Genomic DNA, 70,063 nt, shown 5'->3' with positions numbered 1-70,063 from the left:
CCTCCATGCCTCGCCCCTAATATACTTATCTTTCCACATCCAATCATTCCATCTTTGAACTTCTCTGCATTAAGATAAAAAATCTAAGATCTCTAACCTGCGGACGGAGTCTCCTCTCATACTATGGTAAATACATCCATACGGTCACATATTGCGATGAAGTAAATCTACCAACATTATTATGGATCGGCCAGTCACCAGAAACAGCTGTTGGACTTATAATACCATCCTCCACCCTTTAATTTTCTCTCTTGTTTGTACTCTATGTAAGTGTGATATATTAATGGATATATATATATATATATATATATATATATATATATATATATATATATATATAGATAGATAGATAGATAGATAGATAGATAGATAGATGCACACATAGACACCTATATATATATACACATATATGTATATATACATATATGCATATTTTGTATCTGATGTATCTAATTTGTTTATTTGTATAATTGCTTCTATGCCTGCTCAACATGATCCCGCTTATTGCTTTTCTTTACCTTGTGGAATTATTTCCTGAAAAGATATCGAAGTCTAAGTTCGAATCTTTAGAGCGCTACTAAGTGTCTTCTATACGGAATATATATATATACAAACACACATATAGAGATAAATATGAATATACGCTCGATCTATGTTTATTGATAAACATGTACTTACCGATAACTCCTGTTTTAGTGTCGCCATAACTACACAATGTCGAAGTATCATCAGGTTTAGCACAAACATGAAGTGTTGTTTGACATCGTTGACTTCCGAAATTGGAGCATGTGCGCCCATTAGCCAGTAAACGGTTGTAATTTTCAAACTTGATCAACTTCACATCAATTACATAGTCGGCTACAATTGGCTGTAAAAGATCAGTAAGAAGACTTTATGAAATATGTTTCTATAGCATTTGCGATTTTTATTTTTGACTTTTTGTCGTCATATGTAATATGTCTATGTGCAGATAAAAAAGACTCAATCATTTTCAATGTTTTACTGATATTTCGTATGAAACTGAATATCTTATTTATTTGTTCACGGAGACATTGCTAATAAGCTCGATATCATTCGGGCCTTAAATACACTGGATAGACCGATTAATAGATGTAATGTATACTTGACAGCTAATTCGGTTACTAAATTGCCAATGCATTTTTAGTGATTGTTTTTCGTTGCATAATAAATAAATAAATAAGTAAAAATCTATAGAATTTTAGCCAACAATACACATACTCTTTTCTTTTACTTGTTTGGATTGCAGCTATGCTTTGAGGTTAGTCATAGTTTATTCAATCAAATCGTCCCGAGTATTTTTTAAGTCTGGCACCTATTCTTTCTCACTCACTTTACCAAACCGTTAAGTTACGAAAAATAAGCAATCACCACTAATTCTAAGTCATGAGAGTCGAAGACAAACACAAAGTCATGCGTTTACCGGCAGCCTTATATAGGTTTCTGTCCACCAAATTTACTCACAAGCTTTTGGTCGATCCGGAACTATAGCAAAATATATTTTCCCAAAGTGCTGCACAGTTAAACAGAAACCGAAACCAAATGCTTGTTAAGTGATCTTCGTAAACGCAATGCTATACTTGTGCCTCTCTATATATAATTACCTAGTGGTCAGAAACCACGGAATCAGTCAGGTCAGTTTCAGCCTATTGCTGAGGTTATTTAAGCTCTTAGTAACAATGGGTTTATTAGCGGTGGGCATCGAATGAGTAGTCAGTTGTTGACAAAATCTCACGAAAAGGTTAAAACTAGTCCGGCTGATTACTCTTTTACCTCTTCATAAAGTTATTGTATATAAAGACAGGATGCTTACATCTATCTATAACATGCAGTGTAGATAAAAGCTATAGTTACTTTCTACAGTACTAAAACAGAAAAGTCTATTACTATACATATAACTGACACACACACACACACACACACACACACACACACACACACACATACACACACACAGAGACTCGCGCACACACGCACCCTCGCCCCACATACATAATGGAAGAATGAAACAAAATGTATAAATAGATGATGAATAAGGTACCGGTTCAGTTTAGGTTACCCGCTGTTTTCCGTAGATATACTGCAGGAACTTCACAGTGGCGGTTGGGCTAATAGTATTCATAAATAGGTGATGGAGTGTGTATTAGACTTTATCATGTACAACACATGTTTCGACCCATCGTTCTGGGTCTCTTCGGGAAGATCAATAAAAAGTTGCACTAGAGATTTCTTGGGTCGGTTTACTTACTGCTTTATATCCTTCAAATTCGTGAATGAGTAAAAAGGAAGAAAAATTCTCGAATTTGATGGACATATAGTAGTAAGCAAGCCGACCCAAGAAATCTCTAGTGCGACTTTTTATTGATATACTTGAAGAGACACAGAACGACGAGTCGAAACATGTTGTACTTAATAAAGTCTAATACAGCACACCATCTTCTATTTATTAATACTGTATATATATATATAATATATATATATATATACATTTTGGCGTTTACTGTTTTTTTTTCTTGAGAATACACCCATTGTGGTAAGGCGATTTGACGTCTATTTCTAGCGTATAGGAATCCACTTTAGTGGTCATTCCTCTTATTAATTGTATATATAAGTCAGGTCGCTCTCGAGTGCTATTAGTCGCACTTGTTCATTACTGGTAACATGTTACCCAGTACAGCCTGTTACATAGTCGCATCGTCGGTGAGTAAACTGGTAACCTCACCAAGCTTGCTTGCTGAAGTGAGTGATAGATGGACACCCTGCTGGACTAAAAATAAAACTTGTCATAGAGGGCAGGAGAACTAATGAGTTGTCAACGGCCATCCAACTATATATGCGTATAATTTTTTCCTGGTGTATTTAATTCCATATATTTGGGGGCAGATGGGGCTCCTTAACCGTTGTGAAGGTATCCCATCTAGGAAAGGGAAACTCTGATATTAACCCAGGCTTTTGGTTGCTGATGACCTCCTTAACAAGGCTGTACTGTCAGCAAACTCTGACTCATAGGGTAGACTAGGTTCTCCAGCTTGTTTATAACGACTCGTCTAGGAGATGGAAACCTCTGGAGAAAAAGCCTGAGGTATGTTGTTGTTGGTATTTGTGGCGCATATGTGCACCATATTCTTGCTATCATCACTTCCAAAAAGTGTGGCTGGTTCTACACAAGCCTTCAGTACTCAAATCAAATCATATGTGTGGGTTTTCTGACAACTTACATTTATTCATGCAATATGGCATAGCTTCAACTTGAAAAAAATCAAAATGTCCTCTGGCGAGAGAGTGAAAGTGGCAGGAATAGGTAAAGGATATTGATGGAAATCTCTTGCTCGATCTCTACACAGTTGGCGACCATTGGGTGATGGCCGTTCAAGCACAGAACGTGCGAGTAACTGTGCTGTCCGTGTCCTCCAGTAGTGACAAAGCAGCTTTTTTAGACACAGCACTGCTTTCCTCAACAGGAAGAGCGGCGAGAAATGGAGCCCTAAACACTGCTTATTCACATTAAAGTTATGAACCCGCTTCAGCTGTCTGGTTATTCAGTAACGCAGTTGAAACACGAAGAAATCTAAGGATATTAACCTTGGCTTTTGGAATGTGCGCACTCTCCAAGACAGTCACTCAGCACTAGAACGAAAAATAGCACTGGTCGCCCTTGAACTAAAGAAATACAATATTGACATAGCTGCACTCAGTGAAACTCGTCGAGCAGAGTCATTACAGTTAGAAGAAAGTAAAGGTGGATACATATTTTTATGTGTTGGTTTTGCCATCAAAACAAATAGCTAGATTAATTCTTTCATCGCATCAGGACACTAGCGTTGGAACTTGATCACAACACTCGTACTATGTTTGTCAGCTGCTATGCCCCAACCATGGCCAGCACTGAAGAGGAAAAGGATGAATTTTACGACCAACTCCGTGATGTCATCTCCAGTTGCGACAATAGGGATAAACTTATCCTTATGGGTGATTTTAACGCTCGTGTTGTTACTAATTATCAGGCATGGGAGGGTGACTTATTCACCATGGTGTAGATCGAATGAACTCCAGCGGGCTGCATGTGATTTCCATCTGCAGGGAATTCATTCTAAGCATCACAAATACCATTTTTTACTACAGTGAAATTGTTACAAGAGGACCTGGATGCATCCTAGATTTAAGGATTGGTATCTCATAGATTATGTTATCACTAAGAAACGAGATGTTAGGGACTTTAACGTTATACGTTCCTTTCATAACACCTGCTATCTTTCTGCCCATTCTCTTCTCCGTAGTAAGGCTACGTTCCAGTTGAAACACACAAGACTACAAAAGTCATCAGTGCCTAGGCGCATTAATGTTCTGCTTTTGAAAACCGCTGAAATGCAGGCTGAGCTCTCTATCAATTTGGGCTCTGCACTCAAGACTGTAAAATAGTGGCTTTAAGAAGGGCATCCAGCCACAAAACCCATGCCAAAGCAGACGGGTGCCAGACGTAGCCCCTGGCTTGTTGGCCCCTGTTATATATATATGTGAGTGTGTGTGTGTGTGTGTGTATGTGTGTGTGCGTGTGTGTGGTAACATTCCGAAATATGGATAATTTGTTATGAAACTTTTCTACATATACGTCTCAGATGGTGTAGATTACGGTTATATAGGAATTTGTCGTGTAAAGCATTTTCAAAGGTCACCGGTCCTTAACGTTGTTGTTTAGTATACTAGAAATAGCAGTTATATATATATATATATATATATATATATATATATATATATATATATATATATATATATATATATATATATATATACGTATATATATATTCTTGACTGAGGTTAGCTTATTCTCTGAATAATCGGTCCAATCGGCTTAAGGCCAGTTTGGGAACAAATATACCATATATATCACTACATTCATCCTATCTGAATTCTAGGAAGGATTAAACACTAACATTATTAATTAAATTACCAAAAAAGAAAATGTCTTATGTACAAAAACAGTATCGGGAAATTAATTCTATAAGCAAACCTATAACTATCTCTTAAATTATCTCTTAACTAAATAGCAAATTATACCTTGAAGTCCATACAGATAATATCCCCACCAGTCTTCCATAGTTATTTATCCAAACACGAAAGCTTTTATATTCTATATATTCTAATCTTTCCATTATATATATATTCCAATATATATATATATATATATATATATATATATATATATATTATATATATATATATATATATATATATATATATATATATATATATATATATATATATATGTATATATATATATATATATACATACATATGTATGTATATGTATGATGTATATATATATCAAGGACGGGTCATTCGAAGCTTTCTAGCCTCAGTCAAGAACTGGATCATCGTCGCAATTTCGGCTGAGTGGATATGTATGTGTATATATATAATATATATAAACATATATATATATATATATATATATATATATATATATATATATATATATATATATATATATATATATATATATATATATATATATATATATATATATATATATATATGCATACACATGCTTGCAAGCACATACAAACATACATAGATACACCCCCGCACATATGTATATGTATATATAAAGACACATATATGTCTAAAAAAATTATACAGAATCTCTGTGGAGTGGTGTGGTGTGACGTTTGTGTGTGTGTGCGTGTGTGCGTGCGTGCGTGCGTGTGGGTGTTCGGTTTGTAAAGAATCCAAGACAGAATACTTACAGAAGTTATTGTAGCAAGAAAAGCGCAGAGCAGGAATCTACCGGCTGATTGAATCATGCTGATTGCCTTATTAAGAATTGTCTTATGAGCTTTTAGATGTATACAGTGTATGTATAATTATCACTAGTCCACTCGTCCTTGCAAAGGCGACGCTAGTCGACGTATTGAACAGCGACTTAAACTCACAGGGAGCTCCGGTGCAGAAATGAACTCACTGAATTCTTTGAATAAGTCCGGTGAACAAACAAGGCAATTCTGGTAGGCAACGCGAGAAAGCCCAGTATTTATAGGATATGGTCAGTGGGAACAATAGCGTATGCCAAAGTTTACACACAATTGCACGGGTTTGAATGTTGCGCAAGATAACCAATGAAAAGGGATCTCTAGATATTTGTTTTTCTAATCGTACCAATCAGGTACCATATTGGTAAGAATAAGGATAAGGAGATGATGGAGAGAAAAAGGAGGGGATAGAGAGAAAAAGCATATCACCTCTAACAGACACGTTGACAACGACAACAACAATTACAAAAACACGGATGAAGGTGAAGAATGTAAATGACTGAAAAGAAATTTTTCTGTTGTAAAGTCTAGTAACAAAGTAATTTGAAAATGTAAAGGAGTTTTATTGTTTTAATGTAAACAAAATGAACGTACACTTATAGAGTAAATACAAAGACTAAAAGATAAATAGAAATCAGACAAACAATAACACAATATTTATTTTGTTGTTGTTGTTGAATAGTTTATTACGGAGAATTTTGATTACAAAACAATGGCCAACATTTTTAGATCTCCGGCTAAGTTGTACCGGGTCAGAATAAAGTACAGAAGTGTTTCTAACAAAGCCTGACTAGTATGTGCCCAGAGCGACGAAACCATTCTGCAAACCAGTTCTGTGTCCGAGCATTCCTAACTTCACTGTAAGTCAATAATGCTTGATTATTTTATTTGGGAAGGGTAGGAAGTTCTCCTCTGCTAAGTAGTTGTGGTAAAAGAGATTCTATCCTGACAAGATTGAAAATGGCGCAGACACTTTCTTTTTTGGCAAAACCCTCATCAACTTTTTCAATTACTACTTGGAGAAGATACGGAGAACGATACACTACACACCGGAAAGTTTGCTAAAAAGTAGGTTAGAGAGCCAAGAATGGCCCAATTAAATGGGCAAATTCTCAACTTGTTCTTATGGTTAAAGGAAACCCACTGGTAGAGAAAGAACTTGCTTGTTACTGTCAGGATATTCTTAGGGCCTTGCGATTCCTTCATTGGTCCCAGATGTTTGACTAATCACTTGATTACATGTTTTTTCTTCTTTAAACTATTGTTTTCCATGCTTACTTTTTTTTTCCAAAATCGATTCTGCAAACCCTGATCACCATTTTTATAATTTATACTTGTAATGCATATTTTTATAATTTATACTTTTATAATTTATACATTTTTATAATCTATACTTGTAATGTATACTTGTAGGCGCAGTTCCCTCCCTTGATAGCAGGTTTAAACAAGCTCGCTAGATGTCGCTAGAGTGTGAGATTCTGATACGATGCCTTACAACTCTCTCCTTTTCTCGGCAAGGCGTCAGATCGTAAAGACGTGATGTAGTCGGCTCTCTGACACCATATACCATCTAGCAGACAGGAGGTAACGCACAGAAGAAGATCATGGTCTCCACGCGTCAGCCATTTCCATTTGTCATTCAGTTGTATATATACGCGTGGCCGGCATTAAAGACAGTTAAAGTTACAACCTTGTTTCATATGTATTCTTTAACCGTGTTTCTGTCAAATGATATTACAGCCTTCTGAAGGGAATCATGTTTAGATGGTGTTGGTATCATGGTTGTGGATTCATCTAAACCCTTATCCGTCGAACTTTTGGCGAATAAAATAAATACTATTATTATTTCTAGTAGTAGTAGTGCTCTTGTTTCAACAGTGGCTGCTTCTGCGTAGTTATTTGTACTGTTGTTTACTTTGTAAAATAGTAAGGGGAGAGAATTACAAGCACATCACACTCTGTCCACATTTTTCCCATCCACATCTTTACCATATCTAACTGAATCCGATAAAATTTTTTCTTGCCAAGACCATGTGCCACACCGGAGCACCGGTCAAAGCAGCGAGGCTACGAAGTTAGTTCCACAAGTTGCATGGAGAAATTCTTTTCACTGGTCCCCCAAGGAATTCTTTGTCTTGGTAAAGCAAATAAAGCTTTGTTTAGCCCATTGATTATTGGGTCACTTCCATCCTCAGCACTTGATTTTGACAACAAGGTGAAGGCGAGCTCTGATTGACTATGCAAATGAGTTCATTACTGGGGTCCGGGACTCTCGTGCGGAAAAAAAAATTCTCGAGCCGGTCCTGTGCGTAAATGAGATATAGTGAAATGAACTGGACAATCGTAAACGACTGTCATTTTAAACAACCATGCTGTGGATGAAATGGGATTCGCTGGACCAGTTTTGAGATTTCATCAGCAGCTTTTGTTCTCCAATCTTCAACGGTGATACACATAGGTAGTATTATCAAGAGTTTTATTAATTCGGATACGCCAATGTACATACATGACACATTCTTGGAAACTAGTTGTACTAATGAATTAATGAGGTGTTAGCACTGTTCAATTTTTATGTTATGAATTGACAAAGAAGCAACCTTATAGATTTTAACCAACGTACGTAAATTAGACTTAAATAGGCGCAGGCATGGCTGTGTGGGAGAAGCTTGCTTCCCAGTCACATGGTTGTGGGTTCAGTTCCACTGAATGAGACCTTGAGAAAGTGTTTTTTGACTATAGGTTCGAACCGATCAAAAAACTTCTTGAGTGGATTTGGTTGACGGAAACTTAAAGAAGCCTGTCGTATATATATATATATATATATATATATATAATATATATATATATATATATATGTACATCTATGTTGTGTGTGTGTCTTTGTGTTTGTTTGTCCCCCGCCACCGGTGTCGGTGTGTTTATGTAAGCGGAAGAGGGAACTGAAAGAAGCCCGTCGTATGTCTATATATATATATATATGTATGTGGGTGTATGCATGTATACAGATACATGCAGATATATTTCTTAACACAGTTGTTATAGACATTAAGTTAAAACTTATAAAAATATAAAAAAATTCAAGTGTCTTATATTTATTTCATCAAATAAGTTTATTGAGGAATGGAAAAAAGTTATCAATCGCCGTTCTTTAAATTCCTTTTAGGAAAACATTTGAATAAGTATTTGATTTCTCTTGTTAAATTTTAGCAAATTACTTTCAGCACAATCTATCTATCTATCTATCTATCTATCTATCTATCTATCTATCTATCTATCTATATCTATCTATCTATCTATCTATCTATCTATCTATCTATCTATATCTATCTATCTATCTATTATCTATCTATCTATCAGAACAACAAAGCCACCATTCGGTCTCTGGTAGATGAATAAGAGCGCGAATTGCTCGAGCCCAGCAAAATGTGCGAGGCATTTCAGCGGCACTTTGCCCGACTGTACGGGACGAGTGGCGAGCGTGAACGCAGGGTGGACTTCAGTGCCTACCTGCACAGCCTACCACGACTCTCGGCAAGAGAGGCAGAGTGCTGCGAGGGTGCCATCACGGCGGCGGATGTGCGGGACGCAATAGCAGAATGCTCGAGAGACAAATCGCCGAGTTTGAATGGTCTGCCCTACGAGTTTTACAATTGTATGCCAGACTTGTTTGGAGACGTCTTGACAGCGGTATACTGCAACTGGCAGCAAAACGGGAGCATACCCGGTTTTGTGAGTCGAGGAGCTGTAACGCTGCTGAAGAAAGATCCAAACAAGGGAAACATTATAGATAACTTTAGACCAATCACCCTACTCAATGCAGACCTGAAAATTTTGACAAAGGTGTTAGCCAAGAGGTTGGCGCTTGTCATCGAGAAACTGGTCGACAAGGCACAAACGTGCGCCGTGCCGGGCCGGAGCATCCATGACAACCTCCATCTGATGCGCTACATCATAGACAGAGTAGTTAAGGAACCTGGCATGGGTGGGGCCCTGATCAATTTGGATCAATCGAAAGTCTTCGATAGGGGTAGACCATCGATACTTGGAGGCAGTCCTGAGAGCGGCTGGTTTCGGTCCCGTCTTCCGCGGCTGGATAGCTGCCTTGTACAGAGGCATCCGTTCGGTAATTCGCGTAAATGGACATCTATCGAGACCTTTCGACATTGCACGTTCGGTCCGTCAGGGATGCCCCCTCTCGTCGCGGAAGCTGGCGACTCTAATGGGCATCCCGCGAGAATTGGGATGCGGGACAAGCGTGTCTGCATACGCGGACGACGTCACCGTCATAGAGTCTAGCCACGAGCACATCGAGCTGGTCGGCGAGACACTGAAAGACTACGAAGCAGTGACAGTAGCAAAAATCAACCGGGAAAAGTCAGTGGGCTTGCGGCTCGGCACCTGGAGAAGCAAGCCCATGCCATCCACCAGTACCTCCATCGTGGGAGGCTGGACGGACGGTCCGGTTGAGTTGCTCGGGGTCTGGTTCGGTCCGGACCTCCAAATGGAGAAGAACTGGAACGAGATAACGAGTAGGGTGGTCACTCTCCCAGCAATGGGCCGAGAGGAAACTGCCCCTAAAAGGTCGGGCGGAGGTGGCGAACGCGTACATCGCGTCCATCATCTACTACCGCCTGACCGTCGTACCTCGTCCCGACCCTGCCATCATCAAACTAGAACGCATTCTCTTCCGCTTCTTGTGGAAAGGATGCGTCCCGATGGTCAGGCGATCCATTTGCTGTCAACACCCGTTAAAAGGAGGACTGGGCATGCCGTGGTTGATGATGCGCAGACACGCACTGTGACTGCGACATCTCCGGCTCTATGTAGACAACGGTGAACAGGTGTGGTCGCCGTTTGTGAGGCACGCGTTCCCGCAGCTCGTCTCCATGACCGAACTGCAGTCGTGGATCAAAAAGAGGCCGAGGAAGGGCGAATGGCACCGCGAGTGTCGCGTTGCTCTCAAGCAACTCTGCCGTCCCGGGTCGACCTTGAGTGACTTCAACACAAGCAAAGCATTCTATAGGGGATAAGTGGAGGGGAGGTACGACGACGATCTTGGGGCAAACCTGGGCGTCGACGAGGAATACCTGACCCGCCTGTTTCAAACGACTTTCGGGCCGGGAACTATGGACAACTTCCAGAGATCCCTGGCCTGGCAGTGCTACCGAGAAGCGCTATCCGTTCGGGATAAGCTCTATAGGCATGGCTCGAGAAACACGGGGCCGACCTGCCCGACATGCGGACAGAGCGACGAAACCGTTCTGCACGCAATCGTGCAGTGTCCAACAATCTCCGACCTGTGGGCTTATGTCGAACGCCTGCTGTCACGTGTGGGACGTGTCGGTGTATCAGCCGAGTCTACCGTTAATATCGTCACGCCTCCTTCCTTCAAACGGGAAGGAAGAGCTATTTCTACCATACTTGTGGCTATGACGAAAGAATGTATTTGGTGGACGCGCCTGAAAGGATTAGAGACAAACACTTTCCTCTCTGGTCAATGTCTCATCAACTTTTTCAAGTATCACTTGAAGAGGAAAGTGAGAGTAGAGAGGCAAGTTTTGTCTAGTGAATGTTTTAAAAAAAGATGGGTGAATGTAGCAAGGATGGAAAGTATGAATGACGAAGCCACCTTGACTATGATCCTATGAACCGTAAAAATTAATACAGAGAGTTGCTTATTAGTAAAAAAAAGAAAAATATAACATGTGACTTTATTGACCGAGGTTACCGTGGTCTTTTCCGTAGGCTTTTCTTTCCACGGGTAAACCTCACCTGTCCTCCCCTGTGCACTCTATATTGATATTTCTGTGATAACGATCCCTATTGATCAATTTCCCCCCTTTTTTGTCCTCTTTCTTTCCTTTTACGATCCCTTTTGATCGAAAACCAAACCCCCTTTTTTACCCCCAAAAGAAAAGCTCTACCTTGTAATTTGTCCTGTCTGTGTGCAGCCCTGTGTGGCTAATAAAGAGACATATCTATCTATCTATCTATCTATCTATCTATCTATCTATCTATCTATCTATCTATCTATCTATCTATCTATCTATCTATCTATCTATCTATCTATCTGCCTAGCTTTCTACCTATCTATCAATCTATCTATCTATCTATCTATCTATCTATCTATCTATCTATCTATCTATCTATCTATCTATTTATCTATCTATCTATCTATCTACCTATGTGTATGTATGTATGTATGTATGTATGTATGTATGTACGTATGTATGTATGTATGTATGTATGTATGTATGTATGTTTGTATGTATGTATGTATGTATGTATGTATGTATGTATGTCTCTGTGAGTGTACATATGTGTGTGTGTGTGTGTGTGTATCATTATTCAGTTTTATTTCTATATTTTTCGTCAATATATGTTTATCTGTCTTTGTTCATATACTCCAACCCTAGCACTGTCTGACAACCCCTGATGGTTTCTTTACATCCCTGTAACTTAGCAGTTAGGCAAAAGACCAGTAAAACATACTAGAAACGATTTGTTTGACTAAACCCATCAAAGCAGTGCACCAAAATGGGCTTAGTCGAATGACTGAAACAAGTAAAAGATATGTTGGTTTATTTCTCTGTCGTGTATTGTTTGGCTGCACAGCTTTATTCATTTTGTATTACCTTGGTCATAGAGATGAACCCAACTTAATCATTTTTCATGATTTCAAGTTTAATATATGATTTAAAGAAGATTTATTTATTGCAGATAAAGCTACAACAGAGGGGTCTCATTGTACACTTGTCTCTCATTTAATGGATGCTTTGTTTAGTACATCTGCAATTCTGTATCCCAGTTTTCACTTTTGTGTAAACATAGATGAAAGGGAAGAAATAAGGAGCCATGGAGACCAAGGTTATTATTAGAATCATCAACATGCAAAATAAGTTAGACCTGAAAATTTTATGTACCAATGACCACAGGTTAACCATTTCATCTTTGATTAAATCTGACTAGTTATATTCTGATGTCTTCATTTTTATTTAGTACGAGACTACCCATGACCTGTTGGGTCACTGATAGTTCAGGTTATAAAACATTGAAGCTGATTTCAACATTGCATTGAAATGAAAGTTAATTTTATGATGATTCAGTTAAATGTTCCAATTCATCCGTGTCATCATAGGTCTGGTTTATAAGTTCATGTTTTAGGTTTTATTGATTATTTACAACACCTAGTAGAAATAGAATTTCTGGGATAAACTTGAACTCCAGTAACAACATTTGTTTATGGTATATGTGCTCACTTCTACAAGAGTGCAAAAGGAATTGTTATATAAACATAAAATTAATGGAAAAAGTTTATACAGTATTATATGTCCCCATTTCAGGGTTATGTTGCTTTTGAAGTATTTTTCCATTATATGCCTTTCAGGTTATTTATGGAGGTACCCTCCCCTCCCCCACCCCCAAAACACCCGCATATCTCGGAAATTCGGGGTTCAATTTACATGAAACCTGTTTTATACCGTTTGTATTCACTTTTCGGGGTATCGTTACCTTCAGAATACTTTCCAATTATGTGCTGGTTTAGCTGTATTAAATTACAGACAAGAACGCAAGCAAGCGATCACTGAGCTTTAGTAGTATATATATAGATTTAGCATGACTTAGAAAATATTAACTTTGCCCATGAAGTTTACTTTTAGATAAATTGTGCAATTTGCTGAGACAAATTGTTCATGCTATTTACGTACTGGAATATGTTCACTGTTTTTGCTTCTGATGGTAAGAAAATCAACCCTTTAGCATTTAAAGCATCCATAATATTCTACGTCTTTTATATTCAAAGTGACCAAATTTGGCCTGCTACACTTATCCTACACTGTCCCTTTAAAAATAAATAATCATATCAGTGATGCCTTTAAGCTACAATATAATACATGATTAATTCAAAACAATATGAATAAACATTACATTTGACAGAGTAACCTGTATGCAAAGGGCGAACGAATTTACATTTATATTATAAGAACTTTGAAAACTTAATTTCTTTTGTAGATGATGATCTTGAAAGTACAACCAAATCTTTAACTGATGCAGATAAAAGCTCCAGTTCTAAAGTATCTATTCGAGATCTGAGAAAAGAAAATCGTAAATCTGTAAACAATTCAAGTTTACGTGAAATTATTTAAAGTAAAATAGAACAGAAAATTTTGAAAGTTTTTGATATATGAACTGAACTATTTTGACAATATCCAGCTGAAAGTATTTTTCTCAGATGCATCAGATATACCAATTTATCTATGTTCTCTTGAAGTGAAATAAATTTAAGTTTGAAAACTATTGGTTGATATGTGTTGTTTATCAAACTTTTCTATATGAATGCATGCATACACATATTTATATATGCATGTATGTATTTATCCATCCAGTCATTTATATGTATGTGTCCATCCTTTCTCTTTCCAACCACCTACCCCTCTCTCTCTCCATCCATTACGCCAATCCAGTGATCAATCGATCGAGTGATGAATGGAAACTTGAAAAACATTAATATGAATTTTGTTGAAATTGATTATTTTTTAATGACTAAAATTTTAAAAAAAAACTAGTGATATTCTGACTGTCTATATCCTGGTGCCAATAATAGTAGATTCTCCAGTGTATTCACTTTTGGAAAGCTTTTCTGATACATATCACTATCCATCTAAAGTTTGTTTTCCAGCTAGTAATGTCTCTTACAGAAATTGTGTTACTAGTAGGGATCCTGTCTTATAATGTCCACTACAGGATATTCATAATATAGATTTTACAATTTATAGACAATTATCAACAAGGTAACTACTGTCCTTTACAAAAACTGTGAAGCACAACGAACAGCAACAGCTTCTTCATAAGCAAACTGTCCTGTGTTGGTTATGAAACCTCAAGGCAGTCCTCATCCAGCAGACCTATAACTAAAAACATTCCAGCTACACTTGACAAGTTCTTTGTTAAGGGAATGCATACCTAGGATTGCACTGCATTATTCAATGTGTTTCTACATATTGAATAAAGTAATTTGAGAGAGATTTAGTGTATAATAGTGGAAGCTTCTATGTTGTAAACTAGTTCTATGATGTAGGATGCAAAATCACAACTGCTTATATATTTAAAACTATCTGTATAGTATATTAAAGTGCATTGAGAAAAAAATATAGAGTGACTACGTTCAAAATAATTTGCATATCATCTTGTGATCTCAGCACTGGTTCCGATATTTATATGACAGTGATATGTCTAAAGAACCCACAAAAAAAACCTTGAGGGGGAACGAGGGGAGAAATATGAAAAAGAAATTAAGTCCAAAAATAAAACAAAGACGTACTGTTAAAATTAGCTTAGTAATTTGTTTATTTCATTTTCAGAGCAATATTAATTAATCTAATCTAAAATAGGTTCTGTTGTTTTATTTGTTGAATATGTCGTACATAGATTTGGTTGCAAATGCTTCAAGAAGAATTATGACAAAGAATTATGCATACATTATTTTATTCTATAATCACAGGATAATGCATTTGAATTAGACAGAAATATTAACACGCACACACACACACACACGTGTGTGTGTGTGTGTGTGTGTGTGCATGTGTGTGTACATGCTCGCGCACGTGTGTGTATAGAGAAAATAATTGCTGTAGAAAATGAATATTCATTAATATATGCGCAAAATGAAACTAACATTTCCATATGGTGGAATGGATTCTTCATGTTCTCATATTGCAGGGAAAATAGTTAGAATAATGGAAATTCTGTTTGCTTGTTTATTGTCCGATATTGCATTTGGCAATGTATGGCCAATCACACACTTTCTTGACATTGTTGAAGTGCAAGTTTCCAGGGCAATCCTTTTTCTGGGCAATATTCCAGTCACACTGATAAAAATGTCTACAGCTTTGTGGGTCAGGGAAAAGACCTGTAGGTTCAGAACAGTTGAAGCCTAAGGAGAAAAAGTAAACAAAATAAATTTTCATTACAAGTGTCAATTAAATGAATTTAGCATTTTAATTATCTCTATATTTTATGAAGTCAACATTTATCGATGATCACATTTATGTAATTGATTAGACTGGCAACATGAGGTGCGTGTGTGTGTATATATGTATCTATTTGTGTGTGCAATTGTGATTGTGTGTATGTTTGTGTCTCCTTGTCTTGCTACTGCATAACTGTTGTAAATGAGTGTCACTTTCATAGAAGACTGTTTATTCATTTCCAGTATCCTGCAAAAACATGTCTGGCTATAAGGAAATATTTTTTTTACTTGGAGACAGGTGTGGGTTGGCAGTAAAAAAGGTATTCAGCTCTAGAAAATCTGACAGATGCAAGGTCTTATGTGCCTGCCTGACCTATGCAAGCATGGAAAAGGGGATGTTAAAACAATAATGATGAATTGCTTTAACTGCTTTTGGAAACCCAAATCATTTCGTAAGAGAGACTGGTCTCTTTTTATCCCTTTAAAAACACAAGCAATTGTACATAACAACTCAGCTTCATTACATATGGATGAATCTTAAAAATCAACACAAACGCACACACACACACACACACACACACACACACACACTCGCGTACAAGTGGGTATTAATCAGAAGATAATGCATAGTGGCTGTATAGGTTCTATACACTAAAATGAATATAAACACCACCACCACCACCATCATCTTCGTCGACTCTCATCTCAATTCATTCAAATTAGTGTTTTTTAACTATTTGTTTTCATCTATGGACCCCTTTGATTCCTGTTTTATTCAGGTGGACTCTGATGTTTAAAAAAGCCTATTATATTATTGATATTAAATAATACTAGGAATTGTATTAAAACAATTGTTAAAATATTTTGTGCATTGTAGAAATATAACCGATTTACAGCACATAATTTTTAACAACAGAATCTTAGATGTACTCCTATATGGCAATGACAGATGAAGATAAAGCATGAGGAAGAGTTAAATCCTCTTAATCAGTTACTAAAATATATTTGCTTTGCATATTCAATGAACTGACTTGAGAAATTTCAAAACGAATGTATATTTTTCTTTTCTATTTTTGTGTTTTAAAGAGAAAATTTTAACTTGATAATTTTTGTAAACAATATATTGTGAATGAAACCTTTTAACCAAAACATACTAGCTGTCAGTATCAGAAAAGCTGGTCAGAATCTTATATTTCTTTCATATTTAACCCTGCATTGTAAAATAATTACCCTCAGCAAGAAGCTGTTTATCTAATCACTGCATAAATATCTGATGTATTTCTTACATTCGTTTTGTCACAATATGTATCAACTCGAACGTACTTACATCTCTGTTCCGTATACGTAAGTATCTCGTGTATTTGAAATTTCTGTTTTCCTCTTGATATATTTATGCCAACAGAACCATCTGTTTGTTGAATGCCCACCCTAAAGCTACTAACTTGAAATCATTTAAATACATAGAACTAACGACACTCTTTTTTCTCATTTCTCAGGCAGTGAAGACGGATGCTTTAAATGGATATTCGCAGTTTTTTTCCTAGCCTTATCAAGGCATAAAAAAATATACTCATGTGAACACATAATCGTTAAGGTGGGGGTAGTCAGTTTGAAAAACGCCAAATGAAATGATCAGAATAAATGTTAATAATTTGAGCAAATCAAATAGGGAAAATGAATTTATTAACTCCTGAAATTTAGTAATAAATTAAAGGTATTGTACTTACTTGCTTGGCGGTCTGGTACTACAAAAGAACAATATAAATCAAAAGCCATATTAGTTTCATTCATATACACATATGTTCGTGCACACAAACACATAACACACATCATGTAAGTCTCAGAATTGGGAAACGTTTACCAACTAAGATTAATCTTGGATTAAGAAACAAAAATTCCTTTATTAATATTTAAAATTTAAAAAAAGAACAAAAATAGTAAGATAGGGAACTCCAATAGCTGCAAGTTTACCGGTGTTTTTGCACGCGGAATGCTTCCATGAAATATTTCCGTTAGTTCCTTTAATACAATTATCTTGGTATATCTGTTTATTGCTTTTATAAGTTCTATTCTTATTCAAAGCAGCAAAACAATTTTACAGTTCAATGGGGGCAAATTTTTCCAGCAATATTCAAATGAAATGTTTATATGTGCAATAAACAAAAGCGATTTGAACTGGCACTTTCCAGAGGCTGGAAGAAGGTAATAAACGATTAAGCAATCTGATTTCGAGAACATCAGGGATTTTTCAAAATTTTAGAACTGTATAAGAAATTCATGAAAAAAATGTAAATTTGGAATATTAAAATTGTCAAAAGTTTTAAAATTATTAACTGTATTATAATTATGTGTAATAGTAATTTGGTTTTATATTAATTTCTGGAAAAGATAGAAATAGGAAACAGTATATTCTAATTAATGTCCATACAATTTTTGAACGCATACCTAAGTAAAGTGAAAAGATTGTCGCTAGAAATCAAAATCGAATTATGGATCCGGTTCACAAGTACAAATTATGTAACATTAAACAGCTATGCTTACCTTCACAGTAGATTCCTTTAAAGCCAAATGGACATCGGCAACGTAATTGGTTGGCAGTGTGGATGCAGGTTCCTCCGTTAGAACAATGGCGAGACGGACAATAGATTGAACCACTTTCGTTACAAAACTTGCCAGACCATCCACTAGCACAAGTGCAAGTGAATCCATTTGGTCCAAACATGCTACACTGGCCGTTGTTTTGGCAAGGATTTGGAGTGCATGGATTGGTTTGACTGCCGCATCTCTGTCCAGTCCAGCCTTGTGGACAATAACAAGTAAAGCTGTTGCCCATAGGATAGCACTGTCCACCGTTCAAACAGGGGTTATTCGAACAAGGCGTAGTGGTACTCCCACAGTTTTTACCACTCCATCCTTGGCGACACGCACAAATGTAGTCAAAATCATTTTGTACAATACATTGGCCATTATTCAAACATGGCTTTGAAGCACAAGGATCTCTTCTCGAACAATCTCGACCACCAAATCCGGGAGGACAGTCGCATATTCTTGTGTTTACATTACAAGTTCCTCCATTTTGACATTTTGGAGAGCACAGACTTGGGAACTGGCACCTATCTCCATAAAAGCCATTTATACATGCGCAAGTGATTTGATCGTTTACCAGCTGACATCTTCCACCATTTTGACAGATATTTGGATTTAACGCGCAATCATCTCTTCTTGAACAATCTGGACCAACGAATCCATGACGGCAGTTGCACATTCTTGTGTTAGTGTTACAAATTCCTCCATTTTGACATGGTGGATAACACTGAATCGGCACCTGGCATCTATCACCTTGAAATCCATTGAGACATATGCAAGAAACTTGATTGTTTACAAGCTGACATGTTCCACCATTTTGACAGATATTTGGATTTAACGCGCAATCATCTCTTCTTGAACAATCTGGACCAACGAATCCATGACGGCAGTTGCACATTCTTGTGTTAGTATTACAAATTCCTCCATTTTGACATGGTGGATAACACTGAATCGGCACCTGGCATCTATTACCTTGAAATCCATTGAGACATATGCAAGAAACTTGATTGTTTACAAGCTGACATGTTCCACCATTTTGACAGATATTTGGATTTAACGCGCAATCATCTCTTCTTGAACAATCTGGACCAACGAATCCATGAGGGCAGTTGCACATTCTTGTGTTAGTGTTACAAATTCCTCCATTTTGACATGGTGGATAACACTGAATCGGCACCTGGCATCTATTACCTTGAAATCCATTGAGACATATGCAAGAAACTTGATTGTTTACAAGCTGACATGTTCCACCATTTTGACAGATATTTGGATTTAACGCGCAATCATCTCTCCTTGAACAATCTGGACCAACGAATCCATGAGGGCAGTTGCACATTCTTGTGTTAGTGTTACAAATTCCTCCATTTTGACATGGTGGATAACACTGAATCGGCACCTGGCATCTATTACCTTGAAATCCATTGAGACATATGCAAGAAACTTGATTGTTTACAAGCTGACATGTTCCACCATTTTGACAGATATTTGGATTTAACGCGCAATCATCTCTTCTTGAACAATCTGGGCCAACGAATCCATGAGGGCAGTTGCACATTCTTGTGTTAGTGTTACAAATTCCTCCATTTTGACATGGTGGATAACACTGAATCGGCACCTGGCATCTATTACCTTGAAATCCATTGAGACATATGCAAGAAACTTGATTGTTTACAAGCTGACATGTTCCACCATTTTGACAGATATTTGCTGAGCAAAATGGTTGTTCACATCGTAGTCCTCTGAGTCCAACAGGGCAACGACAAGTGAATTGAACTCCATTTGGATAGCATGTTCCACCATTTTGACACGGTGAAGATTGACAGGAATTAATGGGATTTTCACATCGTGGACCAGTAAATCCAGATGGGCAATTACATTTCGCAACAAAGTTAGTTGTAGTACATCGGCCACCATTTAGGCAAGTCACTGAGCGACATTTATCTTCAATTTGACAACGAGGACCGTAAAAGTTAGGAAGACATTGGCACACAAATGATGTACCTGCATTCGAACATTGACCACCGTTCATACAAGGTGCTGACAAACATGCTGAAAGAACTAGATTCAAAACAAAAACAAATTAACAGAATAAATCTACTTGATTTACTATTTAATAAAACAACATTCACTAAATCCATAAATGCCTTACTTAAATACAAACACAAAAAAGATTCAGTTTTGTAAATAAGATAATGTTGTGCGTTTTTTTCCAACTGTTCTAAATTACAACTCGGTGGCAATGCTAGCACACTTAAGACGTCTTATAGCTAACTATAATTATAGCAGACCTGTTTAATACAGTATTATCGTTATTGAGTCAAAATCACTATCCGATTAGTATGATTGATTTACAATTACTAATTTAGCCCACAGGTCATCTACAAAACGTCAAAAATTATTCTCAAATAGAAATTTAATTAAGATAAGATCATTTGATAATAGAAATAAAGATGTATTAAGTAAACGACTGCCGGACAATGATAATATATTTCACTTCGTTTGAATGATTTTTGTTTTACTTTTCTAAATATCTTTTTGTACCATGTAATCCCAATGCCGAAATTAATGTGGTATTCAATGCAATTGCGAACATAAGCTTTATTTGTTGGTAGAAATTAGGTTATGTGAGATCCAGATATCACTCAGTAAGGAATGTGTCTCTCATATCTATGTTGGACACCATTAATCCCCGACTTCTTTGCATGCTTATAGATATATTCCAGATTATTAGAAATCTTCAAATCTAACCACTGGCTAGTTCGTTTTTAGCTTTAATAGTGAAATTCTTAACTTGCTGGATGAACCTTCTTCGTCACATCTCCGAGTTGCACACGTGTCATGCTCACGTGTTCCACTCCAAATCCCGCTTCTACCTCTTAAACCCGATCATCATATTACAAACAGTAATTATAAAGACCTTTTACCTCACGAATGTTAATGTGATATACAGTAATACCTCGACTATCGCGTATTTGACATTCCAAAACCTCCATCGATAGGTGAAAATCTACGAAGAAGGAGCAGCACTGTATATTATTATTATTATTTTTATAATTTTTATATATTTATTTTATAAATGCATTTATGTTGTAAATGCAAAACAACACTACGGAGGAATCGACGTAAGCTCGAAAAATAAACTGTAATGGGTGAACCGTGATATGCCGAGAGATTACTGTATTAGCAACCTCCTGTATCTTCTAGTCTGAGAATATCCTATCGCTTACCGACTTAGTCTTCCAACAAAATAAAGAGATAGGTCACACATTTTTTATGTGGCTTTATATATGAAGAAGGAAAATGATTTTAGTAGAAAGATATTTCTAATTTGAAATTGAAAAAAAATTTCATTTAGTAAATTAATAAGTCGCTATAAAGCTGCTGAAATAATTTATATTGACGATAGAATTCAAATCAATTGAAAGCAGTATTTGTTTTCTCCTTTTTCATATTTTTGATTAGATATATCTTTAGAGTGCGTTGGTCTTTCTCAGTTTACCATGGAACTTGATGTCTAAATTGTTTGCAATACTTACATTTGCTGAAATTTTGGCATTAGTTTATTATAGTGTTGTAAATTCAAATAGAAATTCATGATTCTTACCAGTCTCGCATTTGGGTCCCGTATAACCATATGCACATCTGCAGGAATAGCCATTAATTCCGTCAACGCAAATACCACCATTTAAACAAGGAGTCGTCGTCAGACCGCATTCGTCGATCCCTAAGATAAATCAATATTAACCCATTTTTCACTTTGTTAAACTTTGTTCTGAAAACTCATTCCAGTTTAAAATAACACCAGAGGTATTGCAATATAATGCATGTTTTCATTGCTAGATTTTTTAGGGACTATTATTAACACCTTCTCAACTATATTTGCAGTTAAATTCCACCTGCTTAAAAACATGTAGCTAACAAAAAATTGTTCGACAGTTAGATGCCTATCTACTTTTAAATGTTTACTTCCATTTATTTTAACGTGTTAATTATCCACTCATATCTGCATGGTATTAATGAAACTAGTACTAGATATTAACTTTTAACCACCATTAGCACCCATAGTACTTCTTTTAGGACCAGAAAGATAATCTATTATATTTCTGCAACACCTGTATTTTAGCCATGAAGACTGGAGTGTTTTTTAAATATTGTAATAATTTTAAAAAATATATTTTGTATAGATAATGTTGTATAAATGAGATGTTTGGTATAAATCAAATAAAGAAGTTTGGGCACTAATGGGTTAACACCTCAACTACCAAGAGCTTTATTTTTCACTCACAACGAATTATTATTGTCCAGTTAAACAAATGACCAAATAACCACTACTTGGAATATTTTTGAGGAGGTACATAACACACAAGCAGGTGGAATACATGTAGAACCAGACGGAATGCTGTATAAATATCTAATGTATTTAGAAGTGCAAATCTGAGAGTACATATGTTAAAGATGTCCACGTTGAAAAGAGCTTATTCTATGAAATAGATTCAATTAACAGCATTGTTATAGCTAAAATAAAATACATGTTGATAATTTTCCGATTATTAGGATTAAAAAGTGTCACAAATTCCTACAAATAAAGTTTACAAGTTATAAGAAAAAAAGTAAATACCTTTATTACAATATTGTCCTGTGTATCCCTGTTTACAGATGCATCTAAACGTAGAGCCCATTGGGACACAGGTCGCATCATTTTTACAAGGAGAGCTGCGACATAGATCAGCTGAAAAAGTGTTGGCGATACATATCTTTTACGCACATATTTTCTTTCTATTTATATAAATAATGCAATTCCATAAAATGAAAGTGAATCAACTACATTTATTTCAGGAATGTATTTACAATCTCACAAACAGAGAATTTGTTGATATTTTAACAGAGATTTATCTACTTTGTATTGAATTGAGCAGTTGCCAGTGGAATGGACACCGTGTCAGTCAACAGGTGAAGGTGTCAAAGCATCATTTATTATATATTGAGAATAATGACAAAGATATTCAACTCTCGTTCATTAGAATGCTTCACCGTAAATAAGTATTATATAGCAGCGTAGCTTTCTGCTATACGGAGCAGGAGCCCTGTATAATAACGAATGTTTGTTTGCTTGCAATCATGTGCTTCTGTCTTGACTACAGATCAGAGAGACGCTATTTAAATAAAAATAACAGGAGTTAATCCATCATGGATTAATACTGTTTTTTATTAGAAAACTGTCATGAATAATAATGGTATTTATGGGGTTTAAAAAGAAAACTTCGATGACTCAGCTTTAGATCATCAAGAATTTGAAGTGCTAGGGATCAGATTCGCGATAATCGAAGTGCTAGCTAATCTTAAAGAAAATCGTATGAATAGAATGGGTTCTCGTCATTTCAATCTATACAGAAATTAAAACTTTAGCTTTAAATCTTTAGAAACAGTATAACATGAAGTATAATGCTTCAATTTAACAGGTAATATAGAAACATTTGTGTTGATTGAAATAAATGTAAACTTCCATCTACGCAATACCGTAGGAGAACAGTGTAAATAGTCCTATTTCTCTGTGTTATATAGACAAAAACCATACAAATGTCACGATACTTAGTAGTTTCTACCTCAACAGTCTGTTCAGTCGTATTGGGTGAAATTAATAACCAGTAAAATATATTTCATTGCAGTTCTGCTATATGTGCATCAAAAACTATATGATGCTTGTACAGTAAGGACCTAGAATACACTGATGAACAGAAGATTAGTATGTTGAGTTTACAGATGTATCCGAACGGAGCCCAATAACAACATTAGCAACACAAGCAGCAACAACAAAACAATAAATGATGCAAATGAGCTGCGTAGATGAACATTTGATATTACAAAATAATAGAATCGTAATAGCAAAATAACTGAAGACTATATATATTTTTTTTTACTAAAATTCGTCATAAGGCCAAAATTGTTTTAAGAAGAAATTGGTCCACATTTTATGAGTCCCTGGAAGCTGAAAGGTAAAACTGATCCAGGCGGGATTTGAATTCATGATGTAAAGAGACAGAAATAATATACACGTACCATTAATATTACACAATGGACCAGAGAAACCAGGCTTGCAGACTTTTTGACCGTTAGCATCACACTGAAACCTCGTTTGCTCGCTGGTGGGAATATCACACCTGATGGCACAGTTCGGACCATAATAGCCTTGGCTGCAATAACTCTGAAATATAACAACAACAAAGACATTCTAAGACTTTGGAAAATAGAAAGGTTAAAGAAGAATTCTGATATTTTGATCATAAACGAACCGCTTTAAAAATATAAACGTTGGTGGTTTTGGTGTACGAGTTTTTATATATAGGTATGGTATTAAGACTGCGTGCTTTTCCATAATAAAATCAACTAACGTTGTTTAACATTTATTTATACAGCAATATACCCCAATATTTATAGTATAACATAATGACGTGCCAGTAGAGTATCGTGGTGTACTTATAAGCAAATGCAGTTAATAGTTACGTTAATAACAGAAATTACTAGCTTCACGTGAGAGGCGAAAGAAATACTCTGTTCGTTATAGTCGACGATTTCTTTAACACAGGATTCAGTCTGTGCATCCTATGTATGGCTTTGATTTGTTTTGACTAAGTGTTGGCTGGTTACTTATTTGTGTGGCGAGAGATGAAGATATTGTGTTTATGCTATGTGCTTGGAAAAATGCATTGCTGACAAAGAAATTCTTTTAAACACAGGCCGAGCAGGAGAAAGAATCAAGTGTTCATTCAGCTTCTTGGACCTTCTCGAACCTCTGCGCTAATGCTTGCCGGCCTTGTTGCTTATATAAACTAATGTTTAAGAGTGAACCCGCGGAACATAACAGAACATTCTATAATATGGAGTGGTATTTCTGCAAGCTGATTAGTTGGTATGCAAGGCACGTCACTGATCTAAGTGTGGTTTGCTACTAGTTACTAAAGCAGTAAGGTTTCGATTTTAGGCTTCGCCACGGGTTTATAGCATCATTTCTGAGTTTCTAAAGATGTGGAAAATACATTTTTAAGGGTAGATTGGACATAAAAATAATGCCAGGTATTTTCACTACCATCTGCACATCAACTACCGTATGATACTCTACGTCCATGGCCTAGAATACATATGTACACAGAGAAGAAATGCAAGAGCTGTCAAGGATCTTTGACGATCGATGCTTTTGCTGTTCGCTTAGAGCTCTGTGTTGCTGCAGTAGCACATATCAGAATGAGGGATGCTCAAATCAATTAAGATAGGTGGCGTAGCATAATACCTAGATATTCCAAGGCAACTGAGATAGTTAAAGTACTTACTCGAATTTGGTATGTCAGTTGACTAGTAGGGTTCTGACTACCACGGGTTGTTATCAGTTCATACCTGGCTTCATCGACGCTTCTCTGAGGCAAATGACTACCACTTTGGTAAACGTAATCGGCTATCAATTCGTTGTTGCTTTTTGCAGTAAACGAAACAACGAATTTCTGAAAACAGAGGTTTGAAGGTATATATTATTGGAAATATGTACAACCAGATAGAACAATGAAATTATAAACGAGAATGCAAACACACTCTCTCTTTCTTTCCCTCTCTCTGTCTCTGTGGCTCTCTCTCTCATATACGTACCCACACACACACGCACACCCGTGTGGGTTTGCATAGCATAGCAGATTTATAGGTTATTCAATACATTAATTAATAAACATCTAGATTATTGAAAATATAATATATAATCGTGAATACCTTCATATATGTTTTATTATGTTATTATAGCGTTGATTTATATATTTGTGAAGAAGAACGATCGTTGTTTCGCCTATATAACACATGTAAATAACAACAGTAAACTCAGTAATATTAGTTCTTATGTTGTCAGAAGGTCTCAGTTTTGGAAAATGCGAACGCTCTTATATTCATGCTTGTTTCGTAAGCATTAGTGATATAAGGGAAATGAATTGATTTACCCACGAGCAAGTAAATCGCCTCCGACTCTGATCTTGCTGCAAAACAATGAACCAACAGTCTATAATAATCGCTTCTAATTTAGACACGAAGGCCAGCAGTTTTCATTTAAGTCGGTAACATCTGAAGAGTTTTTCGGTTGGCCAATGTAACACCTCATGGAGGAAGCAATATGATAAATAGTGAGCTGAAAAGGTAAATGCTATTATTATCAGACTTTCCATTCTGTCGCGATCTGCCTGTCACAATCTAAGAAATACCACAATATTATCCTTTCCCAAGAAGTATTAAAACATCTAATCTAACTGCCGCCCACATTTCTTCTCTTTCAACAACGCAAGGAAAATAGAAAAATTTGTAAACAGCAACCTTTCAGTTCTGATTTCTTCGTTTTCTATATGATCACTACTGTAGTTTTCGTAGAAACAGATATACAGCATGTTGCTGTCTTAACTCATCAATGGTCTTTTTACATTCCTACTTTTGTCATAAGCTCAAGTTCTGTAGTATTGTTAGCGCGAGAACATCATAACATCGTTCTACAGACATGCTATCTATCTATAATATCTTTTGGATCAGAGGTCGATAAATCTCAAGATCCAGTTATGTCTTCCAGTGAGTAAATGCAACACGTAATCAGTGAGTAGATTGTAGTTTCATAAATATGTGTGTGTGTTTATTTTTTAATACACACACACACATACACACACACACACACACACACACGCACGCACACGCACACACACACACACACACCACACACATATATATATATATATATATGTGATAAACTTAATATAGTAAGTTTGCATTTTGTAATGCCTATGTTGTGGAAAGTAAACACCTGTAGATAAAACACAGTATAATCTTCGTATACAAAATATATAAATAAGTAAATAATAATAACAACAACAACAACAATAATAATAATCATAATAATAATAATAATCATAATAATAATAATAATAATAATAATAATAATAATATAATAATCATAATAATAATAATAATAATAATAATAATAATAATAATAAAATTTCAAGACTGGTCATCCGTCCTTCAGAGTTTTATCCTTCCAAAGAACGCTTGATAGCAATAAGTATTTAAATCAGTAACAAACGAAAAAAAACCTAGTTAAAATGGCTAGACTGATTAGTACATATTGTAGACTGATTAGTATATATTAGCTGGCAACGTTATTCAATACGTAATGAATACTTTATTCACAAGCATATACTGGAAAATCTAGGATAAATTTAACGTAGTCATCCAATAATTCATAACGCCTCCCTTGGAAATTTAATAAATGTAAATGCATCATGCCATTTTTTGGAACTCGGGAAAATATTATTCTGGCATATTTCGTAGCATGATTTAAATTGGGATTGCTATCCAGTTATCTTCACAAGAAGACAGAGTGGAAAACATCCTCTTGTCTTGAAAGTATACATCGAAAAGGCCAGGGAACAGAATAAAGAAGACATGCACCCAACACCAGAGCTGAAGACACCGTCGGTAGAGGAGTAGGGGCCGAAACCGGACGTGGTTCCTCCTGATGATGTCTTGAGCTAACTGGATTCTATAAAGTAGCTGTTGTGGTAGCAGACCACGAAACACGGTTGTAATTCCTCGCAATGAAACTAACAATCTTAAGAAATTATATTTTAAGAAACATCTCATTCCAAAACCAAACACTTACCTGAAACGGCTGTCTAATCAGGTACGTGATCGGATTACGTGCTGTACCGATAAATACCTTATTTAGATCAATGACATTATCACCTAAAATTAATTTGAAAAAATGAAACAGAAATTATATTGGGATACGAGAGTGAAAATTTACAGACACACACACACACAAGTACACAGATGATATAACCTTCCCATTCTCTCTAACCTCCAGTATAAAGATGTTATATACACATAACGTAGATATATTATCAGGCCAGACTGTCTGCACTCTCTCCATGTATACTGTCTGCATTAACTCCAAACTACACTGTCTCCATGTACAGAGACTTACTGTTATCTCTAGTGATGTTTTGTGAATCAAGTCTCTTTCTAATACTAAGCCACTCTAATAAGAAAAATATTACCCTTGTCTTTACATTCGTACAAATTACGCTAGATTATAATCATTCCACCGTATGTGGAAATTTCTCTGGATATGTGTAATGTTTACTCATCTAGGCAGAGTATTGATATTTCGTGTTATGCTTAAAACCAGTGCATATGACCAAGATTTTCCGACTGGGGTCGAATAGAAGAAACCATCTTAAATTCATGTTAGAGTCCCCGTATAAATGGAATAAGGTCTGGCTAGCTTGTTCTGGCATGGAGTTGTATAATATAAAAAAATGAAATTAAAGCAAGTAATGATACTTTCAAGGCATTTAATACCTACGTTTCAGGTCGTAGCGCAATAAATAAACCAAAAATTCGTCTCTTACGCAAGATCTTCCTCAGTTAAGATATTTCAAAATATGAACACGTTGATGGTTTTCGCCATGCATATAGGGTTAACGAAATATATACATACATTCATATATACATACATACATGGAGAGAGAGATAGAGAGAGAAAGAAAGAGAGAGAGAGAGAGAGGTAGAAAGAGAGAGAGAGAGAGAGAGAAAGTGATAAGGAGTAATATCTAAATCTGAGTACCTAGGTACGTTAGTGTGTTATGTGAAGATATGACTTCTTTTGTCTCCAGTTTCAGATAAATTGGTTATGTTTGCTGACATCTACCGAGGGCATTGTGAAACTCCACTTTTTCAATATTATGTTACTACTCTTCTTATTTCCTTCTTTCTAGCATCAAGTCTAAGTATTCGTTTGCCTCATCATTGTTACTGCCATCACTGATGATATATTGAGCACTTTCTTTCATAATTAGCATCATCTTACATGATTTTAGTCCCTCCTAAGGGAACCAATTGCCCCCTCATTTGAATTTCACGATCTATATCGCTATTAAATATTGCGTTGCATATAAAAGTCTCATGTAGAACCGATCGCTACGAAATAAACTCACTTGCACATTGATAAATGCATACACACACACACACACACACACACACACATATATATATATATATAATATATATATATATATATATATATATATATATTAATAAAAAGAATTCCAACCTTGTCTGATTTTCACGTTTTATTTACAATCTTATAATGATATATTATAAGATAATATATTATAATTGAATAAAATAAAATGAAATAGTAGAATGTTAAATATTCATTCTGATTGAACTAGTACTTTCATGCATTGAATTCTGCAATCTTCGGGTTCATGTAGTAGTGTTGACAGTCATGCTTCACAATTTTTGACTATATATATATATATATATATATATATTATATATATATATATATATATATACATACATATAGTTAATCAAAACATTAACAAAGAGAAAACACAACAACGTGAGAACGTGGAACAAGTATAGTGTTATTGGACGCTCAGGAAATGAAAGAAGAGAGGAGGATTTAACGTTTGAAGCGGAGAACTTCGTCAGAAACATAGAAAAAGGAAAGGTCCAAGGAAGGGAAGACGGAGGAAGAAAATCGCCAACGATACACACGCGGTCATATATTGAATGACCGGAAGGGAATGGGTGAAGAAAAAGTTCTTTCAAAGACTGTAGAGTGCAAGAGAAGGAGGTATATGTGTGTATGTGTGGGTATGTGCGTGCGCGCAAGTCTACGTGTGCGTGTGTGTGTAATGATAGCACTTGTGTCTGTGTATCTGTGTGTGTGTGGTTGTGGCTGTTTATCTATGTGTGTGGTTGGGCTTAGTATTGTTTAAGGTCATAGGAAGAATTTATAGTAGGTGTGGCTCCTGTTGTTGGTCTACCTACACATGTGCGTAGGAAAATGGTCAGTGGAAGGTTCTGGTAGCTTGAAATATGTGTGTGTGCGTGTATGTATATGAGGTGTGTGTGTGTTTTGTTTGAAGTGTGTGTATGTGTATGTATGTAGATGTGTGTTCGCGTGTGTATGTGTGTATGCGTAGGGGTTGTGTGTGTGGGGAGTAATTACATTTTCCTTTGTGTATGTGTGCATGTGTGCTTGTATGTGCATATGCGTGTGTACATGTATGTATAATTGTGTGCGTGTATGTACGAGGGTGAGCTGTGTGTGTATGGGAGGTATGTGCGGGTTTATTGCGTGTGCATGTGTGTGTTTGTATGTGCGTGTGTATATACACGGGTGTGCGTATGTACATGTATGAGTATGTGCGTGTGTATGTATGTGCGTGTGTATTTTGTTTGTGTGCATGTGTGTGTGAACGAGGGGTTGTGTAGGGGGTATATAGGGGCGTTTCTTGCGCGTGTATGCATGTGGGTACATACACGTGTATCTGCGTGTAAATGTGTATGTGCGTGTGTGCGTGCGTATGTGTACGCATGTTTGAGTGTGCATATATGTGTGTCTGTGTCTATATGTGCATGTGTATGTGTGTGTGCGGCGTGTATGCATATATTGTGTGTGTATGTATATGCATGGGTGTGTATGTGAATTTGTGTATGCGTGTGTGCGCGGATTGTGTGTGTGGTTTTTCGTGGGGTTTGTGTAGGCGTACATGTGTGTATGTGATTGCGTGTACATGTGCGTGCGTGTGCTAGTGTGGGTGTGCTTACGTGCGTGTATGCGTGTATGTGCGTGTGTATTTCTGCCCATGTATGTATAAATGTGTGCCTGTCTGTATGTGTATTGTGTGTTGGAGGCATATGTACGAACCTGTGCTAGTGTGTGTGTGTATGTGTGTGCGTGTGTATGTATGTGCGTGTGTATGTATGTGCGTGTGTGCGTGTGTATGTATGTGCGTGTGTATTTTGTTTGTGTGCATGTGTGTGTTTTTATGTGCGTGTGTATGTATGTGCGTGTGTATGTGTGTGCGTGTGTGCGTGTGTATGTGTGTGGTGTGTGGGAGGCGCATGTGCGTTCGTGGATATGTACGTATGTGTGTGTATGTGTGTGCGTGTGTATGTATGTGCGTGTGTATTTTGTTTGTGTGCATGTGTGTGTTTTTATGTGCGTGTGTATGTGTGTGTGTGTGCGCGTGGGTGTATGTGGGTGCATGTGTGTATGTATGCGTGTGTGCATGTGTGTGTGAACGTGGAGATGTGTGTCGGGTTATGTGTGGGATTGATATCTGTGCATTCCTGTGCGTGTGTATGTGTGTGTACGCTTGTGCACGTGTGTGTGTGTGCGCGCGTGGGTGTATGTGGGTGCATGTGTGTATGTATGCGTGTGTGCATGTGTGTGGAAGTATGTGTGTATATGTGTATGTATGTGTGTTGTATGTGTGTGGTGTGTGGGAGGCGCATGTGCGTTCGTGGATATGTACGTATGTGTGTGTATGTGTGCGTGTATATAGAAATAAAAACAATAATTCATAAAAACAATACATTATAAACAATAAAATAACAAAAAATTTATAAAAACAATAAAATATAAAAATTAAAGCAATCGTGCTTTAGATACAATAGATATATCAAATATATCAAATATATTAAATACATCAAATGCAACATATGTATATATGTATATACAGTATATATCTGTACATGCAACAGGAGAGGAACCAAAGCTGGAAACTTTCAGATGATGAATTTATATATATATATATGAATATATATGTATGAATATAAATATATGTATATATATATGCATATATATATATATATGCATATATATATATATAATATATATATATATATGCATATATATATATATATAATATATATATATATATATGCATATATATATATATATGCATATATATATATATATATATATGCATATATATATATATAGTAAATTGATCTGCGTAAAAAGGCCAACAAGAAGAATATTCCATCTAATGAGAGTCCAATATTAATGTATGTGTTTCAGTCCGCATGTACTATACGCGTTACTACTAGTTTCATGTGCAAGGCAAATACGTTCATCAGGCGCTGCTTATTCAATGAAACCAAGAAGTTTAAATAGAGGACCGGACGAGATGTGACGCTAAAGCAAACAATATTAATGGAAGATTCCACTACAGGTAGCCAACAATTAAGGTTTCAAATGTATTTAATTCGAAAATATACACAAAAAAACAAAGTAAAATGATAAAGTTATAAATTATAAAAATTATGAAAATTAAGCTAAATTATAAATGAGTCAATATATAAAATATATATAGATCTACACGTAATTCAAAGGATATACGAGTATATACAATACATGAATTATACAAGTACATAAAAATACAATATACATAAATTGCATAAAATTATAAGTGGGGTAGACTCTATGGTGTCTGTTATAATGGTCTATACTTATAATATGTAGCAATTACAAAAGGGATATAAAAGGATGGAAAAAATATAATGTAGATATAAATATGAGATATAAATCGATACAGTGAAGGAAGAAACTATATCTATATTCCTAGGTGTTATAACGAAAGATAGGAGAGCAAAATGACCAATCAATCAGGAATCGGTGGAATCTCCCAGTTTTTAAAGATAAATTTAAACATGTGTTTACATCCACTAAAAATCGCTGACCTCGGATCTAAAGAACATCTGCGGCCTTTCGGCCAAGGAAAGCGTACATCTATTAGACATATTCATGTATGGTTTAGACCCTTCTATTATTCTCCATTTGATCACATATGGTACATTATTCTCATTTTTTCTCATACATGTATGTATGTATACATATATATATGAATATATATGTATGAATATAAATATATGTATATATATATATATGCATATATATATATATATAATATATATATATATATATATATATATATATATAAATACATATAAACATACTTGTGTGTGTATATGTATGTATGTAGATATTATGTATGTACGTATATGTATGTATATATATATATGTGTGTGTGTGTGTATGAATATATACATACATATATAATTATATATATATGTATATATATATATATTTAATGTAAGATAAAATTTTTTCGTAAAACCTCCCCAGAATAATTTTATCAATGGCCAGCATATAAAAAAATACCTTTAAAGGTTAAATTTATAAACAACTTATAAATGAGGGCAAACGAAAAAATTTCTAATGCCCAGTATTCCGAAATTAGACATAATGTCCATAACCATCATATTTTTTTCACAATACGCACGCTCCTTTCTGGAGTAGCGTGCGTATTCTGAAAAAAATATAATGGTTATGGACATTATGTCTAATTTCGGCATATTTGGCATTAGAAATTTTTTCGTTTGCCCTCATTTATAAGTTATATATATATATATATATATATATATATATATATATATATATTATATATATATATACATATTCATGCATACACAAACATATAATCTCATGCAAATATACATACACGAATATATACCTATGCATAAAGACACACATGTGTCTAAAAATAAATTATATAGAATGTGTGTGTGTGTGTGTGTGTGTGTGTGCACGAGTGTTCGGTTTGTAAGGAATCCGAGACAGAATACTTACAGAAGTTATTGTAGCAAGAAAAGCGCAGAGCAGGAATCTACTGGTTGATTGAAAATTGTCTAATTAAGAATTGTCGTATGAGCTTTTAGATACATAGTGTATTTATAATGTGTATCACCTGTCCATTCGTCCCTGCGTTTTTTAAAAATTGCTTTACATGTACATAAAGCGTTAATGCAAATATCGTTAGTTCCTTTCTACACTGTTCAGGCTGAGAATTATATTTACCCATTCCTATTCTAATGAATTTAGTAATGAAAAAGATGTCTGGTACTTAAAAAGTACCCAAACTGACACACGTAGAATCATATAAAAATACAAAACAAGTCATCTTGATATAGTTTTGAACTTGAATCCTGGAATCTCGCTAGTTTTATTTTTATGGATAAACATGTACTTACCGATAACTCCTGTTTTAGTCTCACCATAACGACACAATGTCGAAGTATCATCAGGTCTAGCACAAACATGAAGAGTCGTTTGACATTGTTGACTTCCGAAATTGGAACATTTGCGTCCATTAGCCAGTAAACGGTTGTAATTTTCAAACTTGATAAACTTCACATCAATTACATAGTCGGCTACAATTGGCTGTAAAATATCAGTAAGAACACTTTATGAAATATGTTTCTATAGCATTTACGATTTATATTTCTGACTTCTTCTCTTTATATGCAGTATGTCTATGGGCAGATAAACATTTTTTGATAACATTTCATCTGAAACTGAGTACCTATTCTATCCTACCCACTTTGCTAAACCGTTAAGTTACGAAACATAAACAACCATAACTAATTCAAAATCACGAGAGTCGAAGACAAACACAAAGTAATGCATTTATGGCAGCCTTATACCCATTTCTGTTCACCATATTCACTCACAAGGGTTTGGTCGATTCGGAACTATAGCAGAATATTTTCCCCCAACGTGCTGTAAAGTTAAACTGAAGTCGAAACTAAATGCTTGTGAAGCGGTCTTCGTAACCTCAAAGCTATACCTGCACTTCTTTATATATAATAAGCTAGTAGACAGATACAACGGAATCAACGAGGTCAGTTTCAGCCCATTGGTGAGGATATTTAAGCTCTGTGTATGTATGTATGTAGTATGTATGTATGTATGTATGTATGTATGTATGTATGTATGTATGTATGTATGTATGTATGTACGTATGTATGTATGTGTATATGTATGTATGTAGATATTATGTATGTACGTATGTATGTATGTAGATATTATGTATGTACGTATGTGTATGTATATATATATATATATTATATATATATATATATATATATATATATATATATATATATATGTGTGTGTGTGTGTGTGTGTGTGTGTGTATTCATGCATACACATACATGCAATCTCATGCAAATATACATGCACGCATACATATGTATGCATAAAGACACACATGTGTCTAAAAATGAATTATACAGAATCTGTGTGTGTGTGTGTGTGTGCACGAGTGTTCGGTTTGTAAGGAATCCGAGACAGAATACTTACAGAAGTTATTGTAGCAAGAAAAGCGCAGAGCAGGAATCTACTGGTTGATTGAAAATTGTCTAATTAAGAATTGTCGTATGAGCTTTTAGATACATAGTGTATTTATAATGTGTATCACCTGTCCATTCGTCCCTGCGTTTTTTAAAAATTGCTTCACATGTACATAAAGCGTTAATGCAAATATCGTTAGTTCCTTTCTACACTGTTCAGGCTGAGAATTATATTTACCCATTCCTATTCTAATGAATTTAGTAATGAAAAAGATGTCTGGTACTTAAAAAGTACCCAAACTGACACACGTAGAATCATATAAAAATACAAAACAAGTCATCTTGATATAGTTTAGAACTTGAATCCTGGAATCTCGCTAGTTTTATTTTTATGGATAAACATGTACTTACCGATAACTCCTGTTTTAGTCTCACCATAACGACACAATGTCGAAGTATCATCAGGTCTAGCACAAACATGAAGAGTCGTTTGACATTGTTGACTTCCGAAATTGGAACATTTGCGTCCATTAGCCAGTAAACGGTTGTAATTTTCAAACTTGATAAACTTCACATCAATTACATAGTCGGCTACAATTGGCTGTAAAATATCAGTAAGAACACTTTATGAAATATGTTTCTATAGCATTTACGATTTATATTTCTGACTTCTTCTCTTTATAGGCAGTATGTCTATGGGCAGATAAACATTTTTTGATAGCATTTCATCTGAAACTGAGTACCTATTCTATCCCACCCACTTTGCTAAACCGTTAAGTTACGAAACATAAACAACCATCACTAATTCAAAATCACGAGAGTCGAAGACAAACACAAAGTAATGCATTTATGGCAGCCTTATACCCAATTTCTGTTCACCATATTCACTCACAAGGGTTCAGTCGATTCGGAACTATAGCAGAATATTTTCCCCCAACGTGCTGTAAAGTTAAACTGAAGTCGAAACTAAATGCTTGTGAAGCGGTCTTCGTAACCTCAAAGCTATACCTGCACTTCTTTATATATAATAAGCTAGTAGACAGATACAACGGAATCAACGAGGTCAGTTTCAGCCCATTGGTGAGGATATTTAAGCTCTGTGTATGTATGTATGTATGTATGTATGTATGTATGTATGTGTATATGTATGTATGTAGTATGTATGTATGTATGTACGTACGTATGTATGTAGATATTATGTATGTACGTATGTGTATGTATATATATATATGTGTGTGTATGAATACATACATATATAATTATATATATATATATATATATATATATATATGTGTGTGTGTGTGTGTATTCATGCATACACATACATGCAATCTCATGCAAATATACATGCACGCATACATATGTATGCATAAAGACACACATGTGTTTAAAAATGAATTATACAGAATCTGTGTGTGTGTACGTGCGTGCGTGCGCGCGCAGATATATGTTTTCGTGCGTGCGCGCGAGTGTTCGGTTTGTAGGGAATCTAAAACAGAATACTTACAGAAATTATTGTAGCAAGAAAAGCGCAGAGCAGGAATCTACCGGCTGATTGAAGCATGCTGATTGCCTTATTAAGAATTGTCTTATGAGCTTTTAGATATACAGTGTATGTATAATGTATATCACTAGTCCCCTTGTCCTTGCAAAGGCGACGCTAGTCGACGTATTGAACTCACAGAGAGCTCCGGTGTGAAAAGAACGCACTGAATTCTCTGAATATGTCCGGTGAACAAACAAGGCAATTCTGGTAGGCAACGCGAGAAAGCCCAGTATTTATAGGATATGGTCAGTGGGAATAATAGCGTATGCCAAAGTTTACACAAAGCTGTACGGGTTTGAATGTTGCGCCAGATGACCAATGAAAATGGATCTGTAGATATTTGTTTTTCTAATCGTACCAATCAAGGCATCATTATAGGTAAGAATAAGGAAAAGGAAACGATGGAGAGAAAAAAAGGGGATAAAGAGGAAAAGAATACCAGCACTAAAGGCGAGTGTGACAACGATGACAGCAAGAAAAAAAAAAAACACGTATGAAGGTGTGGAAAGGAAATGACTGAAAAGAAATTTTTCTGTTGTAAAGTCTAGTAACAAAGTAATTTGAAAATGTGTAGGAGTTTTATAGTTTTAATGTAAACAAAATGAACGAAACCTTTTAAAGCAAATTTTATGACGAAAAGATAAATAAAAATTAGACATACAATTATACAATATCTATTTTGGTTTTTGTTGCTGTTGCTGAAAAGTTTACTACGGAAAATTTGGATTCAAAGAACAATGGACAACATTTAGAGATGTAACTATGCAAGTGACGAAGCACTTCGACAGTTAAAACAGCACAAGAACTGGGCAGCAGATGGAACATTTAATTGCTACTCTAGTATATTTTTCCAGTTATATATACTTCACATTCAAATTGATATTATTAATTTCCCACGATTGTTTGCATTACTCTCTGACAAATGTCAAGACACATATAATAGACTTTTTGCCAAAATAAATGAATTACTGCAGAATGAGGGACCTGATAATATAATTATGGATTTCGAAAAAGCTGCCCATAACGGATTTCTGGAATAGTTTCCAGGGTCGAATTTGGCATGCTGCTTGATTCATTTAGAAGACAATGCGTACAAGTCTGTTGTGCAAGAAGGACCAAAATGCAGATATCACGAAGACAGTTTTAGTCTAAAAATGCGGTGCTCTTTTGCCCTTGGCTTCCTGCCAGTTGATGATGTTGTAGATGGATATAAACAACTTGCAGATGATGATGATATTCCACAGTCAATTGTATCCTATTCTGAAAACAATTATATAGGACCACCTAGAGCAGTGATTCCTAACCTGGGGTCTGCAGACCCCTGGAGGTTCGCAAAGGTAGTACTGGGTGTCCGTGAACTAAATTTAAAATTTCATATATATATATATAATATATATATATATATGTATACACAAAAGGATATGCATGTTAAAAGGGGTCCGTGGGAAAACTTATTTAAACAATAAGTTTGGGAGCTGCTGTTGGGAACCACTGATCTAGAGAGAAAGAGGATAGAGGAGGCGACGCCTTGAACTTTTATTTCCATTATCCATGTGGAATGTTTGGGATCGATGTATGCCGGGGATTGCTGATACTACAAATAGTTTAGAAGTGTACCACACCGCGCTGAAAACACAGTGAATATTAATCATTGAAATATTTGGAAACTTATTGATGTGATTAAATGTGAGGAAAGTTTTGCCAGTACCAAATTACAGAGGTTTATGCAAGGAGAATAACCAATCTCCCACCACCACATAAAATAAAGATATAAAAAATGTCACTGAAAAATATGATCCAAACCAAAAAATTATTTTTCTAAAAGCATTTGCAGACAATCTAAAATTTTAAGAAAAAAGAAATATGTAATACAGTAACGAATTGACTGATGACGAATTGACATGGGGATGAATTGACCAACGACGAATTGACTGGAGACAAATTAAACGACGACAAATTGTCGTCGACGAATTGACCGGACACCCTACAAACACACAAACGCCAACAATGCAAATCGCAATCAACACAAACAATTTGGAGCTGATGCAATACATTTGGTCTCACACTGACTTAAGAGAAAACAGTTTTAAAACAAACACCCACGCACAAAACCACCACAACACATAAAAATAGTATACGGCAGGAAACACACATAATTTAGTGAAATCTCTGTATCCTAATGCAGTAGAGAGATTTCAAAAACACTTGTCTAAAAAATCTATGAAAACCTCCTCATGGAAACTTTTGAAGAGGACAGTATCCAACTTTCGAACAGTAAGTACCTCTCTTCCCTTTCTTTTCTCGTTCAGTGTAAAACACAACTTTTAGGGCCATGATCAGAATAGGTAATGTAAATGTGCGTGGCTTGGGACCGCCTTGGAAACAAGGTTATCTGCTAAATGGCATCAAGTCTCAAAATGTAGATATAGCCATCAGCGAAACCAGACTCCACAACCCGCGGGCCTTCAAGCCCATGTTCAGTTGACAATTCGAAATCTGGGATGCAAATGCCTCAAAGATCTTCTCAGACGTTTCCAAATGTCTGACAGGTACCGACTGGACTACCCGAATGTGCCAATGTGGACATAGACCAACTTTATCGAGTCGTCGAGATTGTATTTAGATAGAGTATTTCGTAGGACAGTGGATAGGGATAGTATAGATTGTCCAAAATTTCACATAATCAGCTAAACAGATCACAAATTCGTGACCTGTACTATCGACTTAGATAAGAATCATAGGCAGTATCCCGGATACTGGAAACTGAATGCGTGACTCCTGGCGCGACAGGCTTACAGAGACCGGATTTACGCATTAGTTAGGAGGGCGTTGACTGGAGCCATCGTCAACAACAAGTGGTGGTTTGCCCCAAAGAGGGCAAATAAAGCAGAAACGGTTAGGTACAGCAAGGCTTTAGTAATAGATCGAAACAGAGTAAAGAGAGACCTAGTTAAGAAATTAGAAGTTCTTAGAAGTAGCAGCGTGACCAACGTGCTGGCGGCGGGGTTGACCCTTGATCAACACTTCAACGCCAACCACGAAGGTTGTCAGAGCTAGGATGCGAGCCCTAAGAAGCGAGGGAATTAGAACCACCCGAGGGGCGCGTGTGGCGGAGGTGCAACATGACAACAAAGCTACCATTTGGTCTTTGATAGATCAACAAGGGTGCGAATTACTCGAAACCGAAAGGAGGTGTGGGGCCTTTCACCAGGACTTTGTCCGGCTGCTCGGGACAACTGGTGGATCAGAATGCAGAACCGACTTTAGAGACTACATGTATGGTCTGCCATGACTCTCGGCAAGAGAGGCGGAATGTTGTGAAAGTTCCATTACAGCCGCTCAGTTTTGTGAGTCGAGGAGCAGTGACACTGTTAAAGAAAGTCGCAAACAAGGGGATCGTTATAGATAATTTCAGGCCCATCACTCTGCTCAACGTAGATTTGAAAACTTTGGCCAAAGTGCTAGCCGAGCGGTTGGTGTTTGTCATCGAGAAACTGGTCGACAAGGGGCAAACATGCGTCTTGGGGGAAGAACTATTCATGGTAACCTCCACCTCATGCGCTACATCATACACAGGGTAGTTATAGAACCTGGCATAGGTAGGGTGCTGATCACTTTGGATCAATCAAAAGCCTTCGATAGTATCGACCATCGATACTTGGTGGCTGTCCTTTGGGTGGCTGATTTCGGTCCAGTCTTCCGTGGTTGGAACGCTGCTTTATACAGCGGCAACCGCTCAGTAGTTCGAGTAAATGACCATCCATCTAAACCATTCAGACATCATGCGTTCGGGTTGTCGGGGATGCCCCTTCTCGTCACTTTCGTATATATTGACTCTTGAGCCATTATTGTGGAAGCTGGCGACGCTGAGGGGTATCCCGCGAGAACTGGGATACGGATGGAGCGTACTGCATATGCGGACGATATCACCGTCATAGTATCAAGCCTCAGACATACTGACCTGGTCGGCGAGACACTAAAAGAATACGAATCGGTAACGGGAGCAAAAATTAACCCGAAAACTCCGGTGAGCATGCGGCTCGGCACCTATTGTATCAAGCCTATGCTCCTCCAACAGCGCTTCCATCGTGGGGCACTGGACAGACGGATCGGTTAAATTGTTCGGGTTTTGGTTCGACTCAGAACTCCAAATGGAGAACTGGGACGAGATAACGAGTAAAGTAATCACTCACACTCAGCTGTGGGCCGAGAAGAAGCTATCTCTAAAAGGTCGGGCCGAGGTGGCAAATACGTACATCGTATCCGTCATCTACTACAGTCTGACCGCCGTGCCTTGTCTCGACTCTGCCATCACGAAACTAGAACGCATTCTCCTCATTTTTTGTGGATAGGCGATACATTTGCTGTCAACACCCGATAAGTGGTATCGTTTGAAAGGCTTAGAGACAAATACTTTCCTCTCTGGCCAACCTCTCATTAGCCTTTGAAGTATCACTTGAAAAGGGAGGTAAAAGTAGTAAGGGAAATTTTGTATAATGAAATTTTTAATGAAAGGTGGGTGAATGTAGCAAAGATGGTACACATAAATGGCGGAACCATTTTAAACATAAACCTATAAAACAAAAGGAGAGAGGGCACATTTCTCTCATATTGTTTTCCTTTTTTACGAGGTTACCGAGGTTTTTTCGGAGGTTTTTCTCTCCACGGATAACTCTAGTCAGTGTTATATTTTCTCCCCTTTTTGGGGAATATAAATAGTTAAAAACGAAACCTTGTTATCTACATGTGTTCGCGCTCCAAAACGTTTTTCAATCCCTACTGAGCTGTTTCGAAAATAAAAAATTCTACATTGTATTGTTCCATCTGTTTTCGGTCCTGTGTGGCTAAATAAAGAAATCTAAATTGCCGTCTGTCTGACTGTCCTATCTACCTCTCTGTTTGTTTATCTATCTATCTATCTATCTATCTATCTATCTATCTATCTATCTATCTATCTATCTATCTATCTATCTATCTATCTATCTCTATCTATCTATCTGCACCGCAGGAAAAAATTGAAAAATGTCTTCGTCCTGCATGGGACTCCAAGGAATATATCAGTTGGGGAAACAAATTTGGTACAGTCGAAGTACGTTTCCTCAACGAAAATTTAGCAAAACGTTTTTCCACATTGGAGCTGCATTCGGACGACTTGGTAATGATACCAGTCTATTTAAACAAAAGGGTCACGAAAGTCCAAATAAATGTACCACTTGAAGTCGAAACACAATGGTTAGTCTCTGCCATCTGCTTTGAAATGACAGAGACAATGTCAGAGACAAACATCCTTGAAATCGCTGTTCTAGGAGAGAAAGACTATGTGGGAAAATCAATCGAATTCCTTCTTCAATTGGATGAAGCAGCAAGAGAGAAGATACCCACCACTATAGAACTGCCAGGAGGCTACAAACTCTATGTAGTGGTAGAGGGCAGGCGACCACGCTGCTATTTGTGTGGAAGCGAAACACACTTGAAAAAGACGTACCCAACCACTGCACACCAAGAGCAACAACAACAACCACTACCACAACCAAAGCACTCCGGAAAAAAAGCTCTACTACCCACACCACCATCAACACAGAAGACGACAAGAGAAGCACACCAAGCTAATCCGTCATCAACCAAAAACCACTCAGCACCTGAAAAAATACCAACACCACCAACAACAGCAAGAACCAAAGGAACAGAAAAACAAAGAAAACACACAAAAACTGATCCCCCATCCCTTATACCGCACTCAACACACACAAACACTCAACAACCAACAACAACGAAAACAACACAACCACTTACACAGACATACATAGAAGCCTACAACATACCCCTACCCCCTACTGATTCCTCAGAAATTTCGTCGGAAGACGAAACCAGTGAGGAATGGCAAATAGCTACAAAAAGAAGGAAAATAAAGAGCAGAAACACAACCAAACCAAATGCAAACACGAACAAAGCAGGGGGAAATACATCTCCCGAAGACATTTCAAAACCCAACACAAACAACAGCCACACCAACACCACAAAAATATATACAGCAAACATGCTCACAGCTATAGACACCAAAAACACAAATTTGATGGAATACATCCAATCAAAAACAAACATAACAGAAGATGACATAAAAACAATCACCCATACACAACACCACCAGACCACATCAAAATATTATACATCTCCAAAAGTCTGCACCACACACTCAAAGTGCGGTTGGTAAATGCCAAAAATATCTCACAAAGAAACTGTACTGGGATCTCCTCGAGGACAAACCAAAGGAGGAGAAAGCAAAAACTTTCGAGCAGTAAGTAACCCTCTGTTCCTTTCACTTGTATTCTAATTCATTAGGATTATGATCAAGATTGGTTGTGTAAATGCGCGTGGCTTGGGGTCCCCTTGGAAACAAGGGTACCTCTTAAATGACATAAAGTCACATAAGTTAGAAATCATAGCCATAAGTGAGACCAGACTCCACAATCCGCGGGCCCTAAAGACCATGTTTGGCGGACAGTTCAACATTTATTTTTCCCCCTATCTCCCGAGAATGGGCGGTAGTGGCATCGCGGTACTTTTTCGCAAGAGTCTGGATCTCAAAGTAAGGACAATATTCGTAGACCCGGAGGGTAGACTGGTCGTCCTGGATGTCAACAGCAGCAATGGGTGCGCTTTTCGACTCGTATCAGTCTCCGCACCGCCCTTAACAGGTCGGGCGGATTTCTTTCAACGTCTAGAAGTATTCTTGGGAACGTCTCGTCCTTTACTCTTAGTGGGGGATTGGAATGCTACCTTGGACACGCATGTAGACTACGTGGGTAGAGATAGGAATAGACGGGGATGCAAATGCCTCAGAGACCTGCTCAGACGCTTTCAACTGTCTGACAGGTTCCGACTAGACCACCCGAATGCGCCAACGTGGACATGGAGCAACCGCATCGGGTCGTCGAGATCGTATCTAGATAGGATACTGTGTAGGACAGTAGACAGAGATAGCATAGGATGTCCACAATTCCACATAGTCAGCTACACGGATCACAAACTTGTGACATGTACGCTAGACTTAGGTAAGACACTTAGGCAGGGTCCCGGATACTGGAAACTAAACGCGTCTTTCCCATCGAGACAGGTTTTCAGAGACCGGATTAGCACACTAGTAAAGAGGGCTTTGACGGGAGCCATCATCAACAACAAATGGTGGTTTGCCCTCAAGAAAGCAGTAAAAGCAGAAGCGATTAAGTACAACAAAGCACTATCCATAGATAGAAATAGAGTAGAGGGTGAGCTAGTTAAGAAGCTAGAAGAGGCAATTAGAAGCGGCATCGCATCCGACGTTTTGGCGGCGAGGATGTGCTGTCAGAGCTAGGATGCGTGCTCTAAGGAACGAAGGTGTTGGAGCCGCGAGAGAGGCCCGGGTGGCAGAGGCGCAACAGGGCAACAAAGCCACCATTCGGTCCCTGGTAGATGAACAGGGGCGCGAATTGCTCGAGCCAAGTAAAATGTGTGAGGCCTTTCAGCAGCATTTTGCCCGACTGTTCGGGACGAGTGGAGGGCAAGAACGTAGGGTGGACTTCAGTGCCTACCTACATAGCCTACCACGACTCTCGACAAGAAAGGCAGGGTGCTGCGAAGGTGCCATCACGGCGGCGGAAGTGCAGGACGCGATGGCAAAATGCTCGAGGGACAAATCACCGGGTTTGGATGGTCTACCCTACGAGCTTTACAATTGTATGCCAGACTTGTTTGGAGATCTCTTGGCGGCGGTGTACTGCAACTGGCAGCAAAACGGGAGCATTCCTGGTTTTGTGAGCTGAGGAGCCGTAACACTGCTGAAGAAAGACCTAAACAAGGGAAATGTAATAGATAACTTTAGGCCCATCACTCTGCTTAATGCAGACTTGAAAATTTTGGCCAAGGTGCTAGCCAAGAGGTTGGCGCTTGTCATCGAGAAACTGATCGACAAGGCGCAAACATGCGCCGTGCCGGGCCGGACCATCCATGACAACCTCCACCTGATGCGCTACATCATAGACAGGGTAGTTAACGAACCTGGCATGGGTGGGGCGCTGATCAATTTGGATCAATCGAAAGCTTTCGATAGGGTAGACCATCGGTACTTGGAGGCGGTCCTCAGAGCGGCTGGCTTCGGTCCGTCTTCCGCGGCTGCATAGCCGCTTTGTACAGAGGCATCCGTTCGGTAATTCGCGTGAATGGACATCTATCGAGACCCTTCGACATCGCACGTTCGGTCCGTCAGGGATGCCCCCTCTCGTCGCTTCTATACGTATTGACTCTCGAGCCATTATTGCGGAAGCTGGCAACTTTGAGGGGAATTCCGCGAGAACTGGGATGTGGGCCGAGCGTGTCTGCATACGCGGACGACGTCACCGTCATAGTGTCTAGCCACGAGCACATCGAGCAGGTAGGCGAGACACTGAAAAACTACGAAGCGGTGACAGGAGCGAAAATCAACCGGGAAAAGTCAGTGGGCTTGCGACTAGGCACCTGGAGAAGCAAGCCCATGTTGTCCACCAGCGCCTCCGTCGTGGGACGCTGGACCGACGGCCCGGTTGAGTTGCTCGGGGTCTGGTTTGGTCCGGACCTCCAAGTGGAGAAGAACTGGAACGAGATAACGAGTAGGGTGGTCACTCTCGCCCGGCAATGGGCCGAGAGGAAACTGTCCCTAAAAGGTCGGACGGAGGTGGCGGACACGTACATCGCGTCCGTCATCTACTACCGCCTGACCGTCGTACCTTGTCCCGACCCTACCATCACCAAACTACAACGCATTCTCTTTCGCTTCTTGTGGAAAGGATGCGTCCCGATGGTCAGGCGATCCATTTGCTGTCAACACCCGTTAAAAGGAGGGCTGGGCATGCCGTGGTTGATGATGCGCAGACACGCGCTGAGACTGCGACATCTCTGGCTCTATGTAGACGACGGTGAACAGGTGTGGTCGCCGTTTGTGAGGCACGCTTTCCCGCAGCTCGTCTCCATGACCGAACTGCAGTCGTGGATCAAAAAGAGGCCGAGGAAGGGCGAATGGCACCGCGAGTGTCGCGTTGCTCTCAAGCAACTCTGCCGTCCTGGGTCGACCTTGAGTGACTTCAACACAACCAAAGCATTCTATAGGGGATTAGTGGAGGGGAGGTACGACGACGAGCTCGGGGCGAACCTGGCCTGGCAGTGCTATCGAGAAGCGCTACCCGTTCAGGAGAAGCTCTACAGACACGGCTCGAGAAACACGGGGCCGACCTGCCCGAGATGCGGTCAGAGCGACGAAACCGTTCTGCACGCACTCGTGCAGTATCCAACAATTTCCGACCTGTGGGCTTATGTCGAACAACTGCTGTCACGTGTGGGACGAAACCGTTCTGCACGCAATCGTGCAGTGTCCAACAATCCCGACCTGTGGGCTTATGTCGAACGACTGCTGTCACGTGTGGGACGTGTCGGTTTATCAGCCGAGTCTATCGTTAATATCGTCACGCCTCCTTCCTTCAAACGAAAAGGAAGAGCTATTTTTATCATACTTGTGGCTATGGCGAAAGAATGTATCTGGTGGACGCGCCTAAAAGGATTAGAGACAAACACTTTCCTCTCTGGTCAATCTCTCATCAACTTCTTCAAGTATCACTTGAAGAGGAAAGTGAGAGTAGAGAGGCAAGTTTTGTCTAGTGAATGTTTTAAAAAAAGATGGGTGAATGTAGCAAGGATGGCACGTATGAATGACGAAGCCACCTTGACTATGATCCTATGAACCGTAAAAATTAATACAGAGAGTTGCTTATTTGTAAAAAAATATAACATGTGACGAGGTTACCGTGGCTTTTCCGTAGGCTTTTCTTTCCACGGGTAAACCACACCTGTCCTCCCCTTTACACTTTATATTGACATTTCTGTGATAACGATCCCTATTGATCGATTTTTTTCTTTTCCTTTTATTTTTTATCCCACCCCCTTTTTTTTGTCCTCTTTCTTTCCTTTTACGATCCCTTTTGATCGAATACCAAACCTCCTTTTTTATCCCAAAAGAAAAGCTCTACCTTGTAATTTGTCCTGTCTGTGTGCAGCCCTGTGTGGCTAATAAAGAAACATATCTATCTATCTATCTATCTATCTATCTATCTATCTATCTATCTATCTATCTATCTATCTATCTATCTATCTATCTATCTATCTATCTATCTATCTATCTATCTATCTATCTATCTATCTATCTATCTATCGATCGATCTATCTATCTGTCTGTCTGTCTGTATGTCTATCTATCTATCTATCTATCTATCTATCTATCTATCTATCTATCTATCTATCTATCTATCTTTCTATCTATCTATCTACCTGTCTGTGTGTCAGTCAGCCTATCTCTCTCTCTCTCTGTCTATGCATCTACCTGCCTATGTTTTTTTTTTAACTCGATCTCTTTCCCAATACACAATTAAAATAAATGACTCAGACCCTGTCCACTTCAATTGTTTCCTCTCAATCATTTCAGATTTTCATACCATTTGAGAACTCATTCCTTTAATCGATTGTTTGTCCTGAATGAAGAGCGTGGAAATTCACAAATCAACTGACACAGCAGATGCGTTCAGTCACTGTTTAGCTTGCTCTCACCGAACATACACACACACACACACACACACACACACACACACACACACACACACACACACACACACACGCACACACGCACTCCCTCTCTCTGTCACTCTTTCCTTATGAATGTATATATGTATGTCTCTTCTATTCTTTAATTTTTATAAATATTCCACTGAGGAGGGAGCCAGATTCCAACATTTTTGGTATATAGTTAACACGTATGTATGTTCTATTAAAAGATGTAAATTTATCACAAATAGAAAGAAAATGAATTGTTGTACTTAACTTGTTTTAAAGGAAATTTATAAATAGTTTTCGTTTTCAACAGGGATGGGTGGTGCACAATGAGGGATTTTTACTGCATGATTGACTTTAAGAAGACGTATTTTTTACAACTGTTCACAACCTTGCAAAAACAATATCAGCTAAGCAAATGATCTTCCCAAAATGCATTAAAAGCATCATAAAATAATATGACCAAAATTTCAGAAAATTATCACCGTTCTCTTTGAGCACATCATAGATAAATTTAGCTGGGGCAAAATGAGTAACCCAAGTTCAAGTAAACGTGCCTCTTCAGTTCTCCAGAATTACATTTGAAAACAAACTCATACACATCAATATCCTAATTTAGACATCAGGAAGATCAAAAATGCAGCAAATATTTAAGATATCTATGTTAAATGAAGGAGGATCACGGAAAAATGACACATGGTACGAAATTTCCGAAACTCGAATATATCAACAAAATCAACGCAAAATATTATAGTTTCTTCACGAACTTCTGGAGTGGCTCTCTTACTGATATATTTCCGTACCGTGCAGTTAAAGAGAAGACACTTTTGAAATTATTCATGATTCATTTTAAACCATCTTAAACATCAGTTTTTGAAAATTGAAAATTACTTAATTAAGACAGTGTTAGAAAACAGTTGACTTGCAATACAACAGAGGGAAGGATATTGATTGTTAAAGTCCAAATATTATCCAGATATTTATTAGCAACCTCAATTACAATCAGGAAAAATTATTTAAAAAACATGTACCAGTCACCTGACTGACTGTATGTATGTATGTATGTATGTATGTATGTATGTATGTATGTATGTATGTATGTATGTATGTATGTGTGTGTGTGTGTGTGTATGTGTGTGTGTATGCGTGTGTGCTTGTGTGTGTGCTTGTGTGTGTGTCTTTGCGTGTGTGTGCGTGTCTGCATGTGTATGTGCGTGCATACGTGTCGCGTGTGGGTGTGTATGGTTGTTTTTGAGTGTGCGCGCGTGTGCTTCTGTGCGTGTGTTATTCAGTTTTATTTCAAGATTTCTTGCCAATATATTTTATCAGTCTTTCTTCATCTACTCCACCCAACCACACTGTCTGAGAACCTGTGATGGTTTGTTTACATCCCTGTAACCTAACAGTTAAGCAAAAGACCAATAAAGAATACGTTCTAACCTTAAAAATGTACTGGAGATGATTTGTTTGACGAAACACTTCTAGGCAGTGCACCATGTCCTCAGTCAAATGAGTGAAACAAGTAAAAGATATATGACATGTTGTTGGTTTATTTCTCTGTTGTGTATTGTTTGACTGCACAGCCTTATTTATTTTGTCATATAGATGAACCCACCTTAATGATGTTTCATATTTTCTAGTTAATTTGTGATTGAAAGATGACTTTTGCAGCTGTTTCTTGCAGATAATGCTACAACAGAGGGGCCTTATCATATACTGCAGAATATGTTAGACCTGAAAATTTTATATAATAATGACTACAGGATAACTTTCTAGGTTTTGATTAAACCTGACTAGTTATATTCTGATGTCTTCATCTTTATCGACTACTTCACGACCGGTGACCCGTCGGGTCACCGGTAGTGAATTGCTTGGATCACTGGGTAAGTCTGATTTTCCTAACAACTGAGTTTTGTTTCGTGTTTTGTTTTTCTTTTCCAGGTAATTTCGCGTGATTTCAATGTCAACTTCTTGAAAGCATCAGCGAAACGGCTTCTTTCCTCAGAAAAGAAAAAATTTGGCTGTTATTTCTTGCATGCCCTGCTACCACATAACTGTTATTTCGGGTCCTTTACGTGTTAGCAGGGTTTGCTAGGAATAGCAGCCAAATCTTTGGAGGTGAGATACGTTGAATGCACTCGAAAATAACCTATGGAAAAAATTATTTCACACCGAGGTTACGAACGGGTCTTTTACGAAATATTTACCGTATTTTTAAAGCCATTTTCACTTTAAAATATTCTTTAAATAAGCCAAAAAATATTTTGAAATGGTATTTATTTGAAAATAATTTTAGAAATCATTAAAATTCTGTCTGTTGAAAGAAAGCTAAAATATAAATACATATTGTTCAAGCAAGACACATTTTTGAAATCATATTCGCTTAAGAATATTTCTAAATGATTAAGATATTGTATTTAACAAAAGCGAAAATAGAAACATTTACTATAAAAAACAAGTCGTATTTTCTCGTTGTCAAGTCACTGTGTCTATTCGAAAGGTTAGAGTTTCTTCTCTTCAGGGTTAAGCTATTTTCGGAGTATTTTCCCATTATGTACCGTTTTACCCCGAAAACCCGTAATATCTCAGCAACCAGTTGTCCAATTTACTTGAGACTTGTTTTATACCGTTCATATTCACATTTCAGTTTGGCAAGATTCAAGCTCACTTTTAATACTATTTACAAAGAGCAATATGTTGACTGTTTTTTCTTGATGGTAAGTAAATCAACACTAGCATTTAAAGCAACCATAATATTCTACTTCTTTTATATTGAAAGTGGCCAAATTTGGTCTTTTACACTTATCCTACAATGTCCAATTAAAAATAAATAATCATATCATTGACGCATTTAAGCTACAATACAATACGTGATTAATTCTAAGTAATATGAATAAACATTACATTTGACAGAGTACTCTGAATGCAAAGAAGTAAACAAATTAGATTTATTTTATAAGAACTTTAAAAATCTAAATTCTTTTGTAGATAATGATCTTGAAAGTACAACCAAATCTTTAACCCGTGTATGTACAAGCTCCAGTTCTAAAATGTCTATTCCTCATCAGTGAAAAGCAAATAATAAATCAATAAATAATTAAAGTTCACGTGAAATTATTTGAAGTAAAATAAACAGGTAATTTTCAGGTTGTTGATATATAAACTGAACTATTTTGACAATATCCAACTGAAATTGTTTTTCTTAAATGCATCAGATATGCCAATTTATCTATGTTCTTTCGAAGTGAAATAAATTTAAGTTTGAAAACTATTGGTTGTTATGTGTTGTTTATTTATCTTTTCTATATGAATGCATGCATACATTCATATGTATGCATGAATGTATATATTTATCCATCCATTCATATTTGTATGTATGTACGAATGTACGTGTTCATCCTTCCTCTCCCCAATCACCTCCTCCTCTTTCCATCCATTCATTCACTCATCCAGTGATCAATCGACCGAGTGATCAATGGAAACTGGAAAAACATTAATTTGAATTAATATCACTACACATTTTGAAATAGAATATCACTACACTTTTTGAATTTTTGTCATAAAAATAATCAGACTGCCTATATCCTGGTGCCAACAGTGGTAAATTCTCCTGAAACATGTCGTTATCAATCTAAAAGCTTGTTTTCCAGCTGGTAATGTCTCTTATAGAAATTGTATCATTACTAAAGATTCCATCTTATAATGTGCAATTGATTAACTGCTGCTGGACATTGATAACATAGATTTTACATTTTATAGACAGTTATCAACAAGGTAACTACTGTCCTTTACAAAAATCGTAAAACACAACGAACAGCAAAAGCTTCTTCATAAGCAAAAGCAAATTGTCCTGTTGTGGTTATGTAACCTCAAGTCAGTCCTTATCTAGCAGACCTATAACTAAAAACATTCCAGCTACACTTGACAATTTCCTTGTTAAGACAATGCATATCTAAGACTAGACTGCATTGTTCAGTAAGCGTTTTTACGTATTGAATAAAGTAATTTGAGAAAGATTTAGTGCCTAACAGTGGGAGCTTCTTTGTTGTAAACTAATTGTATGGTGGAGGATGCAAAATCATAACTGCTTATATATTTAAATCTGTCTGTATAGTGTATTGAGAACAATATAGAGTAACTGTGTTCAAAATACCTATCATCGTGTGATCTCAGCACTGGTTCTGATATTTATGTGACAGTGACATGTCTGAAGAAACTACAAAGAAAACTTGATTGGAAAGGATGGGAAAATATGTAAAGAGAAATAAAGGCAAAAAAGCAAGAAAAACAAAGACATGCTGTTCAAATTAGCCTGGTAATTTGTTTATTTCATTTTCATAGCAATATTAATTCACCTAATCTGAAATGTGTTCTGTTGTTTAATTTATTGGATATGTAGTGCATAAATTTGGTTGCAAACAATTCCAGAAGAATTGTGACAAAGAAGCACAGGATAAAGCATATGAATTAGACAGGAATATTAATACATTAAAGATGAAACATATATATGTATGTTTAGAAAGAAAATAATCGCTGCAGAAAACCAATATTCATTAGTATATGCTTAAATTAAAACCGTCATTATCATATGGTACAATGGATTCTTCATATTCCATACTGCAGGGGAAATTATTTGGAATAATAGAAATTCTGTTTCCTTGTTTATTTTCCAATATTGCAGTCGGCTCTGTATTGCCAATCACACACTTTCAAGACTTTGTTGAAGTCCAAGTTTCCAGGGCAATCCTTTCTGTAGGCAATATTCCAGTCACATTGATAAAAATGTCTGCAGCTTTGTGGATCAGGGAAAAGACCTGAAGGTTCAGGACATTTGAAGCCTAGTGAAAAAAAATGAACAAGATTGTCAAATAAATGAATTTTAATTATATATAATTGATGATTAAGTAAATATTTATCGATGATCACATTTATTTAATTGATGAGACTGGCAACATGAGGGGTGTGTGTATACATGTATGAATATGTGCATACATGTATGTACATGTATATATGTGTTTGTGTGCATGCATGATTGTTTCTCCTGGTCTTGCTACTGCATGACTGTTTATACATGAGTGTCACTTTCATAGAAGCAGTGTTATTCATTTCCAGTATCCTGTAAAACCATGTTTGGCTATCAGGAAATATTTTTTTACTTGGAGACAGGTGTGGGTTGGCAGCAAAAAAGGTATTCAACTGTAGAAAATCTGACAGCTGCAAGGTCTTATCTATCTGCCTGACCTATGCAAGCTTGGAAAAGGGGATGTTAAAGCAATAATGATGAATTGCTTTAACTACTTTTGGAAACCCAAATCATTTCGTAAGAGAGACTGGTGCCTTTTTATCTCTTTAATAAAAACAAACAATTCTACATAACAACTCAGCTTCATTACACTTGGATGAAGCTTAGTCATCAACTCACACACACACGCACACACACACGCACATACACACACACACAAACACACACACACACATGTACAAGTGTGTATTAATCAGAAGATAATGCATAATGGGTGTGTAAGTTCTATACACTAAAATAAATATAAATACCACCACCACCACTACAAAAATAAACCAAATAAAATCATCTTTGTCAACTCTCATCTCAATTCATTTAGATTAGTGTTTCTCAACCATTTTTCGTCTATGGACCTTTCTGATTCCTATTTTACTCAGGTAGATCCTGTCAAACATTAAGATCCTATTATATTATTATCATTATGTGATATTAGGAATTGTATAAAAAGATTGTTAAAATGTTTTGTGCATTACAGAAATATAACCGATTTATAGCACATAATTTTTAACAAAAGAATCTTATACAGACCCGCAAGGATCACATGGACTCTTGGTGAGAACGACTGATGACGATAAAGCATGAGGAAGAGTTAAATCATCTTAGTCAGTGACTAAAATATATTTGCATATTCACTGAACTGACTTGAGAAATTTCAAAACGAATATATATTTTTCTTTTCTGTTTTTTTTTGTGTTTTGAAGAAAAATTATTAACTTGATAATTCTTTGTAAAAAGTATTTTGAAAGTGAAACCTTTTAATAAAAACATACTAGCTCTCACTATCAGAAAACTTAGTCAGAATGTTATATTTTTTCCTCTGTTTGTTGAATTCCCACCCTCTTGGTACTAACATGAAATCATTTAGATTCTTTGACCCAGGCGAACATGGGTGCTTTAAATTGTTATTGGCAGTTTTTCCTGCACTTATCAAGGCATAAAAAATATACTCATTTGAACACATAATCATTAATTAACATTTATCCGAATAAATGTTAATTAACTGAGCAAATCAAATATGGAAAATGCATTTATTAATCGCTGGATTTAGCAATAAATTAAAGGTACTGTACTTACTTGCTTGGGGGTCTGGTACTGCAAAAGAATAATATAAATCAAAAGTCGTATTAGTTTCATTTATACACATATAATTTCGTACACACACAAACACATAGCACACAAATTGCAAAATTACAAGCACACATATTACCCAGAAAAGGAAGTTTAATTGATGCTTTCATGAGATAAAAACGGTCAGAATTGGGAAACGCTTATCAACTAAAATTAATCTTGGATTAAGAAACAAAAATTCTTCAAGTAATATTTTAAATTAAAAATTGGCTGAAATGTTAGCACGCCAAGCGAAATGTTTAGCGGTATTTTGTCCGTCTTTACGTTCTGAGTTCAAATTATGCCGAGGTCAGCTTCGCATTTCATCCTTTCGGGGTCGATAAATTAAGCACCAGTTGCGTACTGGGGTCGATATAATCGACAATCCCCCTTCCCCCATTATTCGGGCCTCGTGTTTAGAATAAAAAAGAATATTAAAAATTTAAAAAGAAAAAATTGTAAGGTAGATGAGATAACTCCAGTAGCTGCAAGTTCACTTCTGATATTTGCTTTTGTAAGCGGAATGCTTCCCTGATATATTTCCATCAGTTCCTTTAATACAGTTAACTTAGTATATCTGTTTATTTATTTATGTGTTCTATTCTTATTCAAAGCAGAAAGACAATTTAAAAGTTCAACGGAGACAAATTTTTCCACTGATATTCAAATGAAAGCTTTATACGTGCAATAAACAAAAGTGATTTGAACTGGTCGTTTCCAGAGGCTGGAAGAAGGTAATGACCGACTAAGTAGCCTGATTTCAAGAACATCAGGAACTTTTCAAAATTTCAGAACTGTATAAGAAATTCACGAAGAAAAATCTAAATTTCGAATATCTGATTATCAAAGTTATTAAAAGTTTTAAAATTGTTAAATATTGAAATTATGTTTGATAGTATTTTAGCTTTACATTAATTTCTTGACAAGATAGAAATAAGGAATTGTATATTCTAATTAATGTCCATACAATTTTTGAACGCATAAATGACCTAAGTAAAGCGAAAAGGTGGTCGCTAGAAATCAAAATCGAAGTAGGGATTCGGTTTACTAGCGCAAATAATGTAACATTAAACAGCTATGCTTACCTTCACAATATTTTCCTTTAAAGTGAAGTGGGCATCGGCAACGTATCAGGTTGGCATTTTGGATGCAGGTTCCTCCGTTAAGACAAGGGCGAGACGGGCAATTAAAGATTTTTTCATTACAAAACTTGCCAAACCATCCATTAACACAATTACAAATGAAGCCATTTAATCCAAGTCTGTGACACTGGCCGTTACTTTGACACGGATTTGGAGTGCATGGATTGGTTTGACTGCCGCATATCTGTCCAGTCCAGCCTTGTGGACAGGTACAAATAAAGCTGTTTCCTCTAGGATAGCACTGTCCACCGTGTAAACAGGGGTTTCCTGAACAAGACGTAATTTTTATCTCACAGAGTTTACCAGTCCATCCTGGAGGACAGTCGCATATACTTTTGTGTACATTACAAGTTCCTCCATTTTGACACGGTGAAAATGGACAGGAATTAATGGGATTTTCACAACGTGGACCAGTAAATCTAGGTGGGCAAATACATTTCGCAACAAAGTTAGTTGTAGTACATCGGCCACCATTTAGGCAAGTCACTGAGCGACATTTATCTTCAAATTGACAACGATGACCGTAAAAGTTAGGAAGACAATGGCACACAAATGAGGTACCTTCATTCGAACATTGACCACCGTTCATACAAGGTGCTGACAAACATGCTGAAAGACCTAGATCCAAAAAGAAATAAATTTACAGATTAAATTCAAAACAAAAACAAATTAACAGAATAAATCTTCTTGATTTACTATTTAATAAAACAACATTCACTAAATCCATAAATGCCTTACTTAAATACAAACACGAAAATATTCAGTTTTGTAAATAAGATAATGTTGTGTGTGTTTTTCATTCTGCTCTAAATTACAACTTGGTTACAATGTTAGCACACTTAAGACGTCTTATAAGTAACTATAACTATGGCAGACCTGTTTAATACAGTATTATCGTTATGGAGTAAAAATCACTACCGATCAGCACGATTGATTTACAATTACTAATTCAGCCTACAGGTCATCTACAAAACGTCAAAAATTATCCTCAAATAGAAATGTATTTAAGATAAAAACATCTGATAATAGAAATAAAGATGTATTAAGCAAACGACTGCCAGACAATGATAATATATTTCACTTCGTTTGAATGATTTTTGTGTTTTACTTTTCTAAATATCTTTTTGTACTATGTAATCCCAATGCCGAAATTAATATACGATGTGGTATTCAATACAATTGCGAATATAGGCTTTATTTACTTGTAGAAATTAGGTTATGTGAGATCCAGATTTCACTCAGTATGGAATGTGTCTCTCATATCTATGTTGGACACCATTAATCTCTGACTTCTTTGCATGCTTATAGATGTATTCCAGCTTATTAGAAATCTTCAAATCTAACCACTGGCTAGATCGTTTTTAGCTTTAATAGTGAAATTCTTAACTTGCTAGATGAACCTTCTTCCTCACATCTCCGAGTTGCACACGTGTCATGCTTACGTGTTCCACTCCAAATCCCGCTTCTACCTCTTAAACCCGATCATCATATTACAAACAGTAATTATAAAGACCTTTTACCTCACGAATGTTAATGTGATATACAGTAATACCTCGACTATCGCGTATTTGACATTCCAAAACCTCCATCGATAGGTGAAAATCTACGAAGAAGGAGCAGCACTGTATATTTTTATTATTATTTTTATAATTTTTATATATTTATTTTATAAATGCATTTATGTTGTAAATGCAAAACAACACTACGGAGGAATCGACGTAAGCTCGAAAAATAAACTGTAATGGGTGATCCGTGATATGCCGAGAGATTACTGTATTAGCAACCTCCTGTATCTTCTAGTCTGAGAATATCCTATCGCTTACCGACTTAGTCTTCCAACAAAATAAAGAGATAGGTCACACATTTTTTTATGTGGCTTTATATATGAAGAAGGAAAATGATTTTAGTAGAAAGATATTTTTAAAAAGTCTAACATATTTCTAATTTGAAATTGAAAAAAAATTCATTTAGTATATTTAATAGGCTGAAATAACTTACATTGACGATAGAATCAGCTGAAATCAGTATTTGTTTTTCGTTTTTTTTTTTATTTTTGTTTAGACATATCTTCGGAGACATTTGGTATTTCTCAGTTTACCATGGAACTTGATGACTAAATAGTTTGCAATACTTACATTTGCTGAAATGTTGGCATTAGTTTATTATAGTGATGTAATTTCAAATAGAAATTCATGATTCTTACCATTCTCGCATTTGGATCCCGTATAACCATATGCACATTTGCAGTAATAGCTATTAATCAAGTCAACGCACGTACCTCCATTTAAACAAGGTGATGACGCCCGCTTGCAGTCGTCGATGCCTGAAATAAATCAATATTAACCCATTTTTTCACTTCGTTAATGTTTGCTTTGAAAAATCATTGCAGTTTAGAACACCAGATGTATTGCAATATCATGCATATTTAATAGTTTCTTTCATTTAGGGAGTATTATTGATACCTTGTCGAAGCAGTTAAATTTAACCTGCTTAAATAACAACAAATTGTTCGACAGTTAAATGCATATCTACTTTTAAATTTGTACTTCCATTTATTTTAACGTATTAATTATCCACTCATATCTACATGTTATTAATCAAAATTGAACTAGACATTAACTTTCAACTAGAGTAATAAATTAACAACTCAACTATGATAAGCTGTTGAACTTTCACTTAGAACGAATTATTATTGTCCAGTTAAAGAAATGACCAAATGAGCATTATCTGGAATATCTTTGAGGAGATATATAACACAGCTGCAGGTGGAATACACGTAGAACCAGATGGCATGCTGTATAAATATATAATGTATATAGAAGTGCAAATCTGAGCGTACATATGTTAAAGATGCCCACGTTAAAAAGAGTTTATTTTATGAGATAGATTCAATTAATATCATTATTATACCTAAAATGAAATAGACATTGATAGTTTCGCGATTATTACAATTAAACAGTGTCTCGAATTCCTACAAATAAAGTTTACAAGTCAATAGAAAAAAGTTAATACCTTCAATACAAAATTGTCCTGTGTATAACGGGTGGCAGGAGCAGCGAAACGTAGAGCCCATTCGATTACAAGTTGCATTGTTTTTACACGGAGCACTGCGACATGGATCAGCTGAAAAAGTAATGACGATACATGTCTTTTACGCATATATTTTCTTTCAATTTATTTAAATAATGAAATTCGATAAAATGAAAGTGAATCAACTTCATTAATATATCAACTTTATTACCATTAATATATCAACTTCATATATCAACGTCATTAACAGCAATGTATTTACAACCTCACAAAAAGAGAATTTGTATATATAATTACAGAGATTTATATGCTTTTAATTGAGCTGTGGCCAATCGAGTCGATACCGAGTCAGTCTGCTGTTGAATGTGTGACAACATCATTTATTAATCACTAGTGCTGCACTGAGAATAATAACAAAAATATTTAACTCTCATTCATTTAATTCTTCGCAGAAAATAGGTATTATGTAGCAGTGTAGTTTTCTGTTGTAAGGAGCAGGAGCCCTGTATAACAAGGAATGTTCTGTTTGCTTGCAATTACGTGCGTCTGTCGTGACCACAGCTCAGACAGACATTTTTTTAAAGAGTAGTTAATACATCCTTGATTAATGCAATAGTCATGAATAATTAAGGTATTTATGGAGGTAAAAAATTGATTGGATGACTGATTTTCGATGACTCAGTTTTAGATTACCGGGAATCTAAAGTGTTAGTGAGCAAATTCGAGATAATCGAAGTGCTAGCTAACCCCATAGAAAATCCAAGGCCGAAATTTTTTTAGGTAGAAAATGGTCCCATTTTATTGAACCCAGGAAGCTAAAGGGAGAACTGATCCAGGCAGGATTTGAATTCATGATTTAAAGAGACAGGAATAATAAATACGTACCATCGGGATTGCAGAATGGACCAGTGAAACCAGGCTTGCAGACTTTTTGACCGTTAATATCACACTGAAACCTCGTTTGTTCGCTGGTGGGGTTATCACACCTTGTTATGCAGTTCGGACCATAATAGCCGTGGCTACAATAACTCTGAAGTAAAACAACAACAAAGACATTCTAAGACATTCGAAAAGAGAATGGTTATATAAGACTTCTGATATTTTGCTCACAAACAGACTGTTTTAAAAGTATAAAGGTTTGTGGCTTTAGTGTACGAGTTTTTATTAATTGGTGAGCTGGCAGAATCGTTTGCATGCTGGACGAAATGCTGAGTGGTATTTCGCCCATTGCTACGTGTTGGTATTCATGGCACGTCACTGATATAAGTATGGTTTGCTGCTAGTTACTAAAGCAGTAAGGTTTCGATTTTAGGCTTCGTTATGCGTTCATAGAATCATTTCCGCGTTTCTAAAGATTTTGAATATATATATATTTTTTAAAGTGTAGTTTGGACACAAAAATAATGCCAGGTATTTTCAATACCATCTGCATATGAACTACTGTACGATAGAGTGCGCCCATAACCTAGAATACATATGTACACAGAGAAGAAATGCAAGAAATGTGAGTAATTGTCAAGGATTTTTAACCATGGATATTTGTGCTCTTCGCTCAGAGCAATAGGCTGCTGCAGCATCACATATCAGAATGATAAACGCTCAAATCAGTTAAGATGTGTGGCATAGAATAATACCCAGATATTCCTGGCCAACAATGATAGTTAAAGTACTTACTCGAATTTGGTAGGTCAGTTGAGTAGTAGGATTCTGACTACCACGAGTTGTTATCAATTTATACCTGGCTTCTTCGACGCTTCTCTGAGGTAAATAATAACCACTTTGGTAAACGTATTCGGCTATTAATTCGTTGTTGCTTTTTGCAGTAAACGAAACAACGAATTTCTGAAAACAGAGGTTTGAAGGTATGTATTATTGGAAATTTGTACTATCAGATAGAACAATGACAATATAAACGTAAACACACGCATACTTACTCTCTCTCTTCTTCACTCTCTCTGTTTCTGTTGTTCTCTCTCTCTCTCTCTCACACGCACATGCACATACACACACACACACACACACACACACACACACACACACTCACACACACGCATACACGCGTGGGTTTCCGTAGCGTAGCAGATTTATAGATTATTCAATACATTAATTAATTATAAGATATTCAATACATTAATTGATAAACAAATAAATTATTGAAAATCTAATATATAATCGTGAATACCTTCACATATGTTTTATTATGTTATTATAGCGTTGATTTTTATATATTTGTAGAGAAGAACGATCGTTGTTTCGCCTATATAACACATGTAAATAACAGCAGGAAACTCAGTAATATTAGTTCTTATGTTGTCAGAAGGTCTCAGTTTTGGAAAGTGCGAACGCACTTATATTCATGCTTGTTTCGTAAGCATTAGTGATATAAGGGAAAGGAATTGATTTAGCCACGAGCAAGTAAATCGCCTCTGACTCTGACCTTGCTGTAAAACAATGAACCAATAGTCAGTCTATAATAATCGCTTCTAATTTAGACACGAAGGCCAGCAGTTTTCATTTAAGTCGGTAACATCTGAAGTGCTTTTCGGTTGGCCAATGTAACACCTCATGGAGGAAGCAATATGATAAATAGTGAGCTGAAAAGGTAAATGCTATTATTATCAGACTTTCCAATCTGTCGCGATCTGTCTGTCACAATCTAAGAAATACCACAATATTATCCTTCCCCAAGAAGTATTAAAGCATCTAATCTAACTGCTGCCCACATATCTTCTCTTTCAACAGCGCAAGGAAAATAGAAAAATTTGTAAACAGCAACCTTTCAGTTCTGATTTCTCCCTTTTCTATGTGATCACTACTGTAGTTTTCGTAGAACAAGATATACAGCCTGTTGCTGTCTTAACTCATCAATGGTCTTTTGTCTTTCCTACCTTTGTCATAAGCTCAAGATATCAGCAAAGTTCTGTAGTATTGTTAGCGCGAGAACCTCATAACATCGTTCTACGGACATGCTATCTATCTATAATATCTTTTGGATCAGAGGTCGATAAATCTCAAGATCCAGTTATGTCTTCCAGTCAGTTAATGCAACACATATCAGTGAATGGATTGTAGTTTCATAAGTATGTGTGTGTGTCAATTTTTTAATACACATGTATACATATACACACACACACACACACACACACACACACACACACACACACACACACACACACCACCCACACACACACACACACACACACACACACACACACACACACACATATATATATGATAAACTTAATATAGTAAGTTTGCAGTTTATAATGCAACTTACTATGGAAAGTAAACACCTGTAGATAAAACAGTATAATCTATGAATACAAAATAAGTAATAATAATAAAAAAGAGATTTCACAGAAATATTTAAAGACTGGTCATTCCTCCTTCAGAGAATAAGAGGCTTCCTTACAATTCAGTACATATATTACACTTGATAGCAATAAGTATTTAAATCAGTAACAAAGGAAAAAAACTAGTTAAAATGGTTAGACTGATTACCATAATTTTCATTAACTGGCAACGTTATTCAATATGTAAAATTTTATTCTTAAGCATGTATTAGAAAATCTAAGATAAATTTAATGTAGTCATCCAATAATTCATAACGCCTCCCTTGGAAATTAAATAAATGTAAATACATCATGCCACTTTTTGGAACTCAGGAAAATATTATTCTGGTATATTTCGTAGCATGATTTAAATTGGGATTGCTATCCAGTTATCTTCACAAGAAGACAGAGGGGAAAACATCCTCTTGTCATGTAGCAATGAAACTAACAATCTTAAGAAATTATATCTTAAGAAACATCTCTTTCCAAATCCAAACACTTACCTGAAACGGCTGTCTAATCATGTACGTGATCGGATTACGTGCTGTACCGATAAATGTCTTATTCAAATCAATGACATTATCACCTAAAATTAATTTGAAAAAATGAAACAGAAATTATATTGGGATACGAGAGTGAAAATTTACAGACACACACACACAAGTACACAGATGATATAACCTTTCCATTCTCTCTAACCTCCAGTATAAAGATGTTATATACACATAACGTAGATATATTATCAGGCCAGACTGTCTGCACTCTCTCCATGTATACTGTCTGCATTAACTCCAAACTACACTGTCTCCATGTACAGAGACTTACTGTTATCTCTAGTGATGTTTTGTGAATCAAGTCTCTTTCTAATACTAAGCCACTCTAATAAGAAAAATATTACCCTTGTCTTTACATTCGTACAAATTACGCTAGATTATAATCATTCCACCGTATGTGGAAATTTCTCTGGATATGTGTAATGTTTACTCATCTAGATAGAGTATTGATATTTCGTGTTATGCTTAAAACCAGTGCATATTACCAGGATTTTCCGACTGGGGTCGAATTGAACAAACCATCTAAATTCATGTTAAAATTCCCGTATAAATGGAATAAGGTCTGGCTAGCTTGTTCTGGCATGGAGTTGTATAATGTAAAATAAGGAAATTAAAGCAAGTAATGATACTTTTAATGCATATAATACCCACGTTTCAGGTCATGACTCAATAAATAAAATAAAAATTCGTCTCTTACGCAAGATCTTCCTCAGTAAGACATTTCTAAATACGAACACGTTGATGGTTTTCGCCCTGTTTTTATTGGCGACATAATATATACATACATATATATACATACATACATGGTGAGTGAGAGAGAGAGAGAGAGAGAGAAATAGAAAGAAAGAGAGAGAGAAAGGGAGAAAGAGGTAGAAGAGAGAAAGATATAGGGAGAAACATATATACATGACTACCTTGGTGCGTAGGTGCGTTTATGTGAAGATATGACTTCTTTTGTCTCCAGTTTCTGATAAATAGGTTATGTTTGCTGACACCTACCGGGGGCATTATGAAACTTCACTTTTTCAATATAATGTTACTGCTATTCTTATTTCCTTCTTTCTATCATCAGCTCTAAGTATTCGTTTGCCTCATCATTGTTACTGCCATCACTGATGATATATTGAGCACTTTCTTTCATAATTAGCATTATCCTACATGATTTTAGTGACTCCTAAGGGAACCAATTCCACCCTCATTTGTATTTCACGATCTATATCGATATGGAATATTGCGTTGTAAATAAAAGTTTCATGTAGAACCGATCGCTACGAAATATATATAGATATATTAGAAAAAAACACCTATCAATTCAATAAGGAAAAATTAAATTATACTATTTAGAAAAATTACATATCATAGAAAGATTAAATATAAGATAAAACATATAGCAATGATTAAGTAATATGCACAATAATAATAAAACGTATATATGGTACAATAACGACATGTGTTTCGTGGCTATATCTAAGAAATGATAATAGTAATAGTAATAGTAGTAGTAGTAAAATCACTTCAATATAAAAATAGCCACTCTTCAGGTTAAAGATAAAGCAATAAAATAATTAATTAGATAAATTAATAAATATACGTAAATAATCTTGTAAAATACGAAATATCTTAACAAATATATTCTTGTTTAAATAAAAAATAGAATAAAAAACAAGATATAGATTAAATTATAGTATTTAGTTTTCACTTAATGTATATTTTGTATTTTATATATATATATGTTTGTTGTAAATATTTTAATTAATTGTATCTTACTTTTTATTCTATTTGTTTTACTTAAGCAAGAATATATTTAAGATATTTCGTATTTTACAAGATTATTTATGTATATTTATTAATTTATCTAATTAATTATTTCATTGTTTTATCTTTAATCTGAAGAGTGGCTATATTTATATTGAAGTGATTTTACTACTACTACTACTACTACTACTACTACTACTACTACTACTACTACTACTACTACTACTATTATTATTATATTATTATTATTATTATTATTATTATTATTATTATTATTATCATTTCTTAAATACAGCCTCGAAACACGTGTCATTGTTCTACCAAATGTATACGTTTTATTTATTATTTTCCTCATTACTTAATCATTGTTATATGTTTTATCTTATATTTAATTTTTCTAAATGGTATAAGTTAATTTCTCATTATTGAATTGATAAAAGGTGTTTTTTCCTAATATATATATTATATTTTGTGAAATTTGATTTAGCATTTCTAAATTGAATTTTTCCCTGTAAGTTTGGAATAAGATTCCCTCATATTATTTTATTATTATTATTATTATTATTATTATTATTATTATTATTATTATTATTATAATAATAATAATAATAATAATAATAATAATAATAATAATATATATATTATATATATATATATATATATATATATATATACATACATGTATATATACGAGTATTCACACTCTTATATGCATATTAACAAACATAATGATATGTAGAAAATAGAAACGTACATAAAGCGTTAATGCAAATATCGTTTGTCCTTTGAATGAGTATATTACTGTATACTTATTTAACTTTTTCTACACTGTTCAGGGATGTGAATTATATTTACCCGTTCCTATTCTAATGATTTTAGTAATGAAAAAGATGTCTGGTACTTAAAATGTACGCAAACTAACACACGTAGAATCATATCATAAAAATACAAAACAAGTCATCTTGAAATAGTTTTGAACTTCAATCTTGGAATCTCGCTAGTTTTATTTTTATGGATAAACATGTACTTACCGATAACTCCTGTTTTAGTCTCGCCATAACGACACAATGTCGAAGTATCATCAGGTCTAGCACAAACATGAAGAGTCGTTTGACATTGTTGACTTCCGAAATTGGAGCATGTGCGTCCATTAGCCAGTAAACGGTTGTAATTTTCAAACTTGATAAACTTCACATCAATTACATAGTCGGCTACAATTGGCTGTAAAATATCAGGAAGAACATTTTATGAAATATGTTTCTATAGCATTTACGATTTATATTTCTGGTTTCTTGTCTTTATTTGCAATATGTCTATGGGCAGATAAATATGTTTTGATGACATTTCATATAAAACTGAGTATTTTTTTAATTGTCCACGGAGAAATTGCTAATAAGCTCGATATTATTCAGGCCTTAGATAAACTGATTTATACATGTAATGTATATGTGACAGCTTATTCGATTACTAAATTACCGATGCTTTTTAGTGTTTGTTTTTTGTTGTACTGCACTGAACACACAAAAAATACCTATAGAATTTTAGCCAACAATACACAAAAGAAAACCCCTCTCTATCCCTTTACTTGTTTCGATTGCAGCTATGCTGTGGCATCAGTTTAAGGTTAATCATAGTTTAGTGAATCAAATCGCCCCTAGTATCTTTTAAGTCTGGCACGTATTCTATCCCACCCACTTTGCTAAACCTTTAAGTTACGAAAAATAAACAACCACCACTAATTATAAATCATGAGAGTCGAAGAGAAACACAAAGTTATGCATTTACGGCAGCCTTATACCCAATTTCTGTCCACCAAATTTACTCATAAGGGTTTGGTCGATTCGGAATTATAGTAGAATATATTTTCCCAAAGTTAAACCGAAGCCGAAACTAAATGCCCGTGAAGCGGTCTTGGTAACCTCAAAGCTATACCTGCGCCTTTTTTTAAATATAAAATAAGCTAGTAGTCAGAGATAACGGAATCAATCAGGTCAGTTTCAGCCCATTGCTGAGGATATTTAAGCTCTTAGTAATTATAGGTATATTAGCGGTGGACAACGAAAGAGTACTCTATTGTTGACAAACTCTCACAAAAAGATTGAAACTAGTCCGGCTGATTACTCTTTTACCTCTTCATAAAGTTATTGTATATAAAGACAGGATGCTTACATCTATCTATAACATGCAGTGTTGGATGAATGGTATTGATACATTCTACAGCACTGAAACACAAAAATCTGTTATTACACATATAACTGATATATATATATATATATATATATATATATATATATATATATATATATATATATATACATGTATAAAACACAAAATGTGACCTCGTGTGTACCGTTGGCGATTTTTTTCCTCTGTCTTCCCTTCTCTGGATCTTTCCTTCTCCTATGTTTCCGACGAAGAGCTCCGCTCGAAACATTAAACCCTCCTTCTTTCCTGAGCGTCCAATAATACTATATTTGTTCCACGTCCTCGCGTTGTTGTGTTTTTTTGTGCTTTCTTGTTTGGATTAACTTTATAAAACACACACACACACACACACACACACACACATATATATAAACACACACACACACACACACAAACACATATATATTTATACACATCAGTAAGAACACTTTATGAAATATGTTTCTATAGCATTTACGATTTATATTTCTGACTTCTTGTCTTTATATGCAGTATGTCTATGGGCAGATAAAGATGTTTTGATGACATTTCATCTGATACTGAGTATCTTCTTTAATTATCCAGGAGCTGGAGTGGCTGTGTGGTAAGTAGCTTGCTCATCACCCACATAGTTCCGGGTTCAGTCCCACTGCGTGGCACCTTGGCCAAGTATCTTCTACAATAGCCTCGGGCCGACCAAACCCTTGAGAGTGGATTTGGTAGACGGAAACTGAAAGAAGCCCGTCGTATATATGTATATATATGTGTGTGTGTTTATGTGTCTGTGTTTGTCACCCCAATATAGCTTGACAACCGATTCTGGTGTGTTTACGTTCCTGTAACTTAGCGGTTCGGCAAAAGACAGCGATAGAATAAGTACTAGGTTTAAAAAGATTAAGTCCTGGGGTCGATTTGCTCGGCTAAAGGCGGTGCTTTAGTAAGGTGGTGCTCTAGCATGGCCGCAGTCAAATGACTGAAACAAGTAAAAGAGTAGGAGTAAAAAGAGTATACACACATACATACATACATATATAGAGAGTATATATACATACATGCATACATACATATATACATACATATATACATACATATATACATACACACACACATATACATACATACACACACACATACGCGCGCACACACACACACGCGCGCACACACCCACACACACACACATAAAATGTAACAAACGAATAAAAAAATCCTTCAATTCACAGGTACGTCAGTTGAGTACCACAGAGATAGGTGTATGAATACAAATTTACAAATTACAAACAATAAATTAAATTAATTTTTTGGGAGGCATATAGAAACATTTTTTGACAGATGTATATTTTCTTTACTTAATTATTTTGTCCGTCATAATTTTGTGCTTTTATGGTACTCGTTATGTATCTGAATACATAACGAGTACCATAATGCTGACGCTCTTAAACAGGTTTTTTTGAATCAATATTTTACAATCTCGCAGTTTTTTTGCATGGAATTTCGTCCGTCTTTTTGAACCAAAACCCCGAAGAGACTTGTATACATGGATATGAATAGTTTATAAATCAAATGATGCATATAAGTCGAAACAAATTGTTGGCTTTTTTGGCTTTGTTATGTTTTTGTTATGTTATGTTATGTTATGTTAGGTTATATAACATATTATTCATGGTACATCATATTATATTATAATATAAATAAATTAGTAGATTATCACTTGTATTTCTCTATTTAATTTACTGTTCATATATATATATATATATATATATATATATATATATATATATATATATATTATATATATATATATATATATATATATATATATTATATATATATATATATATATATATGTATATGAATTATATATATATACATATACATAAATATATATATATATATATATATATACATACATATATATATTCATATATATATATATTCATATACAAATATGTATATCTATATCTATATATATGTGTGTATGCATGTATATATATATATATATGTATGTGTATATATATACGTATGTATAGAGGTATATGTATGTATATATATACACATAGATGTAAATATATGCACACACATACGTACACACACGTACGTACACACACACACACACACACACACACACACACAATTACAGGTACTATTCTAGCATGGCTGCAGTCAAATGGCTGGAACAAGTAAAAGAATATAAGAATATGCATACATATATATACATATATATATATATAATAGGTAATGAAACATGGGCTACAACAAAGAGAGAAGAGCAGAGACTGTTAACGGCTCAAATAGCCATGGAAAGATCAATGCTTGGTATCTCGTTGAGAGAGCACATCAGTAGCGAGATCATCAGAAAGAAGTCCGGCGTGAGGGATGTCATCGCAAAGTATACACGCACAAGTTTAGATGGGCTGGACACGTCGCCTGGCTCACCGATAATCAGTGGGCCCGCGCAGTTGTCGAGTGGTACTCGCGCGAGCTGAAACGACCACCCGGAAGGCCTCCACAGCGGTGGAGTTACGATTTCAGGAGGACGATTGGGATCACGTGGATGAGAAAGGCGCGATCCAGTGGGGAGTGGACAGCGTGCTGTGACCAGCGGTGTCAAATGGATGCCCGACGGACTGGTCGGTCAAGGTGATCAAGGTGATATATACATATATATACACATATATATAAATACATAATTACATACCTGTGTGTGTATATGTATGTATGCATGTATATATTATGTATGTACGTATGTGTATGTATGTATTTACATATGTATGAATACACACACACACACACACATATATATATATGTATATATATATATATATATATATATATATATATAATTAATCAATATAGGGTGGCAAAAAAATTTTGTAGAATTCTTTTTGCCACCAGCGGCCTAGTGGGAAAAAATTAAATAGTCATAGACCATTTTTAAGTTCAACATCAACAATCAAGGAACGGCCATAATAGGCCATTCACCCACTAGAAATAACAGCCAAAGCTTCAACCGCAAATAAAGATTATTCCGTAAACAGGAGAAAATTAAAAAACATTTACCCTGTAAATTCTTGTACGATGCACCGTTTCATCTGCTGTTTAATGGTAAACTAACCTGATTAAATTAAATCAAGCCAATCTTCCATAGGCCCTCAGATTCTTCAGCAAGAAATAGCCAAGTCGGAACAGATATTTTCACGAGGCATTTCAGACCCTGTCAAGGTAATATCTGACCTAAAATTTTCAAATCGTCGCACTCGCGCCAAATTTATCGGCAGCAAATAAATATAAGCCGTCGATTCCATTACGGAATTAACCAGAAAATTCATAATTAATCAATATAGGGTGGCAAAAAAAATTTTGTAGAATTCTTTTTGGCACCAGCGGCCACGCGAGTGCGACGATTTGAAAATTTTAGGTCAGATATTACCTTGGCAGGGTCTGAAATGCCTCGTGAAAATATCTATTCCGACTTGGCTATTTCTTGCTGAAGAATCTGAGGGCCTATGGAAGATTGGCTTGATTTAATTTAATCAGGTTAGTTTACCATTAAACAGCAGATGAAACGGTGCATCGTACAAGAAATTACAGGGTAAATGTTTTTTAAATTTTCTCCTGTTTACGGAATTAATCTTTATTTGCGGTTGAAGCTTTGGCTGTTATTTCTAGTGGGTGAATGGCCTATTATGGCCGTTCCTTGATTGTTGATATATATATATATATATATATATATATTCATGTATACACATGTATGCATGCTCATACAAACATACATACACGCATACATATGTATGTATAAAGACACTCATGTGTCTAAAAATGTATTATACAGAATCGGTGTGCGTGTGTGTGTTTGTGTGTGTGTTTGTGTGTGTGTGTTGTGTGTGTGTGTGTGTGTGTGCGTGTGTGTCTGTGTGCGTGCGCGCGAATGTTCGGTTTGGAGGGAATCTAAGACAGAATACTTACAGAAACTATTGTAGCAAGAAAAGCGCAGAGCAGGAATCTACCGGTTGATTGAAGCATGCTGATTGCCTTATTAAGAATTGTCTTATGAGCTTTTAGATATATACAGTGTATGTATAATTATCACTAGTCCACTCGTCCCTGCAAATGCGACGCTAGTC

General features: G+C 35.9%; 1 protein-coding gene and 1 long non-coding RNA gene across 7 annotated transcripts; one reads left to right on the top strand and one right to left on the bottom strand.

The window, feature by feature from the left end:
* Window positions 1-15,149: 15,149 nt before the first annotated feature.
* On the bottom strand, window positions 15,150-70,056 carry LOC115231971 (neurogenic locus notch homolog protein 1-like). 6 transcript variants are annotated; one of them, XM_036500189.1, is made up of 11 exons: window positions 69,906-70,056; window positions 64,790-64,979; window positions 28,052-28,134; window positions 25,707-25,874; window positions 24,439-24,583; window positions 23,000-23,110; window positions 21,986-22,105; window positions 20,071-20,439; window positions 18,337-19,851; window positions 17,523-17,540; window positions 15,150-15,759 (listed from the first exon to the last, which is right to left on the bottom strand). In XM_036500189.1, the coding sequence occupies exons 1-11, from the start codon at window positions 69,960-69,962 to the stop codon at window positions 15,584-15,586; spliced, it is 2,952 nt and encodes a 983-aa protein (XP_036356082.1). In that variant the 5' UTR covers window positions 69,963-70,056; the 3' UTR covers window positions 15,150-15,583. The 6 variants fall into 6 exon arrangements, with proteins under 6 accessions (XP_036356082.1, XP_036356081.1, XP_036356080.1 ...); XM_036500190.1 differs by lacking the exons at window positions 15,150-15,759; window positions 17,523-17,540; window positions 18,337-19,851; ... (4 more) ...; window positions 25,707-25,874; window positions 28,052-28,134 and adding exons at window positions 51,857-52,374; window positions 53,913-53,924; window positions 55,031-55,064; ... (4 more) ...; window positions 59,792-59,959; window positions 61,953-62,035; XM_029801850.2 differs by lacking the exons at window positions 15,150-15,759; window positions 17,523-17,540; window positions 18,337-19,851; ... (4 more) ...; window positions 25,707-25,874; window positions 28,052-28,134 and adding exons at window positions 51,859-52,374; window positions 53,913-53,930; window positions 55,031-55,064; ... (4 more) ...; window positions 59,792-59,959; window positions 61,953-62,035.
* LOC115231972 lies at window positions 38,443-50,807 on the top strand. The gene is made up of 4 exons (XR_003883569.2): window positions 38,443-39,205; window positions 49,221-49,419; window positions 50,184-50,253; window positions 50,525-50,807. It is a non-coding gene; the product is annotated as an uncharacterized LOC115231972 (long non-coding RNA).
* Window positions 70,057-70,063: the final 7 nt, after the last annotated feature.

The sequence above is a fragment of the Octopus sinensis genome, unplaced genomic scaffold (assembly GCF_006345805.1).
Source record: "Octopus sinensis unplaced genomic scaffold, ASM634580v1 Contig18997, whole genome shotgun sequence".
Lineage (NCBI taxonomy): Eukaryota > Metazoa > Mollusca > Cephalopoda > Octopoda > Octopodidae > Octopus > Octopus sinensis.
Note: the sequence above shows the minus strand (reverse complement) of the source record. Positions and strands in the feature narration are given on the sequence as shown.

Excerpts from the sequence above, each read along its gene's own strand:
- LOC115231971 (XM_036500188.1), bottom strand. The coding sequence starts at position 69,962 with ATGCTTCAATCAACCGGTAGATTCCTGCTCTGCGCTTTTCTTGCTACA. Across the intron at positions 59,960-61,952 it reads TGATTAGACAGCCGTTTCAG|AAATTCGTTGTTTCGTTTAC; the intron begins GTAAGTGTTTGG and ends CTCTGTTTTCAG. Across the intron at positions 59,148-59,791 it reads AACTGACCTACCAAATTCGA|AGTTATTGTAGCCACGGCTA; the intron begins GTAAGTACTTTA and ends GTTTTACTTCAG.